Here is a 72,089-nt window from a genome sequence, read left to right as displayed (position 1 = left end):
AAGGAAGACATCAAAGCGTCAAGACAGAAAACTTAAAGCAATATGTCTCAAAAATCGAAAATGCACAACAAAACAAATGATGAACGAATGGGAGGAAACTGGAGTCAACGTCTGTGACCGAACTGTAAGAAACCGCCTAAAGGAAATGGGATTTACATACAGAAAAGCTAAACAAAAGCCATCATTAACACCTAAACAGAAAAAAACAAGGTTACAATGGGCTAAGGAAAAGCAATCGTGGACTGTGGATGACTGGATGAAAGTCATATTCAGTGATGAATCTCAAATCTGCATTGGGCAAGGTCATGATGCTGGAACCTTTGTTTGGTGCCGTTCCAGTGAGATTTATAAAGATGACTGCCTGAAGAGAACATGTAAATTTCCACAGTCATTGATGATATGGGGCTGCATGTCAGGTAAAGGCTGGGGAGATGGCTGTCATTACATCATCAATAAATGCACAAGTTTACGTTGATATTTTGGACACTTTTCTTATCCCATCAATTGAAAGGATGTTTGGGGATGATGAAATCATTTTTCAAGATGATAATGCATCTTGCCATGGAGCAAAAACTATGAAAACATTCCTTGCAAAAAGACACATAGGGTCAATGTCATGGCCTGCAAATAGTCAAAATCTTTGGTGGAAGTTGAAGAAAATGGTCCATGACAAGGCTCCAACCTGCAAAGCTGATCTGGCAACAGCAATCAGAGAAAGTTGGAGCCAGATTGATGAAGAGTACTGTTTGTCCCTCATTAAGTCCATGCCTCAGAGACTGCAAGCTGTAGGTGGTGCACCGGAGGTGGTGCAACAAAATACTAGTGATGTGTTGGAGCGTTCTTTTGTTTTTCATGATTCCATAATTTTTTCCTCAGAATTGAGTGATTCCATATTTTTTCCCTCTGCTTGGTCTAAAAAAGTAACCGTTACTGACTGCCACAATTTTTTTTCCTGATTTCTTATAGTGTTTCTTAAAGCCAGAAAGTTGCCATTTGAAATTACTTTAGTTTTGTGTCATGTCTGTGATCTGCTTTTTTTCTACAAAATTAAACAACTGAATGAACATTCTCCGAGGCCGGTGATTCCATAAATTTGCCAGGGGTTGTAGACAAACAAACACATTCACACCTACAGTTAATTAATATTCACCAATCCTACATGTCTTTTTAAGTGCAGGCACGTGAACATGGGAAGAATGTGCAAACTCCACGGAGAAAAGACCAAGCAGGAAGTGAACACATGACCTTCTTGCTGTGAGATAGCCATGCAAACTGCAACTCCACAGTGCTGCAGGTGTAATATTTCTTGTAATTTTATCTTACGGCATTAAAAAAAAAATTAAATGTACACTTCATTTTGCATTTTGAAAATAGAATTACAATGTGAATAGAGAATAAAATTGAAATGCCAAGAATAAAATTAATTTTTGAGATTAAATCAAAGTGTTTAGTGACAAGAAATGGTTACATCATTATAATATTACTTTATGATGAATTATTATATACATCAATCTAATACATACAAGGAATGTGAAGAGACTGGTTAAAATGGTTGTGTAGTGTATCAGTTATAATAAGGGAGAAAATTTAGAGGAGGAAGTTTTATTTTTATATTTTTTTCTGAATTTATTCCACAATTTATTTTTATTGATTGATATAGTTTAATAGCATTTTTCTATGTTTGTTATGAAAATACACTCAAAATGTCAAGGAACAATGGTGACGTGTTAAGATGAAGGTTGAACTTTGAAGATGTAGCTCTAAACTAAAAAGGAGGGCTTAAAATATCCTCTTCAGTTACACTGAAACTTATTTCAGCCGTTTTCATAAAACCACATGAACTGATGATCCATTAATCCAGCAGAAATTTGCCATGCTTCCAAAATTTTCTTTCATATGAAGTTGGGCTTGTTTCTGGATTTTTGGCCAGCAGATGGCGCTGGATAACGCTTCACAGCCTCCCACTGTTTTTCTGCAACTAACCATTTGAACATAGTTCCAGAGAAAAACCAGTCACGCTTAACTAGTATGAAGTGATACATTGTAATAGAGCGATGTGCGGCTAACGTGTGCTGGTTGTGAATTGCTCGTCAACTGAGACTTCCTCGGTCAGAAGGAACAGGCCAACTCCAAAGGTGTAGTTCGGAGGGTTTATTGATAGAAATGGAGATGCAGGTACATGGGCATAAGTAGTTTGAGTTTGGGGTATTTGAGTGTGTGATTGTGTGTGTTTATGTGTGGTTATCTGAAACAGAAAACAATAAACACATGCATTAATAATCATGTAACTGAATCCCACGTAAATAGAGTATAATTGCCTGCAGTACAGAGAAAATCCCATAGAGGGCACTCTAACGCAAGAAATAAGTGGGGAAACAGCGCTACAATGAATATAAAAGCTGAAGAAACACAGTAACGATAAAATATACATGAACTGTGGTGTATAAAGATAAATAGATAAACACTGATAACTTAGATTGAAGTTTAAGTCTAGGACCATGGCTATTCTTAAAGCGCATATTCAGCGCGGCCATTATGGCCCCTGCAGTAGCAGTGAAAAAACACGAGGTAAACTTAACACACTCAGGCTAACAACAATGAAATGCCCAAATTTTCATGTTAATAACTATACTTACATCATATGGGCGCACACGGCACTTATACACACAAGATTATGATTTGATTAATCTGGGATGCCAACATCACTCTGAGGATGCTGCTCTCACATCGACAGCCAGACAGGAGTGAAGTGATAAGCAACGGGAGTGAGAGGAACTACAAAGAACAGGTGCATTCTGGGTAACGTAGTTCTAACATTGGGCACAGACTTTTAACAGCAGCCCCTGTATTTGTGAAACAAATACACACATACAGAAGTCCATTAGTCTGCGTGCCAGGTCATCATAAAGCTCCCACATACACGGAGCTCATCTGGCAGTATGCAGTGTAATGTCCCAGACCACCTTTGGTCAAGCTTCCACTGAATGCAATGACTCCTCTCAAAGTGAATGTCTTTCTTTGGAGAACCACAATGAAGGGAAATTCACTCAAAGGATATTGAGTTGTGTTTGCCATGTCAGTGTCAATCCAGGCCATTTCTCCAATCCTGGAGCTGTGAGTAATAGTTCCTACACAGAGCACTTTTCCTGAGGTGCTGGCTCCTGTTTTGAATTCAGCTGGACATTCTGATTCATTCTGGAGTGGGCGAAGGCAGGGAGAGTCTCGGAGGATGAGTCCGTTTTCCACTGCTGTGTCCAGCTGAGCCATGCCAGAGTCCATCAGGACAGAAAGGTCAGGAGAAAGAAACGGTACTTCCCTTATTGTTCCTTTGTTGAGCTGGCAGTACTGTGAAGAGCAGTGTTTTGAGAGGTAAATGCTTGATATATTTCTCATGGTTTTTCCCAGGATGGTGGAGATGTTGCACTGGGCATCGATTTGTTGGGCACCAGACCTCAACTGGATTTTTTCAAACATTGCACTAAGCAGCTCTGCCATCTGTGAATATATTTTTGGGGTCACACCATCTGTAGTAATGGCTTTCACCAGCTGCAAGACTGGGTTGTCACTGTCATCCCTGACATTTTGAAATGCTGAGCTGTCACAGAAAGCACAGCATAAACACTGACAAAAAGCATCAAATGCACACGTGTTCAGGACAGAGACTGTTGATTTCCCAACTCTAACAGGTTGATGCAGGTTTCCATTTTTTTAATAGTCCCACTTTCACTCTTTTTGCCCTAAAAGATGGATCTGCATGGGCCCATTCAGTGCAGGAAGTGAGATAAGTCATCTTCCTTTTTTTGGGTGGAATAATTAGTCCTCTCCAGTTTTCAACCACATCTTCATCTGTTGGAGGAATGTTTGTGGTTTCATCATCAGATTCCACCAAATAGTGAGAATCCATTTTTCTCTCGGCTTCAGCACTGTGGGCAGCCATGGATGCAGAGTTGGTTTCTGTAACTCTTGGTGATCCAAACGTTTCCTCATCGTTTTTTGCTGAACAAATCCTCATTTTTCTGTTTTGTGGGCCGCTGAAGAGGAGGTACTGCTGGCCCACCACCACAAGATGGCGCCCTGCTTGAAGTGCGGGTTTCAAGCACGAGAGGGCGTCGGAGCGACCGGGAGTGACAGCTGTCACCCATCATCGGTACCAGCTGTCACTCATCCACTACTCATCACCACCACCATAAAGGCCGGACTGCAACTCCACTTCCCCGCCGAGAAATCAGCTACCATTCAGGTAATTTCTCTGCTACACTTAACACTGACTAATAGTCTGAACTTCTTTGCAGCCGTTTTCCTGTGGTGTTTGCCTTATCTGTGGGATTGGCATTTGGTGTGATCAGCGACGGCTTCGCTTCACACCCCAACCAGATAAGTGGTTAGACAGGAGCTGCACGAGTGTGTGATTGGAGGTGGAGGTGCTCCCTCCTAACTAAACACTGACTGTGGGATTACTGAGTGTGCGAACTCACACTCATCAGTACTGTTTCTGTTCTCTGCCAGCAGTACCAGGTCTGACTGCTGAAGACAGTGGCCACCTGGGGCGCAGGGCTTGGCGGCTCCGGTGTTCTTCAGATCCGTTGGTGGTGGAAGCTGTGTGGGATCCGGCTCTTCTCTCGCCAGACGTCTTCTATCTTCGAGCCTGCCCACACGTCACCTTGTGTAATTGACATTCCACCATATTGTTGTTGTCTGTACTTCGTTGTGCGATTCACAACATTAAATTGTTACTTTTTGGCTTATCCATTGTCCGTTCATTAACGCCCCCTGTTGTGGGTCTGTGTCACGACACTTTCACAACATTTTCCTTCAATAAAGGAAAGATGATGAGAAATAAAGCGATCAACTCGAATGGGTAAGTTATGTCTCAAAAGGCCATGTTGTACGTTTTTGAATTCTGCTTCAACAGTGGCTGAGCTTGCTGTGAGGCTGGTGCTTTTGAAGAGGGGGACCATTACTCCTGTCCAAAGTGGTAAGTAACTTGCAAGTCTTATGTGTGGAACAATATCAGGGAGAAAATGGATGTTATCCCTATCCCCATTGGCTGCAGCGAGTGACCTGCTTTCCTCGCATAAGTCTGATACCCAATCAAGTATCTCAGTCTGGATCTCATCAAAAGGATCCACTTGATGCACTTCCTTTGTGTCTTCAGCTGTAATGGTGATGGAGTCTTCTGTGATCTGGGTTTTTTGTATCCTCAGTTATACAGCTTCATGAAGTGGTATAGAGGAGGGTATTCTTTCACTAAAACATCAAATCTAGGCTTGCATCTCAGATGTACCTTCTGGCAAATTGTAGCTGAACTTTCAGGTCTTGTTTCAAAGAAAATCCTCCTCTGCTCCACTTCATCATGAAGCTGTATAACTGGGGATACAAAATCCAATACTTGCACTCTGCATAATTTCTCCAATCACAGCCACAGAAGCCTGTAACTTTTTCTGGGTTGTTAAGGAGTCTAGGTGTCTTTCCTCACTCTTCTTGTACAGTCACTTAGTTTTTCAGAACTGTCTACTCCACACAGATTTACCACAGTGTCATACTGTGTATTTCTTCATAACTGATGTAAATAAGGTCCAAGACATTCAGTGACTTGGAAATGTTCATGGATCCATCCCCTGACTTGTCTGAAGAAAACTGGCAATTAAACTGATTATTTACAGGTATTATACCAAAGGGGCTGATTACTTATGCAACCCATCATCTTGGCTTTTATATTTTTATTTAATTTATGTCAGGTTGTAGAGATTTACTTTCAGTTTGAGTTTAAGGAAGATAATTTTAGAATTTTTTTTGAGAAGCCTGGTTTACTTTTTGTATTTGAAATGCTATAAACAAATTAAAATATGTGAAATACCAAGGGGCTGACTACTTTCTGGATGCACTGTTCAACTTTAAAAATGTGTCTTAACCCTGTGGAATCAGCTGACGTGCTGAAGCATCCATGATTGAATATGAAGGTAAAAGCTGCAGGAAGAAGCCTTGAAGAATCTTTGTTTCAACTTGTTTAAAAAGTCTGGACTTCAAATAGAAGTTGTGGATTTACAGAAATATTTATGTCACGGGATACGACCATGCTAATGGCTCTGCTAAACTGGGGCTGGATTGTAGTGGCAGCAGGGAGTGTTTAATCTAAAACCTCAGGATTATTAGTTTACTTACCTTGTACAAAAGTCACATAGAGGGTTAGAAAATGCTAAGGATATATACTCAACAAAAATATAAACGCAACGCTTTTGGTTTTGCTCCCATTTTGTATGAGATGAACTCAAAGATCTAAAACTTTTTCCACATACACAATATCACCATTTCCGTCAAATATTGTTCACAAACCAGTCTAAATCTGTGATAGTGAGCACTTCTCCTTTGCTGAGATAATCCATCCCACCTCACAGGTGTGCCATACCAAGATGCTGATTAGACACCATGAGTAGTGCACAGGTGTGCCTTAGACTGCCCACAATAAAAGGCCACTCTGAAAGGTGCAGTTTTGTTTTATTGGGGGGGGGATACCAGTCAGTATCTGGTGTGACCACCATTTGCCTCATGCAGTGCAACACATCTCCTTCGCATCATCCGTGAAGAGAACACCTCTCCAACATGCCAAACGCCAGCGAATGTGAGCATTTGCCCACTCAAGTCGGTTACGATGACAAACTGGAGTCAGGTCGAGACCCCGATGAGGACGACGAGCATGCAGATGAGCTTCCCTGAGATGGTTTCTGACAGTTTGTGCAGAAATTCTTTGGTTATGCAAACCGATTGTTTCAGCAGCTGTCCGAGTGGCTGGTCTCAGACGATCTTGGAGGTGAACATGCTGGATGTGGAGGTCCTGGGCTGGTGTGGTTACACGTGGTCTGCGGTTGTGAGGCTGGTTGGATGTACTGCCAAATTCTCTGAAACGACTTTGGAGACGGCTTATGGTAGAGACATGAACATTCAATACATGAGCAACAGCTCTGGTTGACATTCCTGCTGTCAGCATGCCAACTGCACGCTCCATCAAATCTTGCGACATCTGTGGCATTGTGCTGTGTGATAAAACTGCACCTTTCAGAGTGGCCTTTTATTGTGGGCAGTCTAAGGCACACCTGTGCACTAATCATGGTGTCTAATCAGCATCTTGATATGGCACACCTGTGAGGTGGGATGGATTATCTTAGCAAAGGAGAAGTGCTCACTATCACAGATTTAGACTGGTTTGTGAACAATATTTGAGAGAAATGGTGATATTGTGTATGTGGAAAAAGATTTAGATCTTTGAGTTCATCTCATACAAAATGGGAGCAAAACCAAAAGTGTTGCATTTATATTTTTGTTGAGTGTATATATATATATATATATCATCAAAACACGTTTAAAAGCTGCTCTTCAGTGAAAAATTTTGAATGGTTTACTCCTGTGAATATATTAGTGACGTAGTTGACATTGCCATCTGAAGCACATTTCTTTAAATGAGAAAACATTCTTTTTCACATCTTTATTAAGATATAAAGTGAAAAAACAATACAAGAGGCACACATTTTACAACAGCGGCAATACCAGAATTTAACTTGCATGATGAAAGAAAAATACAAAATTAATAATTGCTTGCTTTGTGATGTCCAGCGCAGACCACAGACGTCAATTTAGCTCATCAGTGATGGCCCGAAAGCAAATTATATATATCATAAATAAAACCAGCACAAACGACAGTTTTAATGGCACAAATCAGCACAAACAGAGCACTAAAAAAGTAGACCACCCTGGCTTGTTTTGGAGAAAGATGGGGGGATGGTGACCTTTGGATGACCTAAAAAATAATTTTTAATATCTCAGAAATGAAAGCCGCACAAACTGTTGTGAAAGTGTAGGAACACGGACCCACAACAGGGGGCGCAAATGAACGGACAATGGAGTAAGTCAAATAACAAAGCTTTACTGTTGTGAAACTCGCACAACAAACAACAGATTACAATTTCGGGAACAAGCCGAATTCCAATGGTGTCGTGTGGGCAGGCTCGAAGGTAGGAGACGTCCGTCCAAGTCGAACCGGAACCACTCGATTTCCACCGCCACTGAACCCCGGGAATACTGGAGCCGCCAAGTCCCGAACTCCCAGGTGACCACTGCCTCCGCTTGTTGGATCTGGTACTGCTGGCGAGGAACAAAAACAGTCAGAGGTGGGTGCGCTGCACCCAGCAACACGGACGGTGGTAACACCACCTCCTCCTCTCGTCAAGTAAACACTGAAGTGCAGGAGTGTGAGTACTTATCCAACACTGTCGCCTGCTGCTCTTCTCTCTCTCTCTGTATAAAGGCAAAAAGTATTGATATAGTCGGCTGGATACGTTACCTCCTCGGTAGAAACGATATCTCGGCAATGAGGTGGAGATGCCGTCCTACTGATATACCCCTCTGATGATTGCTGTCAGCTTTCTCAGGTGATGGGTGACAGCTGTCACCCTGGCTGCTCCTGTGAGGCGGCAGCGCCCTCTGGTGCCTGGAGCCCGCACTCCAGGCAGGGCGCCCTCTGGTGGTGGTGGGCCAGCAGTACCTCCTCTTCAGCGGCCCACACAACACAAACGACAGTTTTAACGGCACAAACCAGCAGGAACGGAGCACTAAAAAAGTAGACCACCCTGGTTTGTTTTGGAGGAGGATGGGGGGATGGTGACGTCATCGGTCGAAATTATAATTCATAATATCTCAGAAACGAAAGCAGCACAAACGACAGTTTTAAACGGCACAAACCAGCACAAACGGAGCACTAACGATTTAATCTATTTGCTGGAATTTTTCATGTGGGTGGGGTGTCAGCTTCACTCAGCTAAAAAAGCTCCGCTCCCGCTGCTGCAAGTAGGGCTGCTGCTCGCTCCAAAAACTGCCATAATTGTGTTTAGAAACCAGTCACCATTTGCTTTATTATACAGCTGTGTAGTTAAGTAAAATAATCTCCAGGATGATTCGCGCGCGCACGTAAAAGAAAAAGAAACTCCACTCCCCGCTGCTGTGGTGCTGCTGTTCGCTCCAAAAACTCTGTCATGATTGTGAAATAAAGGACAAAAGAGACATAAGTCCTGCTCACAGGCTGCTACCAGATACAGGACATGTTCACATCTTCAGTCAAACTCAAGACATCTCCACGTCACTACATATTCAGTCCCTGATTTGTTATCGCGGCATGACGAGACATAAAAGTTCAGATTTTTGAACTTGGGGAGGAGGGCAACGCGACGTGATGCAATATCGCGCCACAAACGCGCAAAACGCTCAAAATCGTTTCACTCGCATCGCTTCACTTGCGTCCATCGCATCGCACTGCGCGGTTTGGCGCCAAAACGCGTCCTTACATAGGGATTACATGGCAACCTGTGGCTGCAGTCACTCGCATTGCGCCGGTGTGAACGCGGCATTAGGAGCTGCTAGCATTTTCCCTTAGCTATTGCTGACCCTTAATTTTTTCCATTTCATTTTTTACACTCCTTTTAGTTAATTAACTGTTTACTGTATTTTATAGCTGCTGCTTTTTTGTTTTTTTTGTTTTTTACCTGTTTAATACTTCTGTTAGTTTTTCATTGTAACTGCTGTGAATTTTAATTCATTTATCTGCGTTTGTGTGAGCCTTAGGAGTGGTTAGCTGATCCATTATTGGTTAGCTCGTGTTTGCTTGGATACATTTTTGAATTTCTTAGTGCACAAAGTACACTACTCATTATACTTTACACCCTCCGTAAATCCTGTGTGATGTTGGAAGATATAGGGTGGCTCGCTTAGAGAGCCGTGTCCGTAAGTTAGAGCAGCTTCTTAGCGCAGTGGAGTTGGATGTTACGGGCACTCCAGATGAGGTTAGTGTTGAGCCGGCTAGCGAGCCCATTAGCATTAGCTTAGAAACGCCGGCTGTGGAGGACGGCTTTCGGACTGTGGCTAGGCGGAGGAAGCCCCGTAGGGCTTGGTGCCCGGTTGCGGCACCCCAATCACACTCGTGTGAACTGTGAATCGGTTCTCCCCCTTGGATTTGCCAGATGTGAATTCTCTGAGCCCACGAGTGACTTCCATTCCTGTCTTCAGGCCAAAACACCGGACTTTAGTGATAGGGGATTCTATCACATGCAAAGTCAGGTTACAGATGCCGGCTGACGTTAAATGTATTCCTGGGGCCAGAGCTCCTGACATTGCATCTCATCTTAGGGTGTTGATGCTGCAGAAGGGAAGACAGACGAAGGAACATGACATGAGATATAGTCACATAGTTATTCACGTTGGCACCAATGATATCAAGATGAAGCACTCAGAGGTCACAAAAATGGACATATAGAGGACTTGTGACTTTGCCAGAAAGATATGTCAGCATCGATTAATACTCTCTGGTCCCCTCCCCTCCCGGGATACTAATGAGGCGTTTAGCAGGCTGACATTAAATAGGTGGCTGGTGCAGTTTTGTAGACAGCAAGGCTTTAGCTTTATTGATAACTGGCCTTCGTTCTGGGGCCACCGTGGCTTGCTGATGCCGGACGGCCTCCACCCTCCTGGGGAAGGTGCCACCATCTTGTCTGCGAACATAGAGCTCTACAGGGAGGTAACATTAGGAATCTACAGCAGGCCACGGAGCAGGTGATTAAAGACCCTGCAAGGCTTATGACAAATGTGGCTGTGGAATCCATTAGCTTAGTGGGAAATTTAGTGCAGAAAATCCACTATGGTGATAGTGCAGTTTATTTGCCAGGGAGGGAATTTCAACAAGTTGAGAATGTGGCCTGCTTCCGTAGTCGTGTCCATAAAAATCAGAGGGATATGCTTTCCAAACTTAATACCCATTACTATATTGGATGATGTTGAAATTGAGGATGGCCCAGTGGTTGTTCCAGCAATAGCAAAGATTTTGTGTCTGCTACCTACAACGCGCGTGGAATGTCTTAAACCCAAACCTACTTCTAGGCATCTTATATATGCTACTCTGGAACCACCCCTAAACCCAAACAGTTCAACTGTCAACCCCACTGAGGTCCTTAGACTGGGTCTCATTAACATAAGATCACTGTCCTCAAAATCATTGTTGATCAATAATCTAATTATTGATGATCACTTAGATATGATTGGGCTATGTGAAACCTGGCTTAAACCTACAGCTGTCCTCCCCTTAAATGAGGCCTGCCCAAAAGCATATACATTTAGTCACATCCCTCCTGATGCAAAGAAAGGCAGGGGTGTTGCTCTTATTTATAAATCTAGGTTTAGCTTATTAGCTGTTGGGGGTCACAAATATCACTCATTTGAGCATCTGATTCTCCGCTCTGCTCAGGATATTACACATTGCCAAGGTCAGAAGAATAAAAATCAGTTGTATTACTTTGTCACTGTATATAGGCCTCCTGGCCCATATTCTGAATTCTTAGATGAATTTGGTGCGTTCATCTCTAACTTGTCAATTAGTGTAGATAACATTCTGATCATTGGTGACTTTAACATTCATATAAATAAGCCTTCTGATCCCCTCTGCAAATCATTTATGGAAATTGTGAATGCATTAGGATTTCGGCAGTGCATTCGGGATTCGATGCACATGAGTGGAAATACCCTGGATCTGGTTCTTGCACGTGGTATTGCTGTCACGAATATTGACATCATGCCTCTTACATCAGTGGTGTCTTATCACTCACTTAAGTTTACAGTTTTGCTGCCGTGTTTAGTGGAACAACCTTATATACAAGGTCTATTAGAAAAATATCCGACTTTTTTCAAAAACCATATGGATTTGAATCATGTGATTGCGTCAGACAAGCTTGAACCCTCGTGCGCATGCGTGAGTTTTTTTCACCCCTGTCGGTTGCGTCATTCGCCTGTGGGCAGGCTTTGAGTGAGCACTGGTCCACCCCTCCCGTTGGAATTCCTTTGTCTGACTTCTTCCTGAGAGACTGGAGCTTTGCTTGATCAAAATTTTTTCAGAAACTGTAAGGCACATCCAAGTGGACATAATTCGAGAAATTCAGACGGTTTTCAGTGAAAGTTTTAACGGCTGATGAGAGATTAAGGAGTGTTACTATCGCTTTAAGGACAGCCCGCCGCACCCCGAGCCGCCGCCGTCAGCCTGTTTCGACCTGAAAACTTCCAAATTTAAGCCTCTGTTGACCCAGGACGTCGTGAGAGAACAGAAGTTTCAGAAGAGGTCGGGATCAGCAGTTTATCCGGACATTCCACTGTTAAAGGAGATTTTGTAATGAAAGACGTGCTGTTGGGAAAGTGTAAGTACACGGACCCACAACAGGGGGCGCAAATGAACGGACAATGGAATAGGTCAAATAACACACTTTACTGTTGTGAATATGCACAACAAGTACAACAGATTACAATAATGGACAAAGTCAAATTCACACAGGTGTCGTGTGGGCAGGCTCGAAGATAGGAGACGCCTCTCCAAAGTAGAACCGGAACCACACGGTTTCCTCCGCCACCAGACCCCGGGAATACTGGAGCCGCCAAGTCCCGAATTCCCAGGTGGCCACTGCCTCCGCGTGTCGGACCTGGTACTGCTGGCGAGGAATAAAGAACAATTAAAGGAGGGCGCGTTCGCACCCAGGAATCCGAACGGCAGGTAAGCTGCCTCCACCTCTCGTTGGAAAGTTCTCTCAGAGTAATGCACAAAGTCACAAAGATCACTGTCAAACAGTTAGCTGAGTACGTTACCTTCTCGGTAGAAACGACATCTCGGCAAAGAGGTGGAGACGTCGTCCTGCTGATATACTCCTGCCGATCAGATGATTGGTAACAGCTGTTGCAGGTGATGCGTGACAGCTGTCACCCTGGCTGCTCCTGTGAGGCGGCTGTGCCCTCTGGTGCCTGGAGCCCGCACTCCAGACAGGGCGCCCTCTGGTGGTGGGCCAGCAGTACCTCCTCTTCTGGCGGCCCACACAACAGGACCCCCCCCTCAACGGGCGCCTCCTGGCGCCTGACCAGGTTTGTCCGGGTGGCGGCGGTAGAAATCGGCCAGGAGGGCCGGGTCCAGGATGAAGCTCCTCTTCACCCAGGAGCGTTCTTCAGGTCCGTACCCCTCCCAGTCCACCAAATACTGGAAGCCCCAGCCCATCCTACGGACATCCAAGAGCCGGCGCACAGTCCAAGCTGGCTCGCCATCGATGATCCGGGCAGGAGGTGGTGCCGGACCAGGAGTACAGAGGGGTGAGGTGTGATGGGGCTTAATCCGGGACACGTGGAAAACGGGATGGATCTGCAGTGAGGCCGGAAGCTGAAGCCTCACTGCGGCTGGACTGAGTACCTTGATGATCTTGAACGGACCGATGTACCGGTCCTGCAGTTTGGGGGAGTCCACTTGAAGGAGTATGTCCTTTGTAGACAACCACACTGCCTGCCCTGGCTGGTACGTAGGGGCCGGGGTCCGCCGACGGTCTGCATGGGCCTTCGTCCTCATCCGGGCCTTCAGCAAGGCAGGACGGGCGGCACGCCACACCCGACGGCACTTCTGTAGGTGGGCCTGGACCGAGGGCACACTGACCTCTACCTCAACCACCGGAAACAAAGGAGGTTGGTACCCCAGACACACCTTGAAAGGGGAGAGGCCGGTGGCTGCCGACACCTGGCTGTTATGGGCGTACTCGATCCAGGCCAGATGGGTACTCCAGGCCGCCAGGTGCACGGCTGTCACGCAACGCAGGGCCTGCTCCACCTCCTGATTGGCCCGTTCTGCTTGCCCGTTGGTCTGGGGATGATACCCGGATGAGACTCACTGTGGCCCCCAGTTCCCGGCAGAAGCTCCTCCAGACTTGCGAGGAGAACTGGGGACCACGATCCGAAACGATGTCTGATGGTATCCCATGCAGCCGGATGACGTGGTGGACCAGGAGGTCCGCTGTCTCCTGGGCCGTCGGGAGCTTCGGGAGGGCCACGAAGTGGGCCGCCTTGGAGAATCGGTCCACTATCGTGAGGATGGTGGTGTTGCCCTGGGACGGCGGGAGGCCCGTGACAAAATCCAGGCCGATGTGGGACCAGGGGCAATGGGGCACGGGCAGCGGCTGGAGCAGTCCCGAAGCCCTGCGATGGTCAGCCTTGCCCCTGGCGCAGGTGGTGCAGGCCTGGATATAATCCCGGACGTCGGCCTCTAGGGATGCCCACCAGAAGCGCTGCCGGACAACTGCCACAGTTCTTCGCACCCCTGGATGACAGGAGAGCTTAGAGCCGTGACAGAAGTCCAGGACTATAGCCCTAGCTTCTGGTGGGACGTAGAGTTTGTTCTTCGGCTCAGGCCTGGGGTCCGGGCTTCGTGCCAGGGCCTCCCGGATGGTTCTCTCTACGTCCCAGGTGAGGGTGGCCACGATAGTGGACTCCGGGATGATGGGTTCCGGTGGATCCGACAACTCCGTTTTGACTTCATCTTCATGTACCCGGGACAAGGCATCCGATTTCTGGTTCTTGGTCCCGGAACGGTAGGTGATCCGGAAGTCAAAACGGCCGAAGAACAGTGACCAGCGGGCTTGCCTGGGGTTCAGCCACTTGGCGGTCCTGATATACTCCAGGTTCCGGTGGTCAGTGAAAACCGTGAATGGCACGGACGTTCCCTCCAACAGATGTCTCCACTCTTCAAGAGCCTCTTTCACCGCAAGGAGTTCTCGATTGCCGACGTCATAGTTCCATTCGGCCGGGGTCAACCTGCGGGAAAAATAGGCACACGGGTGAAGGACCTTATCGGTCCTCCCGCTCTGGGAAAGCACAGCTCCTATCCCTGAGTCCGAGGCGTCCACTTCAACCACTAACTGGCGACTAGGATCGGGCTGCACCAGAACGGGTGCAGACGAGAAGCGCCGTTTCAACTCCTTGAACGCGGCATCGCAACGATCCGACCAGGTGAAGGGGACTTTTGGTGAGGTCAGGGCTGTCAGGGGGCTAACTACCTGACTGTAGCCCTTAATGAACCTCCTGTAAAAATTTGCAAAGCCGAGGAACTGTTGCAGCTTCCTACGGCTAGTGGGTTGGGGCCAGTCTCTCACCGCCGCAACCTTGGCCGGATCAGGAGCGACGGAGTTGGGGGAGATGATGAACCCCAGGAAGGACAAAGAAGTGCGGTGAAACTCGCACTTCTCGCCCTTCACAAACAGCCGGTTCTCCAACAACCGCTGCAGGACCTGACGTACATGCCGGACATGAGTCTCAGGATCCGGAGAAAAGATGAGGATATCGTCTAGATATACGAAGACGAATCGGTGCAGGAAATCCTGCAAGACATCATTAACCAATGCTTGGAATGTCGCGGGGGCGTTTGTGAGGCCGAACGGCATGACCAGGTACTCAAAGTGACCTAACGGGGTGTTAAATGCCGTCTTCCATTCGTCTCCCTTCCGGATCCGAACCAGGTGATACGCATTTCTAATATCCAGCTTAGTAAAGATTTTGGCTCCATGCAGGGGGGTGAACACAGAATCTAATAATGGCAACGGGTATCGGCTGCGAACCGTAATCTCATTCAGCCCTCTGTAATCAATACATGGACGAAGTCCGCCATCTTTCTTGCCCACAAAAAAGAAACCTGCCCCCATCGGGGAGGTGGAGTTCCGGATCAGCCCGGCAGCTAGTGAGTCCCGGATGTAGGGACCAACGACAGTCCGTTTACGAAGGCGGCGTGGAGGGCAGTGTTATTCCAGCCGGACCTCGCAGCCGCGATGCGGAAGTCGACTGCATAAACAGCTGCGCTCCGGCGCCCCTGTCTCATTGACAGCAGCACGGCTGAAGCGGTCTCTCCTCTATTTGGATGATCGAACACTGTTCTGAACTCCCTCACAAACCCATCATATGTCAGAAGGAGCCGTGAATTTTGCTCCCCAAGCGCTGTAGCCCAAGCGCGTGCCTTGCCGCGAAGCAGATTAATTACATAAGCTATCTTACTAGCATCAGTCGCGTACATGACGGGACGTTGTGCGAAGACGAGCGAACACTGCATAAGGAAGTCCGCGCACGTCTCCACACAACCTCCGTACGGCTCTGGAGGGCTTATGTATGCTTCCGGGGAAGGTGGGAGGGGGCGTTGAACGACCTATGGAACGTCACTGTTACGCACAGGGTCGACAGGAGGGAGAGCCGCAGCAGCGCCCTGAGGGCACGCTTCCACCTGCGCGGCAAGAGCCTCCACCCTGCGGTTAAGGAGGATGTTCTGCTCGGTCATTAAATCCAACCGAGCCGTGAAAGCGGTGAGGATCCGCTGCAACTCACCGATCATTCCTCCTGCGGACGCCTGTGCGCCCTGTTCTTCCATTGGCCGTTCAACAGCCGGTTGACACCCCTCGGGATCCATGACGTTGGCCGAGATATCCTGTTGGGAAAGTGTAAGTACACGGACCCACAACAGGGGGCGCAAATGAACGGACAATGGAATAGGTCAAATAACACACTTTACTGTTGTGAATATGCACAACAAGTACAACAGATTACAATAATGGACAAAGTCAAATTCACACAGGTGTCATGTGGGCAGGCTCGAAGATAGGAGACGCCTCTCCAAAGTAGAACCGGAACCACACGGTTTCCTCCGCCACCAGACCCCGGGAATACTGGAGCCGCCAAGTCCCGAATTCCCAGGTGGCCACTGCCTCCGCGTGTCGGACATGGTACTGCTGGCGAGGAATAAAGAACAATTAAAGGAGGGCGCGTTTGCACCCAGGAATCCGAACGGCAGGTAAGCTGCCTCCACCTCTCGTTGGAAAGTTCTCTCAGAGTAATGCACAAAGTCACAAAGATCACTGTCAAACAGTTAGCTGAGTACGTTACCTTCTCGGTAGAAACAATATCTCGGCAAAGAGGTGGAGACGTCGTCCTGCTGATATACTCCTGCCGATCAGATGATTGGTAACAGCTGTTGCAGGTGATGCGTGACAGCTGTCACCCTGGCTGCTCCTGTGAGGCGGCTGCGCCCTCTGGTGCCTGGAGCCCGCACTCCAGACAGGGCGCCCTCTGGTGGTGGGCCAGCAGTACCTCCTCTTCTGGCGGCCCACACAACACGTGCGGACGGATTCGCGTGGCGCCACAACAAAACACCTCCGTTGGAAGCATTACAGGACAAGTTTGAACATGCCCAGCTGTTAAACAATTTCTCGGATATTCACTTGACTGACAGCCATCGAAAACCGCCTGAATCTTATGAATGGTTATCAACACGGAGGTGTTTGTGCATATCTCACCCATATTGGCATCTCTTCATTGGCTTCCTGTTAATTCTAGAATAGAATTTAAAATTCTTCTTCTTACTTAAGGTTTTGAATAATCAGGTCCCATCTTATCTTAGGGACCTCATAGTACCATATCACTCCAATAGAGTGCTTCACTTTCAGACTGCAGGCTTACTTATAGTTCCTAGGGTTTTTAAGAGTAGAATGGGAGGCAGAGCCTTCAGCTTTCAGGCTCCTCTCCTGTGGAACCAGCTCCCAATTCGGATCAGGGAGCCAGACACCCTCTCTACTTTTAAGATTAGGCTTAAAACTTTCCTTTTTGCTAAAGCTTATCGTTAGGGCTGGATCAGGTGACCCTGAACCATCCCTTAGTTATGCTGCTATAGACTTAGACTGCTGGGGGTTTCCCATGATGCACTGAGTGTTTCTTTCTCTTTTTGCTCTGTATGCACCACTCTGCATTTAATCATTAGTGATTGATCTCTGCTCCCTTCCACAGCATGTCTTTTTCCTGATTCTCTCCCTCAGCCCCAACCAGTCCCAGCAGAAGACTGCCCCTCCCTGAGCCTGGTTCTGCTGGAGGTTTCTTCCTGTTAAAAGGGAGTTTTTCCTTCCCACTGTCGCCAAGTGCTTGCTCACAGGGGCTCGTTTTGACCATTGGGGTTTTTCCGTAATTATTGTATGACTTTGCCTTACAATATAAAGCGCCTTGGGGCAACTGTTGTGATTTGGTGCTATATAAATAAAATTGATTTGATTTTGCTGTGGCGCGGCGCCATGAGCGGCTGGGTGCCGACGCGCAAATCTGTCTGCACATCTTTCATTACAAAATCTCCTTTAACAGTGGAATGTCCGGATAAACTGCTGATCCCAACCTCTTCTGAAACTTCTCTGCTCTCTCACGACGTCCTGGGTCAACAGAGGCTTAAATTTGGAAGTTTTCAGCTGGAAACAGGCTGACGACGGCAGCTCTGGGCGCGGCACGCCGTCTGGCGCCATGGGCTGTCCTTAAAGAGATAGTAACACTCCTTAATCTCTCATCAGCCGTTAAAATTTTCACTGAAAACAGTCTGAATTTCTCGAATGATGTCCACTTGGATGTGCCTTACAGTTTCTGAAAAAATTTGATCAAGCAAAGCGCCAGTCTCTCAGGAAGAAGTCAGACAAAGGAATTCCGATGGGACGTGCTCACTCAAAGCCTGCCCACAGGTGAATGACGCAACCGACAGGTGTGAAAAAACTCACGCATGTGCACGAGGGTTCCGACTGTGCTGGAAATTAATCTCTTTAACTTCTGGATCTGTTCCTAAATGTTTCAAATCTGCAGTGATTAAACCATTACTTACTATCTTACTGAGAATAATCTTTGAGCCACTGTAGTCTGCTTTTAGAAAATATCATTCCACAGAGACGGCTCTCACTAAAGTGGTGAATGATCTTCTAACAATGGATTTGGACACCACTACGGTTCTGTTGCTGTTAGATCTCAGTGCTGCATTTGATACACTGGATCATCATATTCTACTTGATAGGCTGGAAAATCATTTTGGGATTAATGGGAGTGCCCTTACAAGGCTGACATCATACTTGACCAGTCGTTCTGTGTTTTGTACAGTAACACTACCTCTAACCTTACTGACATGAAATCTAGGGTTCCACAGGGGTCTGTCTCAGGCCCCCTGCTTTTCTCCCTTTATATAGCACCCCTTGGGCACATATTGCAGCGTTATGGGATTACCTTTCACTGCTATGCAGATGGTAGTTATACATGCCAATAACTGCTGGTAATCTCGTTCACATAAAATCCTTTAATAGATTGCCTTGCAGCAGTGACAAGTTGGATGTCTAGAAACTTCCTACTTTTAAACTCTGATAAGACTGAAATGATGGTTCTTGGTCCAGTGAGACATCGGCATCAATTTGACCAGTTAACGCTCAGCCTCGGCTCGTGTGTCATACATCACACTGACAAAGTGAGGAACCTTGGGGTAATTTTTGATCCTTCGTTGTCCTTTGGCCTCCAGATTAGAAATATTACTAGGACTGCTTTCTTCCACCTGCGAAATATAGTGAAGATTCGTCCCATCCTGTCTATGGCTGATGCTGAGACCCTGATCCATAAATTTATCTTTTCTAGATTGGACTACTGCAATGTTCTATTTTCTGGTTTTCCGCAGTGTAGCATTAGGGGTCTCCAATTGGTTCAAAGTGATGCAGCCAGACTTTTGACACGAAGCAGAAAGTTCGACCACATTACACCCATTTTAGCATCCCTTCACTGGCTTCCTGTCCCAGTGAGATCAAATTTTAAGGTTCTGCTACTAACCTATAAAATTATTCATGGACTGGCACCCTCCTACCTAGCTGACCTAATTAAACCTTACGTGCCGGCCCGGGCTTTACGTTCTCAGGGTGCAGGACTACTTTGTGTCCCTAAGGTGAATAAGAAGTCTGCGGGTCACAGAGCTCTCTTATCATGCCCCTGTTCTGTGGAATGATCTCCCTGCGTCAATATAACAGTCAGATTCTGTGGAGACTTTCAAGTCCAGACTTAAGGCGCACTTATTTTCCCTTTCATATGGCTAGCATACTGGTACAGTTTTGTTTTACGCTTTTTACTCTGTTTTATTAGTAACTGGAGCGGGCCGTGGCCTCAACTTTACCTAAATTCTGTGTCTTTTAGTGAAGTTTAGGGCTAGCGGCCAGCGATCACCTTAGTATTTCTGTTTTTCTTGTTTAATGCTGACAAATTGTACAGTATTTTTTGTCTTTCTGATGCCTGATTCTGCTTTTTCTCTCTGTTTAAGGTGCAGCTCCATCCAGAGATGGGAGTTGTGTTCGTGTTGGCGATCCTCCTGTCCTGTGTGCCAATTGCATTTCTTGTATATTCGTCTGAATTGTTCTGTAATTTATGTTTTGTAGCGTGTCCCAAGCAGAGGGTCACCCCTTTGAGTCTAGTCTGCTTGAGGTTTCTTCCTCAGAGGGAGTTTTTCCTTACCACTGTTGCTCTGGGGGTTGGTAAGGTTAGACCTTACCTGTGTGAAGCGCTTTGAAGCAACTCTTGTGATTTGGCGCTATATAAATGAAAATAAATTGAAATTATCTCTGTGCACTATCCGCCAGGATGTTATCCAGATAAAAGGGGGCTATGTCTCATTTCAGGTGTCCCCAAAAGCCAGGCCAAAGTCACGCTACAAGATTGTATGTGCCTTCACCGCCCAACAGCTCAGCCTAGCTGAACAGTCGTGTCCAGTGGAGCTCTTAAAGGAGAAATACCACCACCTGCAACAAGTCCAGCTTGAGGGATTCCATCAGATACAGCCCTTAGTGTTAACTGGCTCTGATAATGCTCACCTCCTAACTCCCATCTGTCCTGTTCTGCATGGCCCAGCCCAGGGGCCTGTTGGTGTCTGCACCAAGCTGGGATGGGCCATCCAGGGTCCAAGCAGCAGTATGTCTACACAGCAGGGGGTGGAGCAGTGTCTGAACATATGCCTCTCTCCAGTGGAGGCCCTGCACCAGGATGTACGCCATCTGTGGCAATTAGATACGCCCCTGTACAGACCTGTGAAGGAGGTCACACGATCTAAGGAGGACAAAGAGACCATAGCCATGTTGGACGCTAAAACTATCAGAGTTCTTGTGGTTGGTGTGAAGAGATATGCCACTCCCCTACTGAGAAGAGGGACTTTCCTCAGATGCATGTCTCACCTGAGGTAGTTAAAGGCCTTCTGCAATCCACAGAGTGCAAGTTAATGAAGAATCCTGACCTGGCTCTAACATACAACCAGGAGATTAAGAGGTTGGAGGACTCTGGTTATGTGGTGAAGCTGACTCCAGAAGAGGTTCACAGCTCTACTGAATCTTGGTATGTACCACACCACATTGTACATCACAACAACAAAGCTCGAGTAGTCTTTAACTGCTCCTTTGAGTTCCAGGGAACCGTCCTCAACCACTACCTCCTGCCAGGACCTCCACTGGGACCTACGCTGCTGGGCGTATTACTCCGCTTCCGACAGTATCCAGTGGCTGTGAGCGGAGACATAAAAGCCATGTTTCACCAGGTCTGCCTGCTCCGTGATGACTGTCCCCTGTTACCGTTCCTGTGGAGGAATGGTGAAACAGAGAGACCCCCAGATGTCTGAGTGGAGAGTCCTGCCCTTTGTGACCACATGTAGCCCCTGCTGTGGTACATTCGTGCTTCAGAGCCACGTGAAGGAGCACAGAGACACCCACCAGGACATCTACAACTCTGTCCACACCGCCTTCTACGTGTACAATTGCCTGCAGTCCCTGTGCGACCCACAAGATGCCAGGTCACTCAGACCAGATGAGAGATCTTCTCCTACAAGGTGGATTTGAGATACGCCAGTGGGCAAGCAACCTTCCTGACGTGGTTTCTCATCTGCCCAGCACTGCCAGGTCAGACAGCTGTGAACTGTGGCTTAACTTTAAGAGCCTTGATCCACAGGAGTCGACATTGGGTCTCAGCTGGCACTGCCCTACTGACGTCCTGGGATACAAGCGCCTGTAGCCTACAAAACTGTCACACTGCGTAATGTCGACAGAGTACTGGCCAGTCAGTATGACCCATTGGGTTATATCTGCCCCTACACCACGAGAGCAAAGCTTATTATGCAGGCCTTATGGAACACAGAGAGAGGATGGGACGAGCCCACTGAGGTAAATCTTCAGTCATGGCTGGAATGGAAGGAAGAGCTGTCCAATCTCCAGCACATTACCTTCCCCCGCTGCTATGCTTCTCCTCATGACGTCAGTAGTGCTGCATACGAGGCTCACATCTTTTGCGACGCCTCTGAGAGGGCCTATGGAGCTGTGTCATACCTCAGAGTCACAGACCAGAAGGCTCACATCTCCACCTCCTCCATCATGGCACGCGCCAGAGTAGCACCCCGCAAACAACTGTCAATGCCCCGATTAGAACTGTGTGCGGCAGTGGCTGGTGCTCAACTGGCCAATGTTCTCCAAACTGAACTTTCACTACCTCTGCACGCTGTCTACCTGTGGACCAATTCCACTATAGTGCTACAGTAGATGCAGTCCAGCTCCTGCAGGTACAAAGTTTTTGTGGGGACTCGGATTTGTGAGATACAGGAGCTGACCTCTCCAGAACAATGGAGGTATGTAACCTCAGGAGAATCCAGTGGATGACATCACCAGAGAGAAACAGCTGTCAGAGCTCACTGTCTCCAGCCGCTGGTCACAGGGCCCACATTTCCTATCACAGACTCCTGAATCCTGGCCTAAGCCCCCAACAGAGTTTCCAGACAGTGGCAGCGACGAACTCAGAAAGACCATTCTGTAGCTTCACATCTGTATCTCAAAGCTTGCCAGATCCAGCGCAGTACACGTCTTTAGAGGACTCGACCCTGGCAACTCACAAATCCCTGCATGGGGTGGCTGCCACATCTTTCTCAGCTACTGAGCGTATAGAAGCAGAGACCCAGCTGCTTCGCTCTGCACAGAATGACAGCTTCCCAGAGGAGGTCCAAGCCCTCCAAGCAGGTAACTCTATATGCTCGAGTAGTCGGCTCAGCTCCCTTTCTCCTGAGTATGACAACCACATGGATGCTCCAACAGGATGTGATATTTATACTCTGTGTCCGAGCAGGCTGTCTAATCCCTTCTTCAGTAATGCAAAGTCACTCTCTCTGCCTGACTTGAATGTCACCAACCTGGGTTTGGGGATGCCATAAGAGGAAGCCACAATCATCTCCATGAGGTTTGGCTGGGTTGTAGGAATCATGAGCACTGGTGCATGGTATGTGGCAGGCAGTGATCTGTAGGTAGCAGAATGATGGCTGGCAGAATCAGGAGGTGGAGCGGCATATGGCTGGGCTGCTGCTCCCTCTGGTGGCTGATACTGCGATGTAACATATGCTGCAGAGAGATCTTGAGGTTGTGCAGAGTACATCTGGTTGGAGCTGTTTGGAGGCTGCGGCCATTGGTACCTCTGATTGTGTAGAAACCCAGCCTGGTGTGGGTCAGGGCTCCCATATTGCACTGATTGTAGAGCAGGTTGAATCACATGACTCACTCTCAGGGGAGGAGCTGGTAGCGGCGCTGGCTGAGGCGCTGAATGACCTACAGGCTGGAAGGCAGTACTCATTCTGGGTGGCGATAAAGGCGGAGGTGTAGGAGCTGCATCTGGCTGTAGCAATGACAGAGCTGGCTGACTATGAGGTGGATGCTGGGTTACAAATGTTACTCTGGTTAAAGGGCCAGGCTGTATAGGTGAGAGTGAAGGAGCTGGCCGTGGTGCTGACTGGACCATGGGGCTTACACTATGTGGCGATAAGGATGCAGCAGGTTCTACTGGCCTATGAATGAGATGAATGTCACTATGAAGGAGACTATCCTTCATAGAGTATCCGAGAAATTGTTTAACAGCTGGGCATGTTCAAACTTGTCCTGTGAGACTTCCAACGCAGGTGTTTTGCTGTGGCGCCGCGCTATGAGTGGCTGGGTGCCGACGCGCAAATCCGTCTGCACGTCTTTCATTACAAAATCTCCTTTAACAGTGGAATGTCCGGATAAACTGCTGATCCCGACCTCTTCTGAAACTTCTCTGCTCTCTCACGACGTCCTGGGTCAACAGAGGCTTAAATTTGGACGTTTTCAGCTCGAAACAGGCTGATGACGGCGGCTCGGGGTGCGGCGTCCGGCGCCGTGGGCTGTCCTTAAAGCGATAGTAACACTCCTTAATCTCTCATCAGCCGTTAAAATTTTCACCGAAAACCGTCTGAATTTCTCAAATGGTGTCCACTTGGACGTGCCTTACAGTTTCTGAAAAAATTTTGATTAAGCAAAGCGCCAGTCTCTCAGGAAGTTCTCAGACAAAGGAACTCCGACGGGAGGGGTGGACCAGTGCTCACTCAAAGCCTGCCCACAGATGAATGACGCAACCGACAGGCGTGAAAAAACTCACGCATGCGCACGAGGGTTCAAGCTTGTCTGACGTAATCGCGAGATCGCGTGATTCAAATCCATATAGTTTTTGAAAAAAATAATAAGGTCGGATACTTTTCTAACATACCTCGTATCTTTATGTTTGGCTGCCTTCAGTAATGCTGGTATTTGGCTAGACTCTTTCTCTCCGATTGTTCTGTCAGTTATCTTCATTAGTTACTTCCTCCAAACCATCAACATGTCTATTAGACCCCATTCCTACCAGGCTGCTCAAGGAAGCCCTACCATTTCGATACTGTTGACCATAAAATTTTATTAGAGATTAGAGCATGCCATAGGTATTAAAGGCACTGCGCTGCAGTGGTTTCAATCATATTTATTAGGGGTGTCGGGGGGGAAAAAAAAAAAAAAAACGATTCATGTCCAAATCGCGATTCTTAATCGATCCAAAATGTCCAAGAAACATTTTTTTAAACATTTTTTTGCTTACTCGTTGCGCGTACTGTTTGTCAGGCAACGGCTTCTGTACTGCAGTGTCCCCGCGAGGGGAGGGAGACGTGCTTCAAACATTCGTGAGCTGCAGCTTAGCATGGCGGACAAAGAGCTAATTCAACCAGCACCGTCTTTGCTGAAGGCAAATGTTTGGGCGCATTTTGGATTTTATTATTTGCTGCATAAGAAGGAGCTTGACATGACTTATGCATTGTGCAAAATCTGCAGAATGAAAGTCAAGTACTTCGGAAACACTTCAAATCCGCAAGCCCACATGCTACGCTATCACCCAGAGCTAAAAGAGGGGAGCAGCGGTCTCTGCCGACTACTGACCAGCGCTTCGCTAAACTGCCAGCCATCTCTGAACGAGCAAAGCAGATAAGTAAATTTACATCTAGAATCACTTGATTAACCTTGTAAAGCTGCATTTTCTTAAACATTTTTTAAGTAATATAACTATTTCTCAGAGGTCTTTGAATCGAAAATCGATTCTGAATCGAATCGTGAGTTGTTGTACGATTCACATCCCTAATATTTATCTAAGATTACAATTTGTTCATGTAAATGGGGAGTCTTCTTCACAGACTAAGTTTAATTATGGAGTTCCACAAGGTTCTGTGCTAGGACCAATTTTATTCACTTTATACATGCTTCCCTTAGGCAGTGTTATTAGAAAGCATTGCTTAAATTTTCATTGTACGCAGATGATACCCAGCTTTATCTATCCATGAAGCCAGAGGACACACACCAATTAGTTAAACTGCAGGAATGTCTTTCAGACATAAAGACATGGATGACCTCTAATTTCCTGCTTTTAAATTCAGATAAAACATATATACATACATATACACACACACATATATAAACTAGTTATTGTACTTGGCCCCACAAAATCTTAGAAACATGGTGTCTAACCAGAATCGTACTCTGGATGGCATTACCCTGACCTCCAGTAATACTGAGAAATCTTGGAGTCATTTTTGATCAGGATATGTCCAATGCGCATATTAAGCAAATATGTAGGACTGCTTTTTTGCATTTGCGCAATATCTCTAAAATTAGAAAGGTCTTGTCTCAGTGATGCTGAAAAGCTAATTCATGCATTTATTTCTTTTGGGCTGGACTACTGTAATTCATTATTATCAGGTTGTCCTTAAAGTTCCCTGAAAAGCCTTCAGTTATTTCAAAATGCTGCAGCTAGAGTGTTGACAGGGACTAGAAGGAGAGAGAGCATATTTCACCCATATTGGCCTCTTCATTGGCTCCCTGTTAATTCCAGAATAGAATTTAAAATTCTTAGGTTTTGAATAATCAGGTCCCATCTTATCTTAGGGACCTCTTAGTACCATATCACCCCAATAGAGCACTTCTCAGACTGCAGGCAGACTTGTAGTTCCTAGGGTTTGTAAGAGTAGAATGGGAGGCAGAGCCTTCAGCTTTCAGGCTCCTCTCCTGTGGAACCAGCTCCCAATTCGGATTAGGGAGACAGACACCCTCTCTACTTTTAAGATTAAGCTTAAAACTTTCCTTTTTGAAAAAGCTTATAGTTAGGGCTGGATCAGGTGACCCTGAACCATCCCTTAGTTATGCTGGTATAGACTTAGACTACTGGAGATTGATCTCTGCTCTCTTCCACAGCATGTCTTTTTCCTGGTTCTCTCCCTCAGCCCCAACCAGTCCCAGCAGAAGACTGCCCCTCCCTGAGCCTGGTTCTGCTGGAGGTTTCTTCTACTTGCTCTGAGTAAGCAAAACAAAGACCTCAGATATCATGTATCTGAACATTGCATATGAAAAACAGACACTTTGCATTAATCACGTCATGGGTTACTTGTACTTCAAATTAAAGAAAACAATTCCTTTAGACATTTAAGTGAAAACAAAATAAGGCATATTTACAATTTTTCCAACAGGCCATAATAATAAACAGCACAATTATAATAAGGTCCTTGTAGGACAAAGTCCTACTCGGGCCCTAATAATAACAACAACAACTGGGTCCTCATAGGACTTTGTCCTAGTCGGGCCCTAATAATAAACACCACAATTACAATAGTGCTAATGATTAATAAGGAAGTTATCATAATTAGTTTGAGTCAAATTTTAATATGTTCTTATTTCCCATAATGACAATTTTACCTTAATTTTGTAAATGGCCAATTACAACAGAACAATTTAAATTTACAAATAACCAAGGAAATATAATGCAGAATGTGACAAAGTTAAAAAATAAAAGATATGTAAAGCATGTACAGCAGAACAAAATAAGAAAAAAGAAATAATTGAGTAGACAGTAAATCATAAGTAATCACATAAAACTGCAGGGGTACATAGATCCAGCAAATTGTGACTTCCAGGTTATGAGGGGGAAAAAAAAAAAAAATTCCAAAAAGTACTGTTTTATTTGAGGAAGCTGTTTTAGAAAATAATCAAAGGCCTGGAAAATGATGATTTCTGGAATATGATGAACAGCTGTACACTGAAAAAAGTGAAACAGTTGTAACAAGCCTGGCTCAACGGCAAGTCACAACCCAAACAAACTAGCTGGGAGGGGGAAATAACTCAAAAGGTTCAGGCCAATTAAAATAGTTTATTTAACAAACAATAATAAAATGCAACATGAATACAAGGCATGCAAATGTAAGTAAGAATCAATGGTGTATGCACTGCATGAAGGCACATGAATATGTAGGTGCAAATGTGTTGGCGTGTGAAAACCAAAAGTAACTAAAACAAAAAATGAACTGAAGACAAACCAAATGGGTTACCTGGTGGAGAGAGAGCAAAGAGAGTGAATGAGCATAGCACAAACAATTTAACAGCACAGCACAGGTGTCACCACTCAAGGAGCCCCACCCCTGCCTGCCTTGGGGAGCCTCCCACAACAGGCAGGGAGGGCCGTGACACCCCCCTCCTTAAAATGAGGGTACTACTCTCATCCAAACAGGGCTACATACATAAGACCCAACCAAAATAATACCTGTGCATAGAGTACTTTCTGCAGCCTTCCACCAGCTGTCCATACCTTCACCCAGCAGCCCTGGTACCTGGGGAGCAGTTTAAGAGCAGGAAGACAAATAGTGAGGCAAAAAGGAGCAGAGAAACACATTAGGTTAAAGGAGCATCAGCAATAATGTTATCTTTACCACTGATGTGTCTTATGTCAAGAGTGTACGGTTGTAAAAACAAAGCCCAAGGCATAAGGAGCTGGTTGGGATTCTGCAGAGACTTCAAAAAAGTCAGTGGATTATGATCAGTGAATACAGTCAACGGAGCTGACCCGGAACCTACATAGACCTCGAGTTGCTGTAAAGCCCAAATGAGACCCAAAGCCTCTTTTTCAATTACAGAATACACTGTAAAACCGAACAGTACATTACTAAATTAATAAAGTTAACTCAAACTTTGAAAAAGTTAGTCACTCATTTCTATTAATTAAACAAACTCAAATGAAATATTCTTGTAACAACTCAAATGTTTTGAGTGCATTTAAAGTTTTGGAAGTAATTAAGTCTTGGTTATGTATTTCCAGTTCATGCCATTAACTCATTTAAATAGAGTTTATACCAATTTTAAAAACTGAGTCTTGTTCATGGGCTGCAAATTAGCATTTTTTTTTATTCTATTGTTGTCATTTGTTTAATTATATTTGTCATATTTTTAATATAGTAGTTTGAACCTCTGACATGAATTGTAAGTCCTTTGCATGGGCTGCCATTTAACATTTTTATTCTTTTGTTGTAATTTTAGTCTTTTGTTGCCCTTTTTAATCACGACATAGGTCACCCAGAGCGCTTAACAGGGAAAGGATTGCTGCTGCTGCCCTTAGTAGTTTGACAAAAGCACTGTTGCACACTTGAGCCAGCGGACCCTCCAAACACCACAGGCTCCCGGTATTCGCTCATCGTCTCCCATCCAGGTACTGACCAGGCCCTTCTCCACTTAGTGTCCAAGATCTGACAAGATCAGGTATTCACAAGACAGTACGGCCTGTTTAAAAATGTGAGGTGAAGAGAAATGGCATCTGCTTTTGAGATATATGCTGGTATGATGTATATAGCAGTTGTATTAAAAGGTCAAAAAGTACTTTTTGCAATTTGAATACATTTGATTTCTGAAATGTATTTTATGTAATAAGATAATTAGATTTATCAACATGTCCTTTTATTATTAAGAGTAATTATCTCTATTTTAATTCAGGTAATTGATTTTTTTATACACTTGTTAAAACAAAAAAATGCATGTAACTTTAAAGTTTGTAGTTTTCTATAATGTACCTTGTATGGTAAACTCATGAAAATGTATAAATTAGTTTACAATTTGAGATCGATTGTACAGTATATTTACGTCATAGGCCACGTAATATAAATAAGACCTGATGAGAATTTAAACGTTGACACATCCGGTACAGTAGGTGGCAGTATGGACTTACGTTGATGGTTGCCACCTGCCATTCAAAGGAGGGAAGAAGAAGAAGATAATTAAAACGTATACGATTAGTTGGTTATATCGAAAACAGTTGCGTCGTAGTCTTTGGTCGTGCGGAGGATAGATTTGACTCACCGTTGCTCGCAGTTTGCCAGACGGTTCTGTGGTCTACACCTGTCCAACAACTTGGATTTGTCAGTCGACACAGGCCATGCGAAGGCGGAGCTTTCGTCGAGCGCCAAATTCAACTGTTAACCAACTTCAACCTGAGCAGACTTTACGGCACGACCATCAGTGATTCTAGAGGACTACGTTGCTCACTCCCGCCTGCATTCCTGACAGGTAACTTAAATGTGTTGCTGTCTAACAAGTTTTTTTTTGTTTGAAAGAGCAGAATGAGCGTGTTGGGGTTGGGGTGAGGATAAAGCGGGAGCTGACTCCATTTAGCATGTTCCACACGTTGTCCTGCTGCTGATATATAAGTGTTCATTTTGTTAGTGAGGAAAAAAAATGGAGGTAAATTTTACTGTGGACAAAACAAGTTTATCAAGCAGACTTGTAGCAAGACCTAACGTTAATTGCTTGACAAAAATGTGGAAATGAAAGTTATGTGAGTTTTCCTAGTTGCTTGAAAATACAGTTGAGACATTCTACAGTTTCATGTTTGCCATGCCTGTGCACATTCAGTACAGTCACTTGCCCAGTTCCACATCATTGCCAGTTCCGGATCACTGCTGTAGTATTTGTGCCGCCGTTTCTTGTAATCAGCACGAATAAGCTAATACTTGGTACCAATGGAAAGACTGATATTTTGTCTACAAACGACCACAAGCTTGAGCGGATCCAGCCATCTTTGTGATCAGCAGAGGAATCAAAACATCCGGTCTCCGTGGTGTGCGCGTGTTTTCTGACTCACTCATTCCTGCAAGTTTGTTATGTCTTGCTGTTTAATTGCTGCGCGCATTTATCTCTGCCATAAAAATTTACCGGCTGTGGATCACTGAAGCAGCAGCCTCATGTCAGTATTTGAGAGTCATGTGTACTTTAGGGGTCATCTCAACATCACAAATGGGCATGAATGTGGGAGCCTTTACTTTAAGTCGAGAGAAATCTCACCTCCACACTTCATTTTTTGCTTGTAAAAACATGTAATAGTGCCTTTCGAAACTAAGTAAATTCTCATTTAATAAGTATAATTTATATCATTTTGTGTTCAAAACATTCTCAGGGACAGTGTGTATCATTCTGCATTAGAAGGGCTCCAGCCACATGGCAGGAATGACCCCAAAGTGACAGTGTCGTGATCCAGAACCGGGCAAAGTGATCCATTTCCGGCAAATTTGCACCACACATAATGTGGCTTCACACTTTAAGTAGAAGCACTACTCCATTCAGACTTTCAGCTAAATAACCAATACAACAATACAGGATATTCAGTTGCATTATGGCTCTGTATAGTGGGACTTTAAAAAGGGTGATCCGGAACTGGGCAACTGTCTGTACATTTAATTCACTAAAGGCTCATTTGTCCAGAAATCATTCAGCAAGAAGTGTGGTAGGTAGTGACCGTCATTATTTGACATTTAATTGGACTTTTCATTGCCCTGTTTGTGAATACAAGCAGCCATTTTTTGAGAGGGAAATGTACAGTCATCTAAGAGCACATTTAAGAAGGAAGGAAATGGTGCCATGTCCATTTACAGCTTGTAAACTCAAAACCAATGTTTACTCAAATACAATACACATAAATGTTGAGAACACCAGAATGCATCAGACTATGATGTAGCAGTTGTAGTGCAAAACCCTCCAGATGTTTCCCAAGATACTGAGATTGAATGATTCTGTGGAGCAATTGCAGGATGATGGTGATGACGATGAAACTGTCCCAATAGCAGCATCCAGGGCCAGCATCAAATGACCTTGAAGGGAAGTTAACTTCCGTTCCAACTATCCCCAAGGAGAAACAAAGCAGATACTTGAGACCCAGAGGCTTGCAATGGTCGAGCAATTCAAGAGGACATCGTTGGAAAGAGACATGATTTCCATCAATCAACATATGCAATGCACCTTTGCATTCAGACATGATGAAATTGTGGCTTTAGCTCCTCCATTTGCCGAACTGAAGGACAGATGGCCTGCACTTTTTGTAAAGCCCAAGTGAGTAAAAAGTTACACATAGTACCGAAAGCTATGCATGTGTATCAGTCATTTTTTGTTTTTCATGCAGCTCTACATTGAATTCCACAGATCACAAATGTAAACTTTCCATCGACATTCTATGCTGCTCTTGACAATTACACACCTCAACTGCTACAGCTCTACAAAAAGATGAAGACTGGCACTTTTGGACAGAGGATGGAAGCAATTATGATGGCATTTAAACAGGTAAATATTTTTTCATCTTTCATGCATTAACTTGTTGAATGTGAACTGTGAACACTAACATCTGCTTGTATATGGGTGATTCTTAGACTACGGGCACTTGTCCTTTGATCATATTGTATGAAACAAAAAAGGGGAAGTCTCACACTTTTATAGTTATCTTTACAGTGAAAGTGTTAAGAAATTTGTTCTACTAGTCTATGATGACTTTTTCACCTTTTTTCAGCATCATTATATGCAAATATTGCCGTTTTGTACTTGTCCCACACCCAGACTTTTGATCTTCAATGATAAAAATGAATGGTAAAGAAACGTTTTTTCGAACGTTTTTTCTTGCCTCTACTGGTGGTTGGCTCTCACTGCAGTATTGTATCACTTCCTGTTCCGGAGCACAGCGGTGTTTTGCTGTATCTGTTAGCTGTTTAATCTGCGCAGTTAGATTGATCTAGTTATCTAGATAACGATTTGTTTCCCAGTGTAATCTTCACGTGCCTTAACTAAAGCACTGCTTCTGCTGAATCACCTCTACATTATTCACTTTGCGTGTTTTTAGGAATCCGCTAGCTTAGCGCAGCTACTAGCTCTTAGCCGGTTTAGCATGGCGGCTTCTCCCGTCTCTCCCGCACTTTTCTGCTCTGGGTGTGAAATGTTTAGTTATTCCTCGGCCTCCTTTAGCAGTAACGGTACTTGTAATAAGTGTAGCTTATTCATAGCTTTGGAGGCCAGGCTGGGCGAATTGGAGACTCGGCTCCGCACCGTGGAAAATTCTACAGCTAGCCAGGCCCCTGTAGTTGGTGCAGACCAAGGTAGCTTAGCCGCCGTTAGTTCCCCTCTGGCAGATCCCGAGCAGCCGGGAAAGCAGGCCGACTGGGTGACTGTGAGGAGGAAGCGTAGTTCTAAACAGAAGCCCCGTGTACACCGCCAACCAGGTTACATCTCTAACCGTTTTTCCCCACTCGGCGACACACCCGCCGAGGATCAAACTCTGGTTATTGGCGACTCTGTTTTGAGAAATGTGAAGTTAGCGACACCAGCAACCATAGTCAGTTGTCTTCCGGGGGCGACATTGAAGGAAATTTGAAACTGCTGGCTAAGGCAAAGCGTAAATTTGGTAAGATTGTAATTCACGTCGGCAGTAATGACACCCGGTTACGCCAATCAGAGGTCACTAAAATTAACATTGAATCGGTGTGTAACTTTGCAAAAACAATGTCGGACTCTGTAGTTTTCTCTGGGCCCCTCCCCAATCGGACCGGGAGTGACATGTTTAGCCGCATGTTCTCCTTGAATTGCTGGCTGTCTGAGTGGTGTCCAAAAAATGAGGTGGGCTTCATAGATAATTGGCAAAGCTTCTGGGGAAAACCTGGTCTTGTTAGGAGAGACGGCATCCATCCCACTTTGGATGGAGCAGCTCTCATTTCTAGAAATCTGGCCAATTTTCTTAAATCCTCCAAACCGTGACTATCCAGGGTTGGGACCAGGAAGCAGAGTTGTAGTCTTACACACCTCTCTGCAGCTTCTCTCCCCCTGCCATCCCCTCATTACCCCATCCCCGTAGAGACGGTGCCTGCTCCCAGACCACCAAAAACCTATTTAAGCATAAAAATTCACAAAGAAAAAATATAGCACCTTCAACTGCACCAGACTAAAACAGTTAAATGTGGTCTATTAAACATTAGGTCTCTCTCTTCTGAGTCCCTGTTAGTAAATGATATAATAATTGATCAACATATTGATTTATTCTGCCTTACAGAAACCTGGTTACAGCAGGATGAATGTTAGTTTAAATGAGTCAACACCCCCGAGTCACACTAACTGTCAGAATGCTCGTAGCACGGGCCGAGGCGGAGGATTAGCAGCAATCTTCCATTCCAGCTTATTAATTAATCAAAAACCCAGACAGAGCTTTAATTCATTTGAAAGCTTGACTTAGTCTTGTCCATCCAAATTGGAAGTCCCAAAAACCTGTTTTATTTGTTATTATCTATCGTCCACCTGGTCGTTACTGTGAGTTTCTCTGAATTTTCAGACCTTTTGTCTGACTTAGTGCTTAGCTCAGATAAGATAATTATAGTGGGCGATTTTAACATCCACACAGATACTGAGAATGACAGCCTCAACACTGCATTTAATCTATTATTAGACTCTATTGGCTTTGCTCAAAATGTAAATGAGTCTACCCACCACTTTAATCATATCTTAGATCTTGTTCTGACTTATGGTATGGAAATAGAAGACTTAACAGTATTCCCTGAAAACTCCCTTCTGTCTGATCATTTCTTAATAACATTTACATTTACTCTGATGGACTACCCAGCAGTGGGGAATAAGTTTCATTACACTAGAAGTCTTTCAGAAAGCGCTGTAACTAGGTTTAAGGATATGATTCCTTCTTTATGTTCTCTAATGCCATATACCAACACAGTGCAGAGTAGCTACCTAAACTCTGAGATAGAGTATCTCGTCAGTAGTTTTACATCCTCATTGAAGACAACTTTGGATGCTGTAGCTCCTCTGAAAAAGAGAGCTTTAAATCAAAAGTGCCTGACTCCGTGGTATAACTCAAACTCGTAGCTTAAAGCAGATAACCCGTAAGTTGGAGAGGAAATGGCGTCTCACTAATTTAGAAGATCTTCACTTAGCCTGGAAAAAGAGTCTGTTGCTCTATAAAAAAGCCCTCCGTAAAGCTAGGACATCTTTCTACTCATCACTAATTGAAGAAAATAAGAACAACCCCAGGTTTCTTTTCAGCACTGTAGCCAGGCTGACAGAGTCAGAGCTCTATTGAGCTGAGTATTCCATTAACTTTAACTAGTAATGACTTCATGACTTTCTTTGCTAACAAAATTTTAACTATTAGAGAAAAAATTACTCATAACCATCCCAAAGACGTATCGTTATCTTTGGCTGCTTTCAGTGATGCCGGTATTTGGTTAGACTTTCTCTCCGATTGTTCTGTTGGAGTTATTTTCATTAGTTACTTCATCCAAACCATCAACATGTCTATTAGACCCCATTCCTACCAGGCTGCTCAAGGAAGCCCTACCATTATTTAATGCTTCGATCTTAAATATGATCAATCTTTATTAGTTGGCTATGTACCACAGGCTTTTAAGGTGGCAGTAATTAAACCATTACTTAAAAAGCCATCACTTGACCCAGCTATCTTAGCTAATTATAGGCCAATCTCCAACCTTCCTTTTCTCTGAAAAATTCTTGAAAGGGTAGTTGTAAAACAACTAACTGATCATCTGCAGAGGAATGGTCTATTTGAAGAGTTTCAGTCAGGTTTTAGAATTCATCATAGTACAGAAACAGCATTAGTGAAGGTTACAAATGATCTTATGGCCTCAGACAGTGGACTCATCTCTGTGCTTGTTCTGTTAGACCTCAGTGCTGCTTTTGATACTGTTGACCATAAAATTTTATTACAGAGATTAGAGCATGCCATAGGTATTAAAGGCACTGCGCTGTGGTGGTTTGAATCATATTTGTCTAATAGATTACAATTTGTTCATGTAAATGGGGAATCTTCTTCACAGACTAAAGTTAATTATGGAGTTCCACAAGGTTCTGTGCTAGGACCAATTTTATTCACTTTATACATGCTTCCCTTAGGCAGTATTATTAGACGGTATTGCTTAAATTTTCATTGTTACGCAGATGATACCCAGCTTTATCTATCCATGAAGCCAGAGGACACACACCAATTAGCTAAACTGCAGGACTGTCTTACAGACAAAGACATGGATGACCTCTAATTTCCTGCTTTTAAACTCATAAAACTGAAGTTATTGTACTTGGCCCCACAAATCTTAGAAACATGGTGTCTAACCAGATCCTTACTCTGGATGGCATTACCCTGACCTCTAGTAATACTGTGAGAAATCTTGGAGTCATTTTTGATCAGGATGTCATTCAAAGCGCATATTAAACAAATATGTAGGACTGCTTTTTTGCATTTAAGCAATATCTCTAAAATTAGAAAGGTCTTGTCTCTGCTGAAAAACTAATTCATGCATTTATTTCCTCTAGGCTGGACTATTGTAATTCATTATCAGGTTGTCCTAAAAGTTCTGTAAAAAGCCTTCAGTTAATTCAAAATGCTGCAGCTAGAGTACTAACGGGGACTAGAAGGAGAGAGCATATCTCACCCATATTGGCCTCTCTTCATTGGCTTCCTGTTAATTCTAGAATAGAATTTAAAATTCTTCTTATAAGGTTTTGAATAATCAGGTCCCATCTTAGGGACCTCGTAGTACCATATCACCCCAATAGAGCGCTTCGCTCTCAGACTGCAGGCTTACTTGTAGTTCCTAGGGTTTGTAAGAGTAGAATGGGAGGCAGAGCCTTCAGCTTTCAGGCTCCTCTTCTGTGGAACCAGCTCCCAATTCAGATCAGGGAGACAGACACCCTCTCTACTTTTAAGATTAGGCTTAAAACTCTCCTTTTTGCTAAAGCTTATAGTTAGGGCTGGATCAGGTGACCCTGAACCATCCCTTAGTTATGCTGCTATAGACGTAGACTGCTGGGGGGTTCCCATGATGCACTGTTTCTTTCTCTTTTTGCTCTGTATGCACCACTCTGCATTTAATCATTAGTGATCGATCTCTGCTCCCCTCCACAGCATGTCTTTTTCCTGGTTCTCTCCCTCAGCCCCAACCAGTCCCAGCAGAAGACTGCCCCTCCCTGAGCCTGGTTCTGCTGGAGGTTTCTTCCTGTTAAAAGGGAGTTTTTCCTTCCCACTGTAGCCAAGTGCTTGCTCACAGGGGGTCGTTTTGACCGTTGGGGTTTTACATAATTATTGTATGGCCTTGCCTTACAATATAAAGCGCCTTGGGGCAACTGTTTGTTGTGATTTGGCGCTATATAAAAAAAAATTGATTGAATGTTATAAAATATCAGTAAAATAATCAAAACATAATTGGGGTATTCAATGTCATACAGCTGTTGTGATTTTTTTTTTTTTTTTTTTACAAAATGTAGTTGTCCCACACTATTGCTGTAATTTCCACCACAACACTGTAATGTCCCTAAACAGTTTGCATGAAAGATTGTTAGGGTAGTTTCTATGGAGATAAACAGTGACATCAGTGCACATGTATATAGCGCCAAATCACAACAAACAGTTGCCCCAAGGCACTTTATATTGTAAGGCAATGGTGTGGTGGCAATTCCATTTACAAGGCCAATAATGCCCGTAGTTAAAGAATCACCCATATATGGTGTCTTTCTGTAACAAGACAAAAATGATATCTGCACAGCTCGTACAGCAGCCCTGGCCGGCTTGCCACTCTACTTGAAGGATTCATCAGAAATCTTAACATGCAAGGTAGTCATGTGTTCAGCTGTAGCTCTTCTGCATTGTTTAGGAGTGGAATTGTTGATACAGAAATTTGAATTATTGCTGTCGTCCGAGTCTGGCTGGCTGACTAAAAGTTGCCTCTGCCTGCTTCATAACGACTTGCTATGGGCATTCACTATAGCTGGGGTATGTTCATGCTGACCATGTGGTTATTCTATGCCCAGTCCTTTGATAGTGTAGGAGCATTGACTAAAAAAAAAAAAAAAAATCTTATTTCCAATTAATGTGAGCCTACAGATATGAAGTATTTGACAAAGGCCCAATCTCAATTCCACCCCTCAGCCTTTGCTCTTGCCCCTTCACCTTGGGGGGGGAAAAAAAAAAAAAAAAAAAGAGGGCTAAGGGCTGAAAGACTGCCCTAAGAAATGATACAGCTCTGATCTTTCTGCATTCTTTGCACAAGCACAAATATAGGGGTGATAATCTTCATATGTTCGAGACAATTATTCATTTGTGAAAGATGTTACAAATTAAGCCTTTGAAGGATGTCTATAGCCTACTACATCAGTAATTTGACAGACTGATGTTGTGACCTGTTGCATCTATTTAATGTCAAAACTAAAGACCCTGGAGCTCACAGTGTCAGCCCAAATACTCCACAACTATCTAAGCTTTTCTGTTCTTTTACAGCTACTCATCTACAGGCAGCTCTGAGGAGGTCTACTCTCTGGCTGTCCCCACCCTCTGGCCGTCTCCATTCTGAGTGCACTGTGGGCGGGAGTGTAGCGCTAAGCTCCGCTCTTCCAGCGTGATGCACTGAACCTGGAAATCCAGACACTAGCAACATAGAGCTTTTAAATGAAATGTAACCTGCAAATGTCATTTATAATCGCATGGGGAAGTGTGTAAACTCAGAAATCAGCCTAGATACATGTTCACATTATATTTGGGAGTTTATTCCGCCAGAATGTGTCAGTGTTTAGCGAAGCTCCTCCTATCCCTTCGCTGTTAGGGGGTATGTGAATTTGCTCCATTTGGAGGGGTAGAAACCCCTTTGCCTTCGCCCTTAGCCTCCTAGAAGAGAGGATTGAGAAAGCCCTTAATTTCTAAGGCCCAATCTCAATTCTCCCCCTTACCCCTTTGCCTCAGCCCCTTACCTCAGTTTTGCACGTTCACGAGAAACCAAGGGGCATACCATTCCTCTCTTCGAGAGGGTAAGGATGAAGGCAAGCAAAACGCATCAAATTCTCATGCCACCTTACAGCAAAGGGGTAGGAGGAGCTTCACTGAACACTGACACATTCTGGTGAAAAACTCACAAATATAACATGAACATGTATCTGGACTGATTTCTGAGTTTACACAATTTCCCACGTGAATATAAACAAAACATTTGTGGGTCACATTTCATTCAAAAGCTCTATGTCACTAGTGGATTTCCAGGTTCTGTGCATCACACTGGGAGAGCGGAGCTCAGCGCTACACTCCCGCCCACACTGCAGTCGAGAGTAGACCCCCTCAGAGCTGCCTCTGGATGAGTAGCTGTAAAAGAACAGAAAAGCTTAGATCGTTGTGGAGTATTTGGGCTGGCACTGTGAGCTCCAGGGTCTCTCATTTCGACATTATATAAATGCACTGGGTCACAGTATCAGTCTGTCAAATTACTGATGTAGTAGGCTATAGACATCCTTGAAAGGCTTAATTTGTAACATGTCTCTCAAATGAATCTTTCAAAATTGTCCCAAACCTGTGAAGACTATAATTCCCCTATATTTGTGTTTGTGCAAAGAATGCAGAAAGATCAGCGCCGTCTCACCTCTTAGGGCAGTCTTTCAGCCCTTAGCCCTCATGCCTTTTTTTTTTCCAAGACGTAGGCAAAGGGCTGATGGGTGGAATTGAGATTGAGCCAAAGGTTTGAACCCGTTATCATGTTTCAGTCAGCGGTGGAAAGTAACTATTAGTTCAACTTTTATGTAACTGGTTTAATTCTAATTTATATCTGGTTAGATTTGGTTTAGTCTTTTCTGGTTTAGTCTTGCACATTTACTGTATTAATTTAAGTAAATTTGTTGCTCCTTTATCTGTACTACAGGGAAAAATTTGTACTTCCACCACTGGTTTCAAGACACGTCAAGTTACTGGATTGCCATTTTACGCCTTTAGGTGCCTTTTTACTTTTTGATTGGCCCTGCGGGCCGTCCAGAAAAAACAACAAAAAAAAACAACTAATGGTACGCTGGATGTTCAGTAGTAGCCCATGCCTAAGCAGCATGGTCCCCCGACATGCACCATGCATTTTCTTTTTCCCCCCAACAGCACCCCAGTCATTTGCTGTGAAGTGTGTATGGAGGTGGCGGGACAGGCCTTTCCCTTGTCCTTTAACAGTTGAAAAAAATGCATAGGGCATTGTGGTGACATGGTGCTTACACTTGGCCTACTATTGAACATTTAGCTATCCAATATTTTTACTTTTTTCCCCCCCAAGGGCCCTGCCAATTAGAAAAATTGGCACCTAAAGGGTTAAAAGACAGTTAAAGGCCTGGCCTGCTACCTCTACACACACATCACAGCAAATGACTGGGGTGCTGTTTGGCATTTGATTTGTAAAATTTATCATTGGACTTTTTTTTTGGCCCTTTAGGATGACTTGGAAGGTCCCCAGGAGGAAGCAGTAGCTCTGATGGCAGTGATTAATGACGAGGAGGATGAGATGCTGCAAGTTCCCTTTTCAAACCCAGCATATATCCATTGTTCTTGAACATATTGTCGTCATGTCACACACATCATGGCCTGATGCACTGATGAATTTGTTTGCATTGGTGTATGCACTGCATTTGAAGAACCCGGAGAAGGTTAGTGGCTTCTTTGAGTTCATTCAGGTAATTCTCCTTGACCTGCGTAGGAAGCAGCTCAAGCCTAAACTATTGGCCTTAAAAATGAGCTGGAGTAAAGTTTTATGGTAAAATTGCATTGTAAAGCAGTTGTCTGCAGTTTCTAAATATCTGTTTATTGTAGTTCTGGTTAACAATTTTTCTGTGCACATGTATCACCAGTTTTAATTTAGCACCAGAGAGGCAAGTCTGTTCTGACTTAAAATTATTAATCATTAAAGTTTTGTTATGCTTGTAAGGCATTACCAGTTTTGATACTGATTGATCTGAGTCCAAGAGCAGCGAGACTGTTCTGATTTCAGATGCTAACTTGACATTTTGTCAAATCTTTAACACTGTTAAACTTTCATATGCATGAAATGTGTTACAGGTTTTGTCATTGATTAATTTGAGCCCTAGAGAGGCATGTCTGTTTTATTGTATTTTGGATGTTGAGCATTCAATTAAATAAAACTGTCAAGTTATGACACACACTAAGTTTGTGCTTTTTTAGAAGTCATAGTTTAAGGCAGTGTTTTTACTCAAACTCAGTGTCAGAACTAGAATGTAATAATTTATGAGATGATAGTAAACTGAGTAGATACAACTCAAGGAGTAACAATTATGTACAAAAGAATTTAAGTTACTGGTATTTAATTCTCCTCAGTTCATGTAAACATTTTGAATAAGTCTGTGGAACTGTAAAAACAAGTACACTATACTTATTAGGTTTAAGTTAATTGAAATGAATGAAATAGTACTTTAAACTTAATTTAACCAAGTTTAATTAACAAGAAATTGAGTAAGAGTAACTTGAACAATTCAACTGTAGAAAATTAATTGTTTTAAGTTAATAAACTTAAGTGGTTTAAGGTAATCGGTTACATCAAATGGTTTGAGTTCAACTAACTCATCAGGTTTTACAGTGTAATTAAACTGATACTTATTAAATTTCCGGGAGAAGAAACTTACAGGGCACTCATTGTCCTGTAGAAGTACAGCACCTGCCCCAATCTGACTGGCATCCACCTGTAATTTAAAAGGTTTACTAAAATTTGGTGCTGCCAACACCGGAGTGGAACACAGCAATGCCTTAACTAAATCAAAGGCCTCCTGACATTGTGGGGACCAGAAAAACTCAACCTTGGCTTTCAACAGGTTGGTCTGAGGGGCAACTACCATAGAAAAGTTTTTACAGAAGGAACGGTAGTACCCGGCCATCCCAAGGAAGCGCATAAGCTCCTTTTTAGTAGTTGGAGGAGGAAACTGCTTTACAGCCTGTAGTTTAGCCTCCACAGGACAGACAAAACCTTGACCCACCACTTTACCAAGGTAGGTGACTGTAGCTCTAGCATACTCACACTTTGGCACGTTTACAGTCAATCTGGCCCACACCAGCCGCTCAAACAAGGCTTGCACTCTCCGGACATGCTCCTCCCAGGAAGCCGAATAGACAACCACATCGTCAAGATACACTGCACACCCTTCTAGACCAGAGACTACACGATTCATCAGCCTCTGAAAGGTGGCAGTACCATTCTTGAGTCCAAAAGGCATCACTTTGTACGAAAATAAACCAGACGGTGTTATAAAAGCAGCAATCTCACGTGCCCGCTGAGAAAGTGGAACCTGCCAATATCCTTTCAAAAGCTCAAACTTGCATACTTTGCAGACCCAACCTGATCAATACAGTCCTCCATCCTAGGCAAGGGATAGAGATCTGCTTTTGTAATGCCATTTACTTTTCGGTAATCTGTACATGGTCGAAAAGTAGAGTGGCTTTTCAACAAGCAAACAAGGTGAAGCCCAATCAAAATGGGATGGTTCTGCAATACCATTAACATATACTGTACCTCAGAATCCAACTGCCACCTCTTCTCCGAAACCCTATAAAATTTGTTTAATAGGCTTAGCATCTCTGATGTCTGTCATGTTCAATTAAATGAGTTTGAGTTGGAGTATCAGAAAATAAAGCTGGATACTTTTTAATTAGCCCAACTAACTGAGTACGCTTCTCAACATCCAAGTGGTCAACTAAAGTACCAAGATTTTCCAAAGTTTGCGAATTCTTTAACTGTCCTCTCAAAATCTCATCTGCAGCCAAAGCTACCTCTTCTCCCCCTCCTCACGATCAAGACCACCAGGGGCAGTAAGAGGCACAACAGCCAACGCTGCCCTCTCCACATGACTAGTATCCCTCTGATCAGAATCTCGAGAGTGGTAAGATCAATAGATTCACGTGATACAATTTAGAAGTTTTCCTATGTCCAGGAGTTTCAATGAGATAGTTTAGATCAGACACTTTTCGCAGAACTGTATAAGGACCAGAATACTGTGCCTGAAACGGAGAATTAACCAGCGGCAAAAGAGCAAGTATTCTGTCCCCAGGACAAAACTCACGCAATTCACATTCCCTATCATACTTTTTGCTTCATTTTCTTTTGAGAACACTCAAATTTTTGTTTTGCAAGTTCACCTGCTCGGTACAACTTAAACCTAAACCCATTGACAAAAGCAATCAAGTTCTGTGGTGGCTCCTCAGGTAAACAACCCTCCTGGAGAACAGGTAGAGGACCCCTAACCTTATGCCAAAACACTAAGTCATTAGGGCTAAACCCTGTACTTTCCTGCACTACCTCACAAGCAGCCAACAAAAGCCAAGGTAAATCCTCTTCCCAATCAGCAGATAGTTCAGTGCAATATGCACGGAGCAACGACTTCACAAAGTTTGATGAAAACGCTCTAATGCTCCTTGACTCTGAGCATGATACGCTGTTGACTTGTTATGCTTAACTTTTAACTGCTTCAGAATCTGAGCAAACATTTTGGAAGTAAAATTTGAACCTTGATCTGACTGAATGATCCTCGGAATACCAAATGTAGAAATAAACTGAGTCAAAGCTTTAGCTACAGACTTGGTAGTGATAGTATGCAAAGGAAAGGCAGCAGGATATCTAGTTGCTTGACACATTACCGTCAGCAAGTAGCGATGACCTGATTTCGAACGTGGTAAAGGCCCAACAATCGATGAGATGCTCAAATAGCTGACCAATTGCCGGTATCGGATACAAGAGTGCTGGCTTAACAACTTGATTAGGTTTACTAGTAAGTTGACAAGTATGACATGTTTTAATAAACCTTGATACGTCCCTCTAAGTGTGGCCAGAAAAAAATGACGCAAAATTCTGTCAAGTTTTCTGCACACCTAGATGACCGGCCACAACACCATGCGATGTCTGAAGGACTTTACCACACAAGGAGGTCGGTACAACTATTTGAAAAACTGCTTCTCCCAAACCTTGATCATTATGTGGAACATATTTTCTAACCAACAATCCATTAAGAAGAAAACATTGAGCACTGTCCCTCACTGCTACTTCAGGAACAACTTTATCAAAAATTTCAACCAAAGATTTGTCACCCTTTTGCTCTGCTATCAAGGAATCTCTAGAATTTGTCAAGCTTCCAATTTGAAGATCAGTTGGCAACTCAAGTTTATCAGGCTGGCTCTCTGTCTCCTTATGCCGAGAACCAGCACAAGTAGTAACGCAACTTGGGAAAACATCTAGACTGAAATCTGGGAACCCACCAGCAGAGGGCACGGTTAACTCCTTAAAAATGTTATGCTTGCCATCCGACCACACTTTGCCCCCTGCCACATGATTCATTACCCAGAATCATGTGGACACCATCCACCGGCAACCTGGGTCTGACACCAACATCACCCTCGACCAAACCACACACAAGATTGACTTTATGTAAAGGGGATGAAAGGAACCAAACCCATTCCACGGATTAGAACACAACATCCTGTATCTGACAGTTGTAAAAATGGCAACACACTCTAAAATAAAAGAATCCAAAGCTCCTGTGTCCCTAAAAATTTTAATTTGAACTTGTTGATTCGCATCTAACAGACAATACCATCGGAAATGAAAGCTGAAAACTCACCCTGGGTAGATTCAGAACCAACCTTAACCTGTTGGTGGTAGAGCTCACCCTGGGGAACAGGTGTGGCAACAGGACTTGTAACCGGAGCTGCCATCACAGCCGGCTTGTTCTGACCGTGTGGAGCTAAGCAAAGGACAATCTTTTTTCCAGTGTCCCTCACCCAAACAGTATCTACAGGTATTTGCATTAACTGGTCCTTTTGATCCCACATTAGCAAACTTTCGCTGAGGTTTTTGGAAAGAAACCCCAGGCAGTGGTGCCTTATGTTTTAACAGACTCACTTTTATTACGACCTTCCCTATCCGAGTCAAAACGAGTTTTATGGGTCAACACATTCATCTGCCAGAATAGCTGCTTCCCCAGGAGACTTGACTTTCCGTTCGTTAACATATGTGGCAACAGAATCCAGTACAGAATTTTTGAATTGCTCCAACACAATTAAATTAGACAAATCCTGTAAAGTACCACTTCAGCAGCTGTAGACCATCGACTAAAGGCATTTGACAAGTCGCTTACAAACTCAAAATAAGTGTGAATCCTGCTTCTTCCTGTACCGAAAACATTGACAATACGCTTCCGGTACCAGCTCGTAGACTTTAAGGACTGCTGCTTTAACAGTAGCATAAACCTTACTATCTGCAACATTTAATGCTGAAAAAGCCTCCAATGCTTTCCCTGTAAGCACACACTGTAACAAAGTAGTTATATCCACATCTGACCAGGCCCTAGCATCAACGTGTTCAAACAAAATAAAATGCGTATCTGGATCTGATTCATCAGATTTAGGTAATAAATGATGATTCTGTGAAACATCAAACTGAGGCTCCCCTTCAACCCCTGGTCTATTGCCACTTCTCAGCCTTTCCAGTTCTAGCTGCATCTGCAACAACTCCCTCTGCTGCTCAAAAGTTAATATGACTGGACTAGGCTGAACTGCTGCCCCTTGACTGGCACCCGACTGAAAGAGAACACCAGCGTCCAAAAGACCTTGTTTTAATGGATCCCTAACTGTTTCCTTTAACTTTATCCACTATACCAATTTTGTAATGCTCTGCAATCGCCAATAACTGTTCTTTTGTGCACAATTCTAAAGCCAACTCTGAAGGTGACTGAACAAAACTAGCCAACATGGAGAAGATCATGTCAAAGACAAACCAAATTAACCAAACAAATTTAGAAGACTCACCCGCTGCCCCGACTGGGTTATTGGTAAAGAGCCCCACCCCACTAAACTCAAGAAAAAGCTAACTAGCTGCCCCCTAGTCTTCATGCTGTCTGGCGGGAGGTTTTAATTACCAGTGTGACCCTAAAGGCCACTGTACCAATGGGGCTGTGAGCTCCTGCACATGCAGCCACCCACAGGATCCCACGGACGTGAACCCGAGCCGATTAAAGGGGAGAGGGGATAGGGAAGCTCTAACCACCTCGCTGCCACCTACAAAAAAAAAAAAACACCACAAGCCACCTAATGTGACCCGCTGATAAACCTAACAGGGGAGGACTCCCACCAGACTAAACCCAGTACTATGCCCAGATGTGAGCTTCTAACCAAAGTAGCACAAAAGAAAAATGCTAACTACTCTCAACCCCAACTGGCCCAAACCAAATTTCCCCATACAAAACTGGCTATCAAAGTAACCTACTGAAACTACAGCAAACAAAGTTAATTACAAAATAGGTCAAACAAGGCCAAACTACAAATGCAAAACCACAAAATAAACAAACTAACCAAAATTTAACCCAAATATTAAGTTAATTAACTTTAAATTAGACGAGCCCCCACGTGTAACAAGCCTGGCTCGATGGCAAGTCACAACCCAAACAAACTAGCTGGGAGGGGGAAATAACTCAAAAGGTTCAGGCCAATTAAAATAGTTTATTTAACAAACAATAATAATAAAATGCAACATGAATACAAGGCATGCAAATGTAAGTAAGAATCAGTGGTGTATGCACTGCATGAAGGCGCATGAATATGTAGGTGCAAATGTGTTGGCGTGTGAAAACCAAAAGTAACTAAAACAAAAAATGAACTGAAGACAAACCAAATGGGTTACCTGGTGGGGAGAGAGCAAAGAGAGTGAATGAGCATAGCACAAACAATTTAACAGCACAGCACAGGTGTCACCACTCAAGGAGCCCCACCCCTGCCTGCCGTGGGGAGCCTCCCACAACAGGCAGGGAGGGCCGTGACACAGTGCACTTCATTCAAAGTACTTATTTACATTGGTCTAATGGAAAATTGTGGTTTCCAGTTTAAATCTGCTGGAATCACTTTACAAAATCCTAAATATACATTGTGAGCAACTAAAAAAAATTGCTGGAACAAATTACATTTTTTTAAGTTGATCCAAAGCAGCATTTTTTTCAGTGTAGAATTTGTACCATTAAGTTAGAATTTGACTACAGATGTTTAACCTTTAAACTAAACTATAAACTTCAGTGATTTAAGACTAAAGTACACAAGTGTAAAGCAAAATAATTTGACTATACAGAGCATCGCCCTAAAGACTGTGGCATTGCCCCACAAATAAAACAAAACAGGTTGATCAACAGGAGCTCAGCATGGCTGACAAAACCAGGATGATGAAGCCTTCAAAGCGGATTCTTATTGCATCAAGGGCTGAGCTGGAAACAATGAAAATGAAACCAAAAGTCCTTCTGGAAAAGGAGCAGAAACAGATTGCAGAACAACGAGAAGCATTTGCTAAAAGGGCTAAAGAAGTTAAAGAAGCCATGATTAAAATGGATAGAAAACGAAACGCAAAGGATGTTTTATTGGAGCAACGAGCACAAAGCGACATTGAAGCTGATGCAGGAATTGCACAAAAAAAGGCAGATATGGAAGAGTTCAGAAAGAAGTGTCTGGAAGAACTGGAAGAGCGCCGGTTTCATCAAACAGAGCAAGCTGCAAAATTCAATAGAGGAATCCTGTCGTCACACATGGCGCAGGTGAATAAAACCCTCATCGAAATTAAAAAAACTAAAGAGAAAGAGGCCAAAGAAGAAGAGAAAAAGTTCTGGAGAAAGAAAGAGGCTGAAAACAAAGAAGCCCTTCAACAAGAGCAGGAGAAAGCTCTTCAGAGAAGACTTAAAGCCCAGGCTCTCGCTGAAGAACACAGACAGAAAATCAAGGAGAAAGAACTGCTTAAAGAACAAGAAAAAATGGCCCAAAAGAAACAGGAAGCTGTTTCTTTTGGGCCGATGGCGATGAGTGAACAGGAGAAAAAACAGTTTGTAGAACAACAAAGGAAAACCCTTTTGAAAGAAAGAGAAGATCAACTGTCCATGAAAAAGGAAATAAGAGAAAAAGAGGAGGAAAGACAGAAGCTGGAGGACAGTAAAATCAAAATTGTTCAGAAAGAGCACGCAGAGAAAGCTGCCCAAAATAAATCTGAACAAGCTGAGAAGTTTGCAAAACTGCAAGTCCCGAAGCACATGGCCAGGGAGAAACTGGCAGACATGAAGAAGAAGCAGAGCGCTGACGAGGCCCTGAAAGAGGAGAGGCATCTGAAAGCCGTGGCAGAGAAAACTGCCAAAGACCAACAGGAGATCAAAATGAAGGAGATAAAGAAGGCAGCAGAGCTTCAGTCCATCGCCAATCACAGAGAAACTGTAAGAAAAGAACAGCAGCTGAAGAAAACGGTGGCCAAAGAGGAAAGCCTGGTCCATCTGAAAGAACTGAAGGAAGCTGACAGGTTGTTTCAGGAGAAGGAACAACTGGAGGCAAAGAGCAGAAGAGAAAAGTGCGTCAAGGTCAAAGAGGAAAATAAAACTCTCATAGATGAGAAACGTGCCCAAAAGCAGAAGCTGGAGCAGGAGGACAAGGCATTTGAGAAGAAGCAAGCAGAAACCTTCGCTGAGAAGGAGCAAAAGTTCCAACGATACGTCAAGGAGGAATTAGACAAAGCTTTAGGGGGAGGACAGACTTCTCGTCCTCTTCTTTTAGCTTTGCGGGCAGGGGATGTGAAGAGAACGAGCTTCTTTTCAGTTCAAGGCAATGTGTTGCCCAGCTATTCCACTGCTGAAACCCAGGAGATGAGGGAACAGCAGTATCACAAGAAGCTACAGCTTGGGACTGAAGTTCTTCCTCAGGTGACCAATGAGGTCAATCAGCAGGAGACCGGGCGGCTGCTGACAAAGAGAGACTGCCTGGCTCCCACTATGCTGAAGACCCCAAAGACGAGCAGCACTGAGGTTCTACCGCAGGTGACCAATGAGGTCAATCAGCAGGAGACCGGGCGGCTGCTGACAAAGAGAGACTGCCTGGCTCCCACTATGCTGAAGACCCCAAAGACGAGCAGCACTGAGGTTCTACCGCAGGTGACCAATGAGGTCAATCAGCAGGAGACCGGGCAGCTGCTGACAAAGAGAGACCCCAATGAGGTCAATCAGCAGGAGACCGGGCGGCTGCTGACAAAGAGAGTCCGCCTGGCTCCCACTATGCTGAAGACCCCAAAGATGAGCAGCACTGAGGTTCTACCGCAGGTGACCAATGAGGTCAATCAGCAGGCGAGCGGGCGGCTGCTGACAAAGAGAGTCCGCCTGCCACCCATCATGCTCAAGACCCCAAAGACGAGCGGGATGAGCAGGACCTCAAAAGACACAGGGGCAAGCGTTGACCTCCCACCACTCCCGTCTCGTGCTATGAGGCGCTGACCTGATATAATAAATATTAAAGAAGTAACTATTAAAATAACTGTATGTGTGTCTGTGTTGTTTGAATCTTCCCCAAACTCTCCATGTCTCAGTGTTTGTACTGGGTTGCGGAAAGTGCACAATATTAATATAATACAATTAATATATGAATATAATATGATTTTAATATTATGTAATGTATGAATATAATATATATTATTATAATATTATGTAATATATGATATTATAACTTTGCCCCAAATAGAGGATTTTACTTATCTCAGGGTCTTTTTCACACATGGGGGTAAGTTGGAGCATGAGATCGACAGACAGCTTGGGGTGGGATCTGATATACACTCAACAAAAATATAAACGCAACACTTTTGGTTTTGCTCCCATTTTGTATGAGATTAACTCAAAGATCTAAAACTTTTTCCACATACACAATATCACCATTTCCCTCAAAGATTGTTCACAAACCAGTCTAAATCTGTGATAGTGAGCACTTCTCCTTTGCTGAGATAATCCATCCCACCTCACAGGTGTTTGCCATATCAAGATGCTGATTAGACACCATGATTAGTGCACAGGTGTGCCTTAGACTGTCCACAATAAAAGGCCACTCTGAAAGGTGCAGTTTTGTTTTATTGGGGGGGATACCAGTCAGTATCTGGTGTGACCACCATTTGCCTCATGCAGTGCAACACATCTCCTTCGCATAGAGTTGATCAGGTTGTCAATTGTGGCCTGTGGAATGTTGGTCCACTCCTCTTCAATGGCTGTGCGAAGTTGCTGGATATTGGCAGGAACTGGTACACGCTGTAGTATACGCCAGTCCAGAGCATCCCAAACACGCTCAATGGGTGACATGTCCGGTGAGTATGCCGGCCATGCAAGAACTGGGACATTTTCAGCTTCCAAGAATTGTGTACAGATCCTTGCAACATGGGGCCGTGCATTATCCTGCTGCAACATGAGGTGATGTTCTTGGATGTATGGCACAACAATGGGCCTCAGGATCTCGTCACGGTATCTCTGTGCATTCAAAATGCCATCAATAAAATGCACCTGTGTTCTTCGTCCATAACAGACGCCTGCCCATACCATAACCCCACCACCACCATGGGCCACGTGCCACGTGCGAATGTGTGGCAGCAGCTTGCATTTTTCTACTTGCTCTGAGTAAGCAAAAGAAAGACCTCAGATATCTCATGTATCTGAACACTGCATATGAAAAACAGACATTGCATTAATTACGCCATGAGAGACTTCTACTTGTTCTGAGTAAGCAAAACAAGACCTCACATATCTCATGTATCTGAACACTGCGTATTGAAAACAGACACTTTGCATTAATCACGTCATGGGTTACTTGTACTTCAAACTAAAGAAAACAATTCCTTTAGACATTTAAGTGAAAACAAAATAAGGCAAATTTACAATTTTTCCAACAGGCCATAATAATAAACAGAGAGATTACAATAGGGTCCTCGTAGCACTTTGTTCTACTCAGGCCCTAATAATAATAATAATTACAATTGGGTCCTCATAGGACTTTGTCCTACTCAGGCCCTAATAATAATAATAATAGTAAACAGCACAGTTACAATAGGGTCCTCGTAGGACTTTGTCCTACTTGGGCCCTAATAATAATAAACAACATAATTACAATAGAATCCTCTTAGAACATTGTCCAACTCAGGCCCTAATAATAAACAGCACAATTACAATACAGTCCCTGTAGAACTTTGTCCTACTCAGCCCCTAATAAACAGCACGATTATGATAGGGTCCTCATAGGACTTTGTCCTATTCGGGCCCTAATAATAAACACAATTACAATAGTGCTAATGATTAATAAGGAAGTTGTTAACATCATAATTAGTTTCATGATTCACATTTTAATATGTTCTTATTTCCCATAATGACAATTTTACCTTAATTTTGTAAATGGCCAATTACAACATTATAACAGAACAATTTAAATTTACAAATAACCAAGGAAATATAATGCACAATGTGACAAAGTTAAAAAATAAAAGATATGTAAAACATGTACAGCAGAACAAAATAAGAAAAAAAAAAATAATGGAGTAGACAGTAAATCATAAGAAATAATCACATAAAACTGCAGGGGTACATAGATCCAGCATATTGTGACTTCCAGGTTATGAGGGAAAATATTATCATACATTTCCAAAAAGTACTTTTTTTATTTGAGGAAGCTGTTTTAGAAAATAATCAAAGGCCTGGAAAATGATGATTTCTGGAATATGATGAACAGCTGTACACTGAAAAAAGTGAAACACAGTGTACTTCATTCAAAGTACTTATTTACATTGGTCTAAAGGAAAATTGTGGTTTCCAGTTTAAATCTGCTGGAATCACTTTACAAAATCCTAAATATACATTGTGAGCAACTAAAAAAATTTGCTGGAACAAATTACATCAATTTTTTTAAGTTGATCCAAAGCAGCATTTTTTTCAGTGTAGAATTTGTACCATTAAGTTAGAATTTGACTACAGATGTTTAACCTTTAAAGTAAACTATAAACTTCAGTAATTTAAGACTAAAGTACACAAGTGTAAAGCAAAATAATTTGACTACACAGAGCATCGCCCTAAAGACTGTGGTATTGTCCCACAAATAAAACAAAACAGGTTGATCAACAGGAGCTCAGCATGGCTGGCAAAACCAGGATGATGAAGCCTTCAAAGCGGATTCTTATTGCATCAAGGGCTGAGCTGGAAACAATGAAAATGAAACCAAAAGTCCTTATGGAAAAGGCGCAGAAACAGATTGCAGAACAACGAGAAGCATTTGCTAAAAGGGCTAAAGAAGTTAAAGAAGCCATGATTAAAATGGATAGAAAACGAAACGCAAGGGATGTTTTACTGGAGCAACGAGCACAAAGCGACATTGAAGCTGATGCAGGAATTGCACAAAAAAAGGCAGATATGGAAGAGTTCAGAAAGAAGTGTCTGGAAGAACTGGAAGAGCACCGGTTTCATCAAACAGAGCAAGCTGCAAAATTCAATAGAGGAATCCTGTCATCACACATGGCGCAGGTGAATAAAACCCTCATCGAAATTAAAAAAACTAAAGAGAAAGAGGCCAAAGAAGAAGAGAAAAAGTTCTGGAGAAAGAAAGAGGCTGAAAACAAAGAAGCCCTTCAACAAGAGCAGGAGAAAGCTCTTCAGAGAAGACTTAAAGCCCAGGCTCTCGCTGAAGAACACAGACAGAAAATCAAGGAGAAAGAACTGCTTAAAGAACAAGAAAAAATGGCCCAAAAGAAACAGGAAGCTGTTTCTTTTGGGCCGATGGCGATGAGTGAACAGGAGAAAAAACAGTTTGTAGAACAACAAAGGAAAACCCTTTTGAAAGAAAGAGAAGATCAACTGTCCATGAAAAAGGAAATAAGAGAAAAAGAGGAGGAAAGACAGAAGCTGGAGGACAGTAAAATCCAAATTGTTCAGATAGAGCACGCAGAGAAAGCTGCCCAAAATAAATCTGAACAAGCTGAGAAGTTTGCAAAACTGCAAGTCCCGAAGCACATGGCCAGGGAGAAACTGGCAGACATGAAGAAGAAGCAGAGCGCTGACGAGGCCCTGAAAGAGGAGAGGCATCTGAAAGCCGTGGCAGAGAAAACTGCCAAAGACCAACAGGAGATCAAAATGAAGGAGATAAAGAAGGCAGCAGAGCTTCAGTCCATCGCCAATCACAGAGAAACTGTAAGAAAAGAACAGCAGCTGAAGAAAACGGTGGCCAAAGAGGAAAGCCTGGTCCATCTGAAAGAACTGAAGGAAGCTGACAGGTTGTTTCAGGAGAAGGAACAACTGGAGGCAAAGAGCAGAAGAGAAAAGTGCGTCAAGGTCAAAGAGGAAAATAAAACTCTCATAGATGAGAAACGTGCCCAAAAGCAGAAGCTGGAGCAGGAGGACAAGGCATTTGAGAAGAAGCAAGCAGAAACCTTCGCTGAGAAGGAGCAAAAGTTCCAATGATACGTCAAGGAGGAATTAGACAAAGCTTTAGGGGGAGGACAGACTACTCGTCCTCTTCTTTCAGCTTTGCGGGCAGGGGATGTGAAGAGAACGAGCTTCTTTTCAGTTCAAGGCAATGTGTTGCCCAGCTATTCCACTGCTGAAACCCAGGAGATGAGGGAACAGCAGTATCACAAGAAGCTACAGCTTGGCACTGAAGTTCTTCCTCAGGTGACCAATGAGGTCAATCAGCAGGAGACCGGGCAGCTGCTGACAAAGAGAGACTGCCTGGCTCCCACTATGCTGAAGACCCCAAAGAAGAGCAGCACTGAGGTTCTACCGCAGGTGACCAATGAGGTCAATCAGCAGGAGACTGGGCAACTGCTGACAAAGAGAGACCCCAATGAGGTCAATCAGCAGGAGACCGGGCGGCTGCTGACAAAGAGAGACCGCCTGGCTCCCACTATGCTGAAGACCCCAAAGATGAGCAGCACTGAGGTTCTACCGCAGGTGACCAATGAGGTCAATCAGCAGGCGAGCGGGCGGCTGCTGACAAAGAGAGTCCGCCTGCCACCCATCATGCTCAAGACCCCAAAGACGAGCGGGATGAGCAGGACTTCAAAAGACACAGGGGCAAGCGTCCACCTCCCACCACTCCCGTCTCGTGCTATGAGGCGCTGACCTGATATAATTAATATTAAAGAAGTTGTTGTGTGTTGGGGGGGCGTGGCTGGTTGTGTTGGTGTTCTTTTCTTTTCTTTGCTCTCCAGGTGGCATGAGGGCTGATTTGTCTGTGGAGAAAGTGCTGGCTGAAGAGTCCTCACCCTTATTAGTGTCATGTGGAACACCTGTGGCAGGGGCTCACGTGCGGCCTTGAAGACTTGCAGCTGGAGCAGATAATTGGATGGCGTTCTGCATATAAGTCATGTGTGATTTGAGCAGAACTGCCGGGAACTCGACCTTGTGACGTTCGTTTGTGAGACGCTGAGGACCGTGCCTGGTTTGACATATCGAGCCCGTGAAGCAGGGAAGGGTAAGGACACATGCTGTCAGCACACGCTAAAGGTAATTAAGTGATTAAGTAATTGTTGATAGTATCTTGGTGTTTTGTTACACAGTAAACTGAGACTGTGAAGAGAATTGTGCAGCTTGCTTCTCACTGCGGTGGCGTGCAGGATAAGTGATCCTCCACTGGTTGTGAGAGGCTGCTCACGTGCATAAAGTTAAAAAGAAACATTGACCTGTGTGTTGCTGATAGCGTGTGTTATGCGAAAGATAGAGTTGTATCTGCTGACTCACCTCACCTTCTCTTTACTCCACAGAGAATCGGTTCGTCGTGTCCACCTGGGGGGTGTTTGGCGGTGGTAGTGAGTCCAAGAGCGCCGGGTTTAATCCTTACGGGCACTGGAGAACGTGCCACTTATCACTCCACCACAGGGACGTTTTTTTATGTTTTACATTTGTAAGCACAGGTGAAAAATAAATTGTTTCTGTTGGGAACCGCCTTCTGGTTATTTGTACCGCTGGGTTCTGTCAGACGCAGGTCCGCTCCTCAACCCGCGTCGACACATAACAGTAGTTCCCGGCCATTTTATAATGGACCCAGCGGCAGAGGCGGTTCCTTTTGCCGAAAAGGTGCAAGAACACTTGGAGAAAATATGGGAGCAATTACAGCATCTCGCAAATCGACTTGAACAAACAGACGCCCGTGTTACGGAGCTTGCAGCGCAAGCCGTTCCGCTTCCTGCAGCTCCAGCTGTGGCATCATCGATACCGGGGCAGATAACTCCGTCACCCAGGGATACGGTGTTTGAACCGGTTATTTGTCACCCGGAGCCTTATGCGGGAGACGCCGAAGCTTGTGCTTCGTTTCTGATGCAATGTTCTTTGGTTTTTACTCAGCGACCGGCTTCCTTCTCTTCCGATGGAAGTCGTGTTTCCTATGTAACAAATCTGCTCCGAGGCGACGCCTTAGCTTGGGTCACTGCGTTGTGAACAACTCGCCATTGTTAGGGTCCTTTAAGGATTTTTCCCGGGAGTTCCGATTGGTTTTTGACCATCCGGTGAAAACGAATACCGGTGCTCAATGGTTGCTGAATCTCAGGCAGGGGAGGCGGAGTGCGGCGGAGTATTCCGTGGACTTTCGGATTTTTTCTGCTCAATCTGGTTGGAATGCCGTAGCTTTACGGGGCGTGTTTATAGACGGGTTAAATGAGGCACTAAAAGACGAGCTGGCGGTCCGTGATGAGCCAAACGATTTAGATGAGCTAATATCGTTGGTGATTCGTTTGGATGATCGGATGAGGGAGCGTGGACGCGAGAGAGGACGCCCATCAGAGCGTTTTTTTTTTGTCTCGGGGCTTTCCCCGACACAGGTCTGGGCCGCCTCTTCTTCGCCCCACTGAGGCTCCTCCGACAGGACCTCCAGCTCCTCCTGTTGACGAGCCCATGCAGCTCGGACGAGTAGAGATGTCTGTATTGCCCCGACACGTAAACGTCAAGAGAAATAACGGCGACGTAACTCCAAGTGTTCTGGGACAGGCAATATAACACAATAACAAAAAAAAAAAAAAAAAAAAAATTTCCAGCACAAGTAAATGTTTTGTTTTCTTTAATTAGGGGTTATGCGTGTTTGGGGAGTTAGGGGCGTATCTGGTGGAGTGATCGATGGGCTCACTTAATTGTCAAGTTTGTATGTGGTTTAGGTATTTTTTGTTTTGGGTTGTTGGGTCGTTTTATTTTGTTGTTTTTATTTCTCTACATCCCTAACCCCGACCTCACTTGCCCCAAGACTGTTCGTCTTGTGGGTTGTGGGGTGGTGCAGGTTGGTCGCTGAGCATTCTCAGAAGACCTCTGCACCTAGGGGGGGTGTTGGAGGCGTTTTTTTTGGTTTGGTTAGGGCCCGGTTCCACTCCAGCCTCGGTGAGCCTTTGTACCGTTCGTCATTGGTGTTGCCGGGGTGTGGTGCAGCGGAGACTTACCTCAGTCGGAGGGGTGGGCCGATCTGTTGCCATTCGCCATTTCGGTAGTTCCACCCCTCCCGTGTGGCTGGGGTATGGTCGAGTTGTGGCACTGGATGCATTTCCAGTTCTCTGCTGCGCCTTGGGGTTGAGCTGGGTTAGTTTTTTCCTTGTTCCCTTCTCCGGCTTACTATTTTGGGCCGTTTGCCAAAGGTGTGCCGCCGGGGGGCTCTGGAAGGGACCTAGGGTCTTTCGGGGTGCTGGGGAGGGTAACGGGATTTATGGTCATTTCTATCCCCCCGGGGTTGTTTTTGGTTGTCCTCCGGGGGTTGGTTTTTGATTTTGTTTTGTTTTCCTTCCGGGTTCCACCTCCGGGGTTGATGGGACGGTCCCCTGGGGGGGAGTTGGCTTGGGACCGACCAGCCATGTGTGACCAAGTCTGGGGTTCCGGGGTTGTGGGGTGGGTACCTCCTGGGGTTGATGGTACGGTCCCCTGGGGGGGGGCGCCGTGTTGCTCCATGTGCACCTGGGGACCTTTGTTGGGCTTATGGTTTTGGCAGTTCCTCCTGGAACTGGCAATGAAGGCCTTCTGGGGGGGGTTGGGCTCTGCAGGTCATTCTGGGGGGGTTGTTTGTTATTTTTCTTTTATGCATTTACGTTTGTATTGTGTTTGTGGGACTGTGTTGGGGGTTTTGACATTTGGGAATTTTTCTTTTCTTCCCGGGGTTGATGGGACGGTCCCCTGGGGAGGTTGTTGGGTGGGTTTTTGTGTTTTTTTTTTCTGTGTGAGTGATTTTGTTTTTTGGGGGAATGTTTTGGGGGTTTTTGTTGATTCCAGCCGGCCTTCCTGCTGCGGTGCCTGTCCTGCTTCCTGACGTGGACCCTGGAGGGGGATGCTGTTCTCGGGCCTGGTTGCTTCGGTTGCCGGGAGGCTTCCCGTTGATGGGGGGGTACTGTTGTGTGTTGGGGGCGTGGCTGGTTGTGTTGGTGTTCTTTTCTTTTCTTTGCTCTCCAGGTGGCATGAGGGCTGATTTGTCTGTGGAGAAAGTGCTGGCTGAAGAGTCCTCACCCTTATTAGTGTCATGTGGAACACCTGTGGCAGGGGCTCACGTGCGGCCTTGAAGACTTGCAGCTGGAGCAGATAATTGGATGGCGTTCTGCATATAAGTCATGTGTGATTTGAGCAGAACTGCCGGGAACTCGACCTTGTGACGTTCGTTTGAGAGACACTGAGGACCGTGCCTGGTTTGACATATCGAGCCCGTGAAGCAGGGAAGGGTGAGGACACATGCTGTCAGCACACGCTAAAGGTAATTAAGTGATTAAGTAATTGTTGATAGTATCTTGGTGTTTTGTTACACAGTAAACTGAGACTGTGAAGAGAATTGTGCAGCTTGCTTCTCACTGCGGTGGCGTGCAGGATAAGTGATCCTCCACTGGTTGTGAGAGGCTGTTCACGTGCATAAAGTTAAAAAGAAACATTGACCTAAGTATGTTGCTGATAGCGTGTGTTATGCGAAAGATAGAGTTGTATCTGCTGACTCACCTCACCTTCTCTTTACTCCACAGAGAATCGGTTCGTCGTGTCCACCTGGGGGGTGTTTGGCGGTGGTAGTGAGTCCAGGAGCGCCGGGTTTAATCCTTACGGGCACTGGAGAACGTGCCACTTATCACTCCACCAGAGGGACATTTTTTTATGTTTTACATTTGTAAGCACAGGTGAAAAATAAATTGTTTCTGTTGGGAACCGCCTTCTGGTTATTTGTACCGCTGGGTTCTGTCAGACGCAGGTCCGCTCCTCAACCCGCGTCGACACATAACAGAAGTAACTATTAAAATAACTGTCTGTGTGTCTGTGTTGTTTGAATCTTCCCCAAACTCTCCATGTCTCAATGTTTGTACTTGGTTGCGGAAAGTGCACAATATTAATATAATACATTTAATATATAAATGTAATGTAATATATTATTATAATATTATGTAATATATGATATTATGGTGGTTATGGTTAGGGTGGGGGGACAGAGTAAGATTAGGTTATGGTTAAGGTTTGGCTCGGGGGTAGGCGTAAGGTTAGGAATAGTGAGTTAAAAAACCCTGTCACGAAAATTTGACTCATTTCGTCACGGGGGCACTAAGTGCAGCTTCTTGTTCTGACTTGAACACGAAGATAACACCAAAGTCTTTTATCGCCAACTGTAAATGGCCATTGAAACATTCCAATTGTATGTTTCTGAACTCTTCAGCAACAAACTGCATCATGTCAATGTTTACAATGTCAGGGCTATGAAATGAAAATTGTGAAATCCGAGGAAAATTTGCAGGGGGTCGAGTTGGGGTTTAGGGCCCGCGGGGCCCCAGAAACCAAATAAATTTTGTATCTATGTGCTTGAGCAATAACAGGTGAAATTGCTCATAAACTTTAAGTTTCTTAAATATTTATTACGGCCACTCTTAAAACTTCAGTTATCTTTATAATTTTATTACTGTGAAATTTTTAGAATTAATTTAGATGAGATATACTCATTATCTCACAGGAACTACTTTTTGCGCAGGAATTCATCAAGCACATTGGCTGTGAGCGTGTACTAACACAGATTACCCAAAAACTGTCTAGAAGTTCGGCCAAAACAAGAGTGTCCACTTTTAGCTTGCCATAAGCTAAGCTAGTGGTACAGGGTGGTGGCCAAGTGGTTAATACGCTTGGTTTCAGTGCAGAAGGTTCCGGGTTCAAATCCCACACCTGCCACATTTCTCCATGTAATGTGGAGTTGCATCAGGAAGGGCATCCGGTGTAAAACCTGTGCCAATTCAACATGCAGATCCACATTAGATTTGCTGTGGCAAAACAAGGGAGCAGCCGAAAGGACTTACTATAAGCTAAGCTAGTGGTGCTCGTGAGAGTGTGGAGTTTGCATGTTCTCCGTGTGTTTCCGTGGGTTTCCTCTGGATGCTCCACCAATTTTGTTGGAGGAAAAAACTCAAAAAAATAACCTTTTCTTAAAACAGAAAATCTCAGGTTTCCCCTCGTGAGTCCATGGGCAGTGCAAATAGAATACACGTCGCAGCGTCGGCTCGCAGCCGCTGCGACGCTCCGCCACAGGAAAAACACCTCTGTTGGAAGCCTTAAGGACAAGTTGGAACATGTCCAGCTGTTAAACAATTTCTCATATACTCACTCCACTTTCATTAAAAAAATCTCCTTTAACAGTGGAATATCCGGATAAAATGCTGAAACTGACTTCTTCTGAAACTTCTGTTCTCTCACAACGTCCTGGATCAATAGAGCCTGAAATGTGGAGGTTTTCAGCTTGAAACAGGTAAAATGAGGGTATATATATGTAAAACAGGGATAAAGTACATCAAGTACGCATTCATCTGTGTGCATCTGTATCAATAAATAGATGCTTTACCTCCACAGTGCAGTACTGCACTTTGTACACATGCATGTCTACCCACCAAATGAAGGTCAGCTCAGATACCAAAGATACCTGCAGTTTTACCTGCCTTCACCTGTTTCTTCGCCTTTGCAATCTCACTGAGATTCATTCGTTCACACCTGACTGGAAAATCAACCACAAGAACCCAGACACTGGACACACTCATCCATAACAGAGTGCAGGAGACATCTATATTTATTCACACAATTACACACCACAATCACAAACAGAGAGAGAGAATAATCACCTGAGTGCTTTCCTCGCTTCCAAGGTGACACAGCCAGGGAATACGGAGTATTACAGCCAGGTTTGATCATCAGGGAGGGTGAACCACTCACAACAGACAGGTCTGTCATCACCTGTGCACACATACATATGTGAAATCCCCATGTATTTAACCTGAAAACTCCTAGTTCTCAAGGCTAGGCAGCTACAGTAAGTGGCTCTACCTGTGTTAAGTTAGAGGTGTGTGAGTATGCAAGGTACAAGATACCCATAGGTTAGAGATTGGTTGTGAATATAAACCTTCTGATTTTTCATGTACCTACTTAAATTCCAGCTCTATGCTTGTGTTTGGGTGCTTGGCTATGACTCTTTTTTTTTTCATGTCAGTCAGTCTTCTAAAACCTCTCCTTAAGCTTATGCTGTTGTTGAGAAGACACCTTGGGAGGTTCAGGTAGAATGACAGGTTGGGCCTTAACCATTACTAACAGAAGGGGTCAGGATGGGTTGGATATTTTTGACTGAACTTTAGTTATTAATTAGAGAGAACAGCTGAACCTTCCATTTGGATTTAAACAAACAAACCACCATCAAACCCTTTGTGAACCAGATGGTCTTGTCTGACATGCTATCACATCAAAAGGATAAAATAAAGAATTACCTGACTTTTTTTAAACCTTCGGAACACAAAATATAGCAGGCCACGGCAAGGTACATAAGGCTTGGAACCTTGAACACAAGACAGTTAATGGCACTCTGGTGAAACAAGAATTTCAGTTCAATTTATTTTCATTTATATAGCACCAAATAACAACAAAGCTGCTTCAAGGCACTTTACATAAGTAAGGTGTAACCTTACCAACCCTCTTGAGCAAGCAGGTGGCAAAACTCCCTCTGATGATATTAAGAAAGAAACCTCAAGCAGACCTCAATGGCGGATCAGGCAGAGGAGGCTATGGCTTGAAACCCAATGGCTGTGAAGGTGGATGAAGGCTGGAGAAGGTCCTCAGACACGAGTCATCTGGGATTTGCCAGCCATCAGACCAGGAGAAGGATTTATCAATGGTCGCGTGTTTGTCAGTGTGCAACATCATTCACATGTTAAACAAACCCCACACACAGGCATGGCTAGATCAACCCTGGATGTAGATTTTCTCCGTGTCCACCATCCGGTCCAGGAATCAATAAAGAGATCCGCCACAGAGGGATTGCCATGATGACGAAAACAACTAGTAAAATAAACACTTATTTTCCATCTCTGCCTCTGTGTGTTTGTGTTCAGTCTGAAGAGAAAACAGTATAATCCAGCACAACTCAAAGCAGCTTTGAACATGAACCACTCCCATATCATGTCCCCGGCATCCTTCAAGACACAACAGAAGTTTCTTCAGAAGTGTGAGCTGAAGGGCCCTGGACAAGTTCTCCCACCAAACATTCCCAGAGAACCCTCATATTTCCTTTGGGCTTTCCAGGTTGGTTCAGTGGTTTACCCCACCATCTGAATCACCAAGAATTTCAAGGAAAATTGTGTAGGTTGCATGTGTATACCTGAAGGGCCAGTTTATTCTGGGTAAAGTTGGGGACAATGAGCTGTGTGGTTGTTGTCTGCCCGACAGTGCAGTGTAATACCACGTGGTCCACAGGCAGGCGGTGCTCTCCTATTCCTCTGAGGGTCAACATGGGCTTGGTTCCTTCATGGTCATTATATATGGAGAGCTTGCCCTGTAAGAAAAAAGGCGCAACATTTCTTGCTCTGTCACATTAACTGCACAGTTTGCATAAGTGTGTATACAAATAACATCAGGACCAATCCATCAATTTTATGTGAACAAATCTGGAAAACTCAGATAATGCTGACAAATACAGCATGCTCCGATAATGGAATCTACTCGTGCCCTGCCCCAAGAAAGGAATACATGCTCTATCTGTGTTCTAATCATAAGTGGAGTGACTACTCTGTACCTTTTCAAAGATTGCTTGGGAAATGGCTGATGTTCACAGCCTTATTTCCCCCCAAAATGAAGGATACATCAAGTGGATCCTTTGCAGGTCAAACAATCCTATGAATCATTGTGCAAATTTTTTTATGACAAAACAGTTTCTCACTCACTCATCTTCAACAGCTTTTCCAGGTTCGGGTTGCGAGGACAAAACAGTAAATTTTTTTTAAAACGACACTTTTTAGTCTCTGTATGTACAGAAGCGTATTGCACGAATACGTATTGCATTCACTGGATAAAAAAAATTAATTAGACCCATGATCTCATAATTACGAGATCAGGAGACACCTGATCTCATAATTATGAGAACTTTTATATACAATGCTTATTACATGGAAATCAATGCAAAAACTTTGGGACTTTTTTTGTCTGGTGACTGCGAATATCTGGTTATTACGACATTGGTTTAGTTGAGTTTTGCTGTTCATAGGACTGAACAATAAATTTACCTCTCAAAGCTTTGACGATGATGTCGGCTTCCATCCTACACAGCTGACTTTATTTTCCCAAATTTTTCTTCTGTTTGGATCTAAAAGGAATCTGTACATCTTGAAGCCCTTGCTGTGCCTATTTGTGCATCCAAATGCACATCAGTCCGTCATTTTCAGCAAATAAATAAATAAAATAGCTGGATTTACATGCAGACAGATTATCAGTGAATGTTATTTTGAACCCAAGATGGTACCATGAGTCACGTGACCGATTTTTTCGACTCGTGTCACCACTCTCTCTAATAAAGGCACTCTACTGAAAACGTCCTCCCATACCAAAGGCTGCCTCAGACTTAATGCTTGTGGTTATGTGAGAGTGAGGTGAGGATTTGAGCATGGGTTATGGTCACTGCTAGTGAAACGTTCAGAGAAAATGTATGAGATTAAAGCATGCCAGAAAGAACAGGGGTTCTTTCTGGCAATTGCTCAAGCATCACCAACATGCTGTCCTCGTCTTGAACTGTTGGATAGAAGTATTCAGACTTGACCGTGTTGTCACCTCAGCTATTCTCTACCTGTGGAGTCGCCAGCACCACCAGCAGGTACACCCAAGTATCCCACCAAGACCTCAAGCTCAGCTGACACGTAAATTGTCCTGCAGAGTCCGCTTTGAATTGAAATGGGATTTCCAAACATTCATTTTCTACCGAGTTGAGAGAGGAAGAGACACAAGCAGGAGAGGAAGAACAATTGAAGGAGAAATATAAACATTCTGAAGTTATAGTGATGTGATACAGCTCTTACAGCAGCGTACACAAAAATGTCACATTTACACTCCAATAAAATAAACAAATATGCACCAATGTCAAACCTCTGATGTGTGTACGTACTGTCACTATTGGTAGTACAACTGGGAAAAAAAATAAAAATCACACACAAAAACATTTTTCACCCACACTTTGGGAGTCACCTGGATGGGTATATGACTCTTGGCCTGACTTATCTTCCCAGTCCGACCCTGGGGAGGACGGAGGAATAGTGCGGTTGCAAATATGGTAAAGGAGGTGAAAGTAGATGAATTTAAATGCTTGGGGCTAACTGTCCAAAGTAATGGAGCGTGTGGTAGAGAGGTGAAGAAGAGAGTGCAGGTAGGGTGCCGTGACCAATGAATATCTGCAAGAGTGAAGCGGGAAAGTTTGCAAGACAGATGTGAGACCAGCTATGTTGTATAGCTTAGAGGTGTTGATACTAACGACCCCCCCCCCCCCCCCCCAAAAAAAAAGAACAGCAGGCAACTGGGCAGAAAGAGACCATGTCTGACATAGTTTAACTGGAATGAGTATGTACCTGCAGGATTATCTTCCAGTTGTATCTTAGAGTCTTTTCTTATAGGCATTGTAACAGATGTAGGTAATTTAAAGTGCGCTGGCAAAGAAACTGCCACACTGTACTCGACTCCATCACTGACACCAACACTTCTCAACAGATGGACCTAATGGATGGCAGCAAAAGCAAAAGTTAGTTGACTGAAACACCAACTGTAACATCAGTGCATGTTTTTCTTTTTTTTAAATTTCCTCTGTTAATGCTGCTTTTCATTGGATGTGTGTATGTTCACCTGTTGTTTGGTGAGCTTGCGTGCTAAAATGGCTGCCCTCAAGGTGCTGCTGTGCATAGTTTGTGTCAGCATCCTTCTTCTATGCTCCTCGGCACTCATGCTGAGCTGACCCCATATAGCCAGTGCTTGCTCCCGGGCCATGTTGACTAGTGGCACACGCAGCACCTCATCACACACCTGTCCCACCACGCAGTGAAGGCTTAGCACTGGTTCACACACACTCGAGCCTCCTATGAAAATAACAGGATTTTGAGGTCATTTTACATCATTTCTGATTCCAAAATAAAGAACTTATCCAACAACACAGCTATTGTACTTCTTCAGAGGTCTGTGAATATTTGTTTTCTTCATAATTTCTGCAACCACAAAAGATGAAAACATAAACATCGCTAACAGTCCTGTGCTAAAGTTTTAAGCACACAAAACCACTGTGTGAGGTTCTTTCTTCCTTCATCAGTGGTCCAACAGAAAATTGAAGCTGAAATGTTCAAACATTGTTCATCCACCTAAATGGAAATGTGATTTTTTTTATATATTAAAGAAATAAAATACATTATATTGCTATAAACCCTATTTTCCATTTATTTACTTTTCCATTTATGGGTGATTCTTTAACTACGGGCACTATTGGCCTTGTAAATGTAATTTCCACCACACCATTGCCTTACAATATAAAGCGCCTTGGGGCAACTGTTTGTTGTGATTTGGCACTATATACATGTGCGCTGATGTCACTGTTTATCTCCATAGAAACTACTCAAACAATCTTTCATACAAACTGTTTAAAGGGACATTACAGTGTTGTGGTGGAAATTACGGCAATAGTGTGGGACAACTACATTTTGTTTAAAAAAATTACAACAGTTGTATGACATTGAATACCCCAATTATGTTTTGATTATTTTACTGATATTTTATTCAGAGATATTTTAAAACATTAGAAAAAACGTTTCTTTACCATTCATTTTTATCATTGAAGATCAAAAGTCTGGGTGTGGGACAAGCACAAAACGGCAATATTTGCATATAATGATGCTGAAAAAAGGTGAAAAAGTCATCATAGACTACTAGAACAAATTTCTTAACACACTTTCATTGTAAAGATAACTATAAAAGTGTGAAATTTCCCCTTTTTTCTGTTTTTCATACAATATGATCAAAGGACATAAGTGCCCGTAGTCTAAGAATCACCCACACAGAGGTACATGCACTAACCTGTGGACAGACAAGTAGTACTAAGCAGCACTTGTTGCCTGGACAGAATGGCAGGTAGTGGATGTTCAGAGTGTGAGCTTCTCCAGCATTCAGACAAACACTCTTCACTGTACTCAAGAAATCACTGGCTTCAACATCTGGACACAAAGATGTTCACGCAACACAGAAGACAATTGAGCAGACAGGCAAAAAAACACTCAGGAAATTTTGCTCCACAGCAAGAATTCAGTTCTGGCCTTTCTGGATTTATAGAGCAGGAAAACTGGACAGACAGAGTATTTTTTTTTTTTTAACTGGAGGTACAGTGCATCTGGAAAGTATTCAAACCACTTCACTTTTTCCACATTTTGTTATGTTACAGCTTTTTTCCAAAATGGATGAAATTTTTTCCTCAAAATTCTACACATAATACCCCAAAATGACAATGTAAAAACCTTTTTTTTTTTTTTTTTTTTTTTAGATTTTGCAAATTTATTAAAAATTAAAAAAAAATATATGAAATTGCATATACATAACTAGTCATAGCCTTTGCCATGAAGCTCAAAATTGAGCTCAGGTGCATTCTGTTTAAACTGATCATCCTTGAGATGTATCTACAGCTTAACTGGAGTCCACCTGGGGTAAATTCAGTTGATTGGACATGATTTACTGAAAGGCAAACACCTGTCCAACAGTTGACAGTGCATGTCAGAGCACAAACCAAGCATGAAGTCAAAGGAACTGTCTGTAGACCTCTGAGACAGGATTCTCTCCAGACACAAATCTGGGGAACAGAAACAGTTCTGCTGCTTTGAAGGTCCCAGTGAGTACCACATGAATGCCAGGTGTCATGTTTGGAGGAAACCAGGCAGCTTCCCTACAGTGAAGCATGGTGGTGGCAGCATCATGCTGTGGGGATGTTTTTCAGTGGCAAGAATTGGGAGACTAGTCAGGATTGAGGGAAAGATGAATGCAGCAATGTACAGAGACATGCTGGCTGAAACCTGCTCCAGAGTGCTCTTGACCTGAGATTGGGGCGACAGTTCATCTTTCAGCAGAACAATAACCCTAAGCACACAGCCAAGATATCAAAGGAGTGTCTTCAGGACAACTCTATGAATGTCCTTGAGGGGCCCATCAAGAGCCCAGAACGGAATCTCTGGAGAGATCTGAAAATGACTGTGCACGATGCTCCCTATCCAACCTGATGTAGCTTAAGAGGTGCTGCAAAGAGGAATGGGCAAAACTGTCCAAAGATACATGCCCCAAGCTTGTGGCATCATATTCTAGAAGACTTGAAGCTATAATTGCTGCCAAAGGTGCATCAACAAAGTATTGAGCAAAGGGTGTGAATACTTTTGTACAAGTTATTTCTTAGTTTTTACTTTTAATAAATCTGCAAACATTTCATAAAGAATATTAAGTGTTGGGAAAGTGTAGTGACACGGACCCACAACAGGGGGCGTAAATGAACGGACAATGGAAGGAGTCAAATTATAACACTTTACTGTTGTGAATGACAACCAAACACAGCAGATTCAGAATGTGCAACAGTCAATTAATAAAGGTGTCGTGTGGGCAGGCTCGACGATAGGAGACGCCCGTCTGGAAACGAACCGGAACCACACGATTTCCACCACCACCGAACCCGAGGAATACTGGAGCCGCCAAGTCCCGGAGTCCCCAGGTGGCCACCTTCCCGGCGTGTCGGATCTGGTACTGCTGGCAGAAAGCAAAAGACAGTCAAAGGGTGGGTGTGTGAACACCCAGTAACAATCCTGGTGGGAATTCCACCTCCACCTCTCACTCAACACTCTCACTCAGCGGTCCCTCAGAAGAAAAAGAGCGCCGTCTTGCACAGCCTCCACTAAACGGACCGGTACTCCTGCAAACACTCACAATAACAGATTTACAAATATCACAAAAGGCTGAGGATATTACTTCCAGATGAAGATGATATCTCGGCAGTTTGGTGGAGGTGTCTTCCTGCTTTTATACCAGATGTGATGATTGGTGACAGCTGTCACCACGGCTTGTTCCTGAGGCGGCAGCGCCCTCTCGTGCCTGAAGCCCGCACTTCAGGCAGGGCGCCCTCTGGGTGTGGGCCAGCAGTACCTCCTCTTCAGCGGCCCACACAACAGGACCCCCCCCTCAACGGGCGCCTCCTGGCGCCCGACCAGGCTTGTCCGGGTGGCGACGATAGAAATCGGCCAGGAGTGCCGGGTCCAGGATGAAGCTCCTCTTCACCCAGGAGCGTTCTTCGGGTCCATACCCCTCCCAGTCCACCAAATACTGAAAGCCCCGGCCCATTCGACGGACGTCCAAGAGCCGGCGAACTGTCCAAGCCGGCTCCCTGTTGATAATACGGGCAGGAGGCGGCGCTGGACCGGGTGCACAGAGGGGCGAGGTGTGATGCGGTTTTATCCTGGAGACATGAAAGACCGGATGGATCCGCAGTGAGGCCGGGAGTTGGAGCCTCACTGCGGTAGGACTGAGGATCTTGAGGATGGGGAAGTGTCCAATGAATCGGTCTTTTAGTTTGGGGGACTCGACCTGGAGTGGAATGTCCTTGGTGGAAAGCCACACCTCCTGCCCGGGCTGGTATGTGGGGGCCGGGGACCGTCGACGGTCTGCATGGGCTTTAGCCCTCGTCCGGGCCCTCAACAAGGCCGAACGGGCGGTGCGCCACACCCGACGGCATCTCCGCAGGTGGGCCTGGACCGAGGGCACACCGACCTCTCCCTCCACCAAAGGAAACAAAGGGGGTTGGTACCCCAGACACACCTCGAACGGGGAGAGGCCGGTGGCAGAGGAGACCTGGCTGTTATGAGCGTACTCGATCCAGGCCAGATGTTCACTCCAAGCCGTCGGGTGTGCGGAGGTCGTGCACCTGAGGGCCTGCTCCAACTCCTGGTTGGCCCGTTCGACCTGTCCGTTAGTCTGCGGATGATACCCAGACGAGAGGCTTACAGTGGCCCCCAGTTCCCGGCAGAAACTTCTCCACACCTGCGAGAAGAACTGGGGACCGCGATCCGAAACGATGTCTGTTGGTATCCCATGCAGCCGGACGACATGGTGGACAAGGAGATCCGCCGTCTCCTGGGCCGACGGGAGCTTCGGGAGGGCCACGAAGTGGGCCGCCTTGGAGAAACGGTCCACTATCGTGAGTATGGTGGTGTGTCCCCGGGACGGCGGGAGGCCCGTGACAAAATCCAGACCGATGTGGGACCAGGGGCGGTGAGGCACAGGAAGTGGCTGTAGAAGTCCCTGTGCCTTCTGGTGGTCCGCCTTGCCCCTGGCGCAGGTGGTGCAGGCCTGGATGTAAGCCCGGACATCAGTCTCCAGGGACGCCCACCAGAAGCGCTGCCGGACTACTGCCACGGTCCTACGCACCCCTGGGTGGCAGGAGAGCTTGGACCCGTGACAGAAGTCCAGAATGGCAGCTCTGGCTTCTGGTGGGACGTATAGTCTGTTCTTCGGCCCTGTTCCGGGATCCGGGCTCCGTGCCAGGGCCTCCTGGACGGTCTTTCCACGTCCCAGGTCAGAGCAGCCACGATAGTGGACTCCGGGAGAATGGGTTCCGGTGGATCCGACAGCTCGGTCTTGACTTCCTGTTCATGCACCCGGGACAGGGCATCCGATCTTTGGTTTTTGGTCCCGGGGCGGTAGGTGATCCGGAAGTCAAAACGGCTGAAAAACAGTGACCAGCGGGCTTGCCTGGGGTTCAGTCGCTTGGCGGTCCTGATATACTCCAGGTTCCGGTGGTCAGTGAAAACCGTGAAAGGCACTGACGCTCCCTCCAGCAGGTGTCTCCACTCCTCAAGAGCCTCTTTCACCGCAAGGAGCTCTCGATTGCCCACGTCATAGTTCCGCTCTGCTGGGGTCAACCTGCGGGAAATATAGGCACACGGGTGAAGAACCTTATCGGTTTCTCCGCTCTGGGATAGCACGGCTCCTATCCCTGAGTCAGAGGCGTCCACTTCAACCACAAACTGGCGACCAGGATCGGGCTGCACCAAGACCGGTGCAGTCGAGAACCGGCGTTTCAACTCCCTAAACGCGGCTTCGCACCGATCCGACCAGGTGAAGGGAACTTCTGGTGAGGTCACGGCCGTCAGGGGGCTAACTACCTGACTATACCCCTTAATGAACATCCTGTAGAAATTTGCGAAGCCGAGGAACTGTTGCAGCTTCCTACGGCTTGTAGGTTGGGGCCAGTCTCTCACCGCTGCGACCTTGGCCGGATCCGGGGCGACGGAGTTGGAGGAGATGATAAACCCCAGGAAGGACAAAGAAGTGCGGTGAAACTCACACTTCTCGCCCTTCACAAACAACCGGTTCTCCAACAACCGCTGCAGGACCTGACGTACATGGGTCTCAGGGTCCGGAGAAAAGATGAGTATATCATCCAGATATACGAAGACGAATCGGTGCAGGAAGTCCCGCAAGACGTCATTAACCAAAGCTTGGAACGTCGCGGGGGCGTTAGTGAGGCCGAACGGCATGACCAGGTACTCAAAATGACCTAACGGGGTGTTAAATGCCATCTTCCATTCGTCTCCCTTCCGGATCCAAACTAGGTGGTATGCGTTCCTAAGATCCAACTTTGTGAAAATTTTGGCTCCATGCAGGGGGGTGAACACTGAATCCAACAAAGGCAACGGGTATCGGTTGCGAACCGTGATCTCGTTCAGCCCCCGATAATCAATGCATGGACGAAGACCGCCATCTTTTTTGCCCACAAAAAAGAAACCTGCTCCCATCGGAGAGGTGGAGTTACGGATCAGCCCGGCAGCTAAGGAGTCCCGGATGTAGGTCTCCATTGATTCGCGCTCAGGTCGGGAGAGGTTGTACAGCCTGCTGGACGGGAACTACACGCCTGGCAACAAATCGATGTCGCACCTGCAATGGTGTAGGTAGCGCCACCAGAGGGAGCCCTACCTCCCTGGCCCATCTGCTAACAGATTCCCTTCTGACCCTGTGTCTACCAGTGCTGGGGCCTGAAGGGTTAAATCCCCACTAAGGATTGTAACTGGGAGTCGTGCGGCAATATGTGTGTGTCCCACGTGAATTTCTTGGCCCACCCTAAGCCCAGTCTCTAGGGGCGGGCGTTGGTGTTTAACCGTTTGGGGCAATTGCTCAATTGATGCTCCATTGAGCCACAAACAAAACACGCCCCGCGTGGAAACCTCCTCTGTCTATTAGGTGGTCTAAATGTGGCCCTGCTCGTGTCCATAGCTTCGTCAGCAGGGGGAGCTGTCGCCCCACGGGACGTAGAGGCCAGGGAGCGTGGGAAGGGCGGACCTTTCTCGGACCCGGAAGGAAGAGGGACGGCGCGCGCCCGGCCACGTCCTTCGTCTCGTTCTCGACGGCGTTCCTCCAACCGATTGTCTAACCGTATAACGAGATCAATAAGCCCATCTAATTCCCGCGATTCATCCTCACAAACCCAGTGTATGTGTGAAGGAGCCGTGAATTTTGCTCCCAAAGCGCTGTAGCCCAAGCGCGTGCCTCTCCCCGAAGCAGAGTAATCACATAAGCTATTTTGCTTGCGTCTGACGCGTACATGACGGGACGTTGTGCGAAGATGAGCGAACACTGCATAAGAAAGTCCGCGCACGTCTCCACACAACCTCCATACGGCTCAGGAGGGCTTATGTATGCTTCAGGGGATGGTGGGAGGGGTTGTTGAACCACCACTGGAACATTAACATCTAGCACAGGATCGACAGGAGGAGGAGCTGCAGCAGCGCCCTGAGCGCTTGCCGCCACTTGCGCGGAGAGAGCCTCCACCCTGTGGTTCAGGAAGATGTTTTGCTCGGCTATTTGATCCATTCGAGCCGTAAAGGCGGTGAGAATATGCTGTAGCTCACCAATCACGCCTCCTGCAGATGCCTGCGCTCCCTGCTCTCCCATTGGTTGTTCAACAGCCTGGTGACGCCCCTCGGAGTCCATGACGCTGGCCGAGATATCCTGTTGGGAAAGTGTAGTGACACGGACCCACAACAGGGGGCGTAAATGAACGGACAATGGAAGGAGTCAAATTATAACACTTTACTGTTGTGTATGACACAACCAAACACAGCAGATTCAGAATGTGCAACAGTCAATTAATAAAGGTGTCGTGTGGGCAGGCTCGACGATAGGAGACGCCCGTCTGGAAACGAACCGGAACCACACGATTTCCACCACCACCGAACCCGAGGAATACTGGAGCTGCCAAGTCCCGGAATCCCCAGGTGGCCACCTTCCCGGCGTGTCGGATCTGGTACTGCTGGCAGAAAGCAAAAGACAGTCAAAGGGTGGGTGTGTGAACACCCAGTAACAATCCTGGTGGGAATTCCACCTCCACCTCTCACTCAACACTTTGCAGCGGTCCCTCAGAAGAAAAAGAGCGCCGTCTTGCACAGCCTCCACTAAACGGACCGGTATTCCTGCAAACACTCACAATAACAGATTTACAAATATCACAAAAGGCTGAGGATATTACTTCCAGATGAAGATGATATCTCGGCAGTTTGGTGGAGGTGTCTTCCTGCTTTTATACCAGATGTGATGATTAGTGACAGCTGTCACGGATGATGGGTGACAGCTGTCACCACGGCTTGTTCCTGAGGCGGCAGCGCCCTCTCGTGCCTGAAGCTGCACTTCAGGCAGGGCGCCCTCTGGTGGTGGGCCAGCAGTACCTCCTCTTCAGCGGCCCACACAACAATTAAGAATATATTGTAGAGCTACACTTTAAGAGTATGTACTTATAGTACTTACTGAGATCTAAAACATCTTACAATCTTTTTATGCTTGGCACTATTGCAGCATATGATAGAATTTTGGTGCCATTGCTTTTTGGACCTCCAAGTCAACATGTTGTGAGGTCACTCCTCCTACATTTTGTGACTTGGTTTGAGAAGCTCTGCAGTAAGACAATGAAGGTTTTCAATTTATGTTCTTCATTTATGCTGTACAAATACAATATTCAGAATTAAGTTCTAATTTGTTGTTATTAGAAGACCTGACAAATGAAAAATGAACTCATTAAAATTCTACATGCAGTAAATTTCTACGGTTATAATTTCATCACTGTAAATTAACATGGCTGCGGTAAAATTTCCTTTGCAGTTTACAGAGTGGAAGGTTCCTGTTTTAAGGCCACCTGGTCCTTATTCTGAATTCACTTATTTTATTTCTTAGTTGGTGTCAGGGCGTAGCACAAATCGAGTGGATACAAATGCGAACTCTCACAGCAAATGTAGTTACAATAAGGTTTAATGATAGTAACAGGCAGATTCGGTACACAGATGGTCCAGCAGTGAAGCAAAGGTCAATCAATCAATAAATTTTATTTATATAGTGCCAAATCACAACAAACAGTTGCCCCAAGGCGCTTTATATTGTAAGGCAAGGCCATACAATAATTACGGAAAAACCCCAACGGTCAAAACGACGCCCTGTGAGCAAGCACTTGGTGACAGTGGGAAGGAAAAACTCCCTTTTAACAGGAAGAAACCTCCAGCAGAACCAGGCTCAGGGAGGCTCAGGGTACAGACAGACGTAAGGCTGAGGCTTGGTCGAATAAACAGGCTGAGGTCAAAATACATGGCGTGTTGGCAATCAGAGGCAGAGACAAAAAAACGTGGTCAAAGGCAAAATAAGGTCAAATACCGGCAGGCAGATCAACAAGCAAAACAAGGCAGGACGTGAGAGCTGGAAAGTGAAATACTTACGACAATCAAGCGAGGGACTGTGCGATTGTGAGGGCTTATATAACTGGTGATGTAATTAGTGCAACAAGACACAGGTGTAGTGAAGGTTCTGGAAGGGGGCGTGACCAGGGAGGACAAAGGCAAGTGCAAGAGAGTGAAGGCAGGAAGACAGAGTGAAGTGATGAAAGAGACAAAGACACGTGAGCAAGTGCAAGAGTAGGAGTGAACAAAAATACAGACGTGTAAGTTCTACTTACTGTCAGGTATTAAGAGCTGATTTTTGTGTATTTTGACAAAAGTGACAAAGTGACAAAGTTTTTTATTCGGCACACAAAATATTCGAATAGAAAAAAATGAACAATTCCACAAACGCATAAATGAACATATTTGGGATTTGTCT

The 72,089-nt window shown here is 44.8% G+C and overlaps 3 protein-coding genes across 3 annotated transcripts; 2 read left to right on the top strand and 1 right to left on the bottom strand.

Annotated features, from left to right (window-relative positions):
- Positions 1–46,070: 46,070 nt before the first annotated feature.
- LOC117517514 (trichohyalin-like) lies at positions 46,071–48,164 on the top strand. The gene has a single exon (XM_034178588.1). It carries the CDS (start codon positions 46,071–46,073, stop codon positions 48,162–48,164), a length of 2,094 nt encoding a protein of 697 aa, XP_034034479.1.
- A 2,896-nt stretch (positions 48,165–51,060) lies between these two features.
- LOC117516138 (coiled-coil domain-containing protein 173-like) lies at positions 51,061–52,394 on the top strand. Its single transcript, XM_034177034.1, has one exon. It carries the CDS (start codon positions 51,102–51,104, stop codon positions 52,143–52,145), a length of 1,044 nt encoding a protein of 347 aa, XP_034032925.1. The 5' UTR covers positions 51,061–51,101; the 3' UTR covers positions 52,146–52,394.
- A 6,235-nt stretch (positions 52,395–58,629) lies between these two features.
- LOC117517425 (cilia- and flagella-associated protein 47-like) lies at positions 58,630–62,936 on the bottom strand. Its single transcript, XM_034178475.1, has 6 exons — positions 62,796–62,936; positions 62,525–62,669; positions 61,753–61,976; positions 60,295–60,468; positions 58,740–58,883; positions 58,630–58,647 (listed from the first exon to the last, which is right to left on the bottom strand). The coding sequence occupies exons 1-6, from the start codon at positions 62,934–62,936 to the stop codon at positions 58,630–58,632; spliced, it is 846 nt and encodes a 281-aa protein (XP_034034366.1).
- Positions 62,937–72,089: the final 9,153 nt, after the last annotated feature.

The sequence above is a fragment of the Thalassophryne amazonica genome, chromosome 1 (genome assembly GCF_902500255.1).
Source record: "Thalassophryne amazonica chromosome 1, fThaAma1.1, whole genome shotgun sequence".
In the NCBI taxonomy this organism is placed as follows: Eukaryota; Metazoa; Chordata; class Actinopteri; order Batrachoidiformes; family Batrachoididae; genus Thalassophryne; species Thalassophryne amazonica.
The sequence above is the reverse complement of the archived record's forward strand: the minus strand, read 5'-3'. Positions and strand labels throughout refer to the sequence as shown.

Excerpts from the sequence above, each read along its gene's own strand:
- LOC117517425 (XM_034178475.1), bottom strand. The coding sequence starts at position 62,936 with ATGGCCCGGGAGCAAGCACTGGCTATATGGGGTCAGCTCAGCATGAGT. Across the intron at positions 62,670-62,795 it reads GCAAGCTCACCAAACAACAG|GTCCATCTGTTGAGAAGTGT; the intron begins GTGAACATACAC and ends GCCATCCATTAG. Across the intron at positions 61,977-62,524 it reads ACTGGAAGATAATCCTGCAG|AGCTGTATCACATCACTATA; the intron begins GTACATACTCAT and ends CGCTGCTGTAAG.
- LOC117517514 (XM_034178588.1), top strand. The coding sequence starts at position 46,071 with ATGGCTGACAAAACCAGGATGATGAAGCCTTCAAAGCGGATTCTTATT.
- LOC117516138 (XM_034177034.1), top strand. The coding sequence starts at position 51,102 with ATGGAAGAGTTCAGAAAGAAGTGTCTGGAAGAACTGGAAGAGCACCGG.